This window comes from Lactuca virosa, chromosome 1 (genome assembly GCF_052849685.1).
Source record: "Lactuca virosa cultivar CGN04683 chromosome 1, Lactuca_virosa_CGN04683_v6, whole genome shotgun sequence".
NCBI classification, from domain to species: Eukaryota; Viridiplantae; Streptophyta; class Magnoliopsida; order Asterales; family Asteraceae; genus Lactuca; species Lactuca virosa.
In genome coordinates this window covers 114244040-114316128 of record NC_136426.1, presented here as the reverse complement: position 1 = coordinate 114316128, position 72089 = coordinate 114244040, and the positions used below count along the sequence as shown (strand labels likewise).

Here is a 72089-nt window from a genome sequence, read left to right as displayed (position 1 = left end):
GTTCATCTTTTCTGCCGGTGGTTTTCAGGCATTCAGGCGAGAGTGATGCTTGGGGGAGGGAGTAAGGGTGGTGACGTTCTGTGAGAGAGAGAGAGAGAGAGAGAGAGAGAGAGAGCAAGATAGAGTGAGAGAGAGAAAGAGAGAAAGATTCTTTTCTTTTCTTTTATTTTTATTTTTTAGTTAGGGAAATAATTAAATAACAAAAAGAAAAGCAAAAAACAAATAGAAAGGGGCAAAATCGTCATTTTATAAAAAATCAACCTTAAATTGATCAAAATAGCAACAAAATGGAAACTTTTGGACCATTAGTGCTAGTACAAACTTATTTGGCCCAAAGTGACAATTCTTGCAATTTTGTCGAAAAGGAAAGAGGATGGAAGATGGATGGTCCTAAAAAATATGTATATCACTTTAGTTACATATTATTTTCTAATCTCTAGCCAATCGAAACATCAACAAACGACCTTATCACACATTAACAAGACAAAAAGAACAAAACCTATATATGATTATCACATAATTAATGATCATGATGGAAGAAAAAGAAGCTACGCAGATATTTCAAACCAAAACACAACCAACCACATATCATTGATAAAGAGTTCCAATATATTTATTCACCCAATATATTTATTCACTTAAACACAAACACATAAAGCGGAAAATCGAGTGACACAAACAAACCAAAATCCGATTTTCCATCACATAAAGATAAAGTAGTTGCAAATGCCAAAGGAGTTAAGTTGCCCTGTTAGATATGATCAAGACTCAAGAGTCAAGTAAACCTCTGAATGAGAGCTCAAAAGCTTTGACACCCATTCGTTTTTGGCTCAAGATCACATCATACAGTGTGTAGTCGAATAGAATCTTCAGCTACCATCGACGTCTGCAGCCTTGAACAGGTCCTGCCGGAGACCATGGAGTCCATGGCGGACGAGTGGCCGGAGGTGGTGAGTAGCTAGTAAGAGAGGGAGAGTCTGTTAGTGGTGGTGGAGATGATATAATAAAGGGCTGTGGTGTTAATGGCGATCATGTGGTGCGCGTGCATGAAGTGGTTCAGAATTTAGGTCTTGCAGAAAAAGGACAGCATCTTCCATGGGATATCCGGCGACCATCGACCCTTTTTTCTGTCCCTTTTTGTTCTCTTTTATTATTTCCTTTTTTCTATCATTGTAATATTGCTTCATGTTCAAGAGAACCACGTGTTAAAATAGACGGGCTAAAATGTTTGACAGTATTGAGTATTAACATGACATTATTGTTTTAATTTTTTATAGTATAAATTATTAATATTGAATATGCTAAAATACTAAATAAAAGAGAAAAATATAAATCTCATTTTTTATTTTCTCAGATTTAATAAAAAATTATGGGGTGGATTAAGGATGTAAACTAGCTGACTCGAATCAAATCTTGACAGCAATCGAGCCAAACTCGTATAATGAGTTTATGAGCTTCTTGTGGTCCTTGTATTTAAGATAAAAAAAAAAAATAAAAAAAAAAAAATCATTTTCATATATTTTTCTTTCTTTTGATTTTTGCACGGCTGAGTAGTTCTTTTTGAAAACGCATTGTGGTACAAGAAACTCTTTAAAGAAGCGGTACAAGACAATGACAAATTTCCTAAAACGGTATGTGTTTGACGTTTTATATAAAATCTTCTTTACTTATCCGAAAACTCTCGATTAGGAAAATCTCAAACTTTGTAGAGAAAACGTACATTTATGTAGGTGAGGTCTAAGAAAAAGTACATTTTTTTCGTATCTTATTTGTGGAAATTTATGTTCTTAATGTTTCATAGCTTAGGTATGAGAAAATATACATTTTTGTAACCGTTATTTGTGAAAACCTAAAGAACACCCAGAAAATATACATTTTTACCATCTCTTTATCTTGAAAAATCAATGTTCTTGAGGTTTTCACTCGTAAGGTATGAGAAAATATACATATTTTCCCTTAAATGCGAAAACCTTCAAAACATTGAGATAATGTACATTTTCAAACTTTACCTGCGAAAATCTCAGAAACATCGAGAAAACGTATATTTAACAGACCTTACATGCAAAAATTTCAAAAACACTAAGAAAACATATATATTTTTTTTCAGGCTTTACCTTCAAAAATATCAATGAAAATAGTTCTAACCTATGAAAATCTCAAGATCATTTCCAAATATGAGATTTTCACATATCCTACCTGTGATGCGTGAGATTGTCACATATCCTACCTGTGATGCGTCTGAGAAAAACCCGATTTTTGCATATATTCTCTGATAGTTTCACGGATGACATCTACGAAAATTTCAATTCAGGTAAATCAAGGTTATTTTATGTGAGGTTTTAGCAAATAACCACTTTTTTTAGGTAAACACGTAAATACTTGCCATTTCGGGTAGATCTTGGTGATTTTGTGTCATTTTGTAACACCCGATTCAAGTACTTCAGTTTAGACATTTGTTGTGTTAATTTTTGGCATTTTTGTCCAAACGCCGGGCGCTCAAACGCCGGACGTTCTATGATGGACGCCAGACGTTTGCACGAAGAGACCAAACCCTAATTTTTAGGGTTTGCACCCTATTTAAAAAACATTATGGCCTCAAAACCCTTCACCACTCCAGCCTCCATCCTCATTTCGAAAACCCTAAGTGTGTATGAGAGTTTGAAGCCTTGGTTCACATTTTTGGTATCATTTAGTGTTCTTAATAAGAGAAGGAAGATTTGTGGAGGATTATGGGTGCTCTCTAGCTTGTGGATCTGGACTCTTGACATCTTGGAGCATCATTTTGAGGTATAAAGTTCAGATCTTGATGTCTCATTTGTTAGATCTTGTTAGCCTTTGGATTTTGAAGCATTTTGGTCCCAAGTCTTAGCCTTTATGAGTATGGCATACTCTTGTTAGCCTTTGGATCATAAAAATATGATCTTGGATCTTCTTAATCATTCATGCAAGAGTTTTGAAGCCTTTTAGTGGACTTTTAGTTAGGATATTGGTGTTGGGCTCATTGTAGCCATGCATGACCATAAAGTTAGCAACTTTATGGCTTTAGACGTTTCAATAGCATTGGATCTAAAGTTTGGTCATGATATATTAAGCCATTAAGTCATTGGATGAGAAGTTACGATCCAGCGAGCAAACGCCAGGCGTTTGCACAAGAACGCTGAGCGTTTGGACGCCAGGCATTCTCAAAGAAGCCCAATGGATTGATTTTTGGGCCTTGGACCATTGTGGATTTTGGGCTTTGATGGGCCACTAGCCCTTTTTTACTTTGGATCATTGTTAGGCTTTGGGCCTCATTAGATTTGGACCCCTTTGGGCCCATGATGGGTTTTGGGTGTCATTTAGGATTTTGGGTCATACTGGGCTTTTGGAGCCATTGGACTGGGCCTAGGTTAGTGGGCCAAGTGAGGGGAGGGTAAAATTGTCTTTTACCATAGGTGTTGGACAAGTGAACTAGATTCCTAGTTATGACTTATGGACCGAGTACTGATTGGGATCTTTATTTGAATTATTAGCACGGGGATTTACCGGTTCGGCAACCCGATCGTTTATTTGACTGACAGCAGACTGAGGTGAGTTTTTCTCACTGTATCCATGGGTCGAAGGCACCAATTCCGGCCCATTACTTTGTTATGTAGAATGCTAGTTGTCTTTTTGATACTTGCACGGAAGACCCCCGGGGTAACCCGTGACATTTGCATTAAAGATCATAGGGGTAGCCCATGACACTTGGATGTTAGACCATGGAGGCAGCCCATGACATTTCAAGGAAAGACCATGGGGGTAGCCCATAACACTTGGATGTCAGACCATGGGGGTAGCTCATGGCAAATGTATGTATGGTATGTGATATTTTGGGGAACTCACTAAGCTATGTGCTTACGATTTTCAGTTTATGTTTCAGGTAATCTCGTTTTCAAAAGGAAGGGTCCGGCTTGATCGCAACGCATCTACCCATGTTTCCGCAACACGATGATTTTGAGATTGTACTATGATAACTGTTTTTACACTAATATACTTTTGAATGATTGGTATTACTAAATGACGTTTTATGGTTTAATTAAAAACAAAATTTTTACCTTGAAATTTTGGGACATAACACATTTTATCAAAGAGTATTATGCAAAAATTGAAAGAAACAAAATACAAAAATAGTAATTTTTTTACCTTAAATAGGAGACCACAAGAGGCTCATAAACTCGACACATAATTTAATTTTCGCAACACATCTTCACCTTTTAGCAGTTAGAAGTTGAAAAAAACTTATAAAGATGATTTTCTCAAGTGGGGGAAGATTTTTGTAGGTCCCATCGGGAAAATCATGGTTGTTATAGTTCATCAATAGTTTTTTATTAAATCTTGAAAAGTAGTAAATAAAGGTAGTCTATATTTTCCCTTTAACATAAGATATATAAAATAATAATATAATTTTAGATGGAAAAATATTATGATATATAGTGTTTGATTTGTTTTATATAGTTTTGACAAAACTGTAAAAATAGTCCCAATAGTATGCATTTTTTCTGAGGTTTAGTCCAAAACCTTAATTTTTTTGGTTTCATGGTCATTTTGGCCTAGTTTGTATATGGTTTTGGTCCATCCGAAAATTAAGATGACTATTATACCATTTTATTTTTATTTTTACATTTTTGATATTTGTTTCCTCTCTCTCTCTCTCTCTCTCTCTCTCTCTCTCTCTCTCTCTCTCTCTCTTCCAACAAACAAAAGATTGCCATCATCAATCTTCCTTAAAGCTTTTATAGTGTATGAGTCTAAAAATTAAAACAAATCTGACCTCAAACTGTAAATACGTTAACCAAATTGAATCCCATCGGAAATCGCGGTTTTAGATCTAGATCTATGGAAATCAGAATATCTATCTTCTTCTTCTCCATTTTTTTAAACTACGAATGAGATTGTGGGGGCTCATCGAAAAAGACATTGTGAGGATTGTGTGTGTGTGTGTGGGGGGGGGGGGGGGTCTCACCAGAAAAGCGATGAGAGGAAAATTCTCTTTACTTCGCTCTTTGGCTGAAAAACAGAAAACACGAACCTCCAACAACTAAGCACCTTATTCTTCCTCAAAATCGGACATGATAACCTTGAAATTGGACCTTGAAAACAATGCATATCACCACTACCATCGTTCACCACCACCATCTTCACGTTGCCATATCACAACCAACACCACCACCTGCAATCGGTGGGAAGAGGAAAGAGGGAATAGTGAAAATCAGTATTGTAACATCCATAAAATTCGAGCCAATTTAAAACTTTTTAAATCTTTAAAAACCATTAAGTTATTACAATTTGTTTTCAAAATAGTTTAAACATCAGAGTTCTCAGAAATCATAATCATCAATCGAGGAAGTGTACGGTCACACCTTCGCCTTCCCGTGGTCATCCGTTGAACCTGAAACAATAAACTGAATCTGTAAGCTCAAAGGCTTAGTGAGATACCCCCAAAATACCAACGCCATACCGATATATAACCATAACATATAACATATAAGTAAACAGAACATCCATGCATCTCGAGTCTACAGTGTGCATAATGAGCCTTCAGCCTGACTGGACCGCCTCGCAGGCCTTCAGTCTATCTGGACCGCTCTCCGAGCCTTCGGCACGTCTGGACTGCCTCGCAAGGCCTTCAGCCTATCCGGACCGCTCGCTGGGCCTTCGGCCTAACTATGTGCCCTCCTAGGCCTGCAGTCTATCTGGTCCGCCCTGAGTATGTTGGCCTTCAGCACAAAGCAGGACCGCCTCAACCCAACCCCCAATCAAACAACCATGTGCACATATAACATATAATCACATAACAGTCTATAGACAACAAATCGATCTAATATATCATATAACATAACAACATCCTATAACCAGGATACCGACCTAACCGGTCACTAACATAACATCATCCTATATACTAGGATACCGACCTAAACCAGGTCACTAAACATAATGTCATCCTAACTACCAGGATGCAAATCTAGCAGATCAATAAACATATCAAGCAAATACTCGGATACAAATCACATAAAGGGCCGACCTTGGTGCCTTAGACCCTGTTGATATAGTGAGGATAACTCACCTCGCACTGCCGATCTGAACTGAAGAATCGAACTCCCGAATCGTTGTCTCACCAAAAATCCCAAACTATTGATCTCTCGACTCCCAAAGTTATCAATACCAAAATATCACTTAGTTCAAAACAATAATCCTCCTTAGGGTAAAATGACCATTTTACCCCTAGTCCAACTTGGTCCATATCTAAGGCTCAAAATCATAATATATAAAAAAACCCAACACTGGATGGGCTTCCCAAACCCACTAGTGGCCCAATTTTCTAAATTGGGCCCAATCCCTCTTATGGGCCTTACCCTAAGCCCGAACATCTTCTTGGCCCACATTATCTGACTCTTGATGGCCCACTAAGGCCCACAGGACCAAAATCCCCCTGTATAGCCCAAACCGAGGCCCAAAATCCATAAGGCCCATAACTGATGAATACGATGGGCGTACCTGATTGTACGCTCTTCGTACTCCCCTGTTAATTCATTTTCCCATTAAGTGCTTAATACTCAGATTCAGAAGCTACAATCACAGATCCAAGTCCTTTCCAACGTCTTAATCCATAAAGTCACTGACTTGGTGACTTTGCATGCCCCAAACAAGTCCAAACTCCAAAAATGATATTCTACTTCCATGAAAGTGGTCTTAACTCTTGCATGAACCCATTAAGACCACCAAGATGACAACTTTCTGTCCTAGGGAGTCATTTAGCACTAAGGGTGGCAACCCTTAACCTAGAAGCCGGATTTGAACTAAGAAGTTTCAACCTTTGGACCAAAATGACTTCAAAACTAACCACACTAGATCTAAGCACTCTTAGATAAAGTTTATAGCTTTATACCTCCAAGTGATCTGAAATGGAACCCCAAACTCGGATCTACTGCTTCCCCTTTGATCCACCACCTTGCTAGACTCTTCACTTGCTTGGAAATGGCTTCACAATCACAAAAATGCTCTCTAATGACCTCCAAAGCTCCAAGAACAATCAATGGAGGGTTAGGGTTTCGTGGTGGCTGTATGAAGATGAGAGGGAGGCTGATAATTGGGGTGTTATGTTCTTTATATAGCGACATGCTCTAAAAATTAGGGCTTAGGGTCTCTAAGAGTACGCTGGACGTACCTCTCGTACGTTGGGCATACTCCTCCCCATACCCGCGATCATTTACTCCACTACGCTGGGCGTACACCAGCTTACGCTGGGCGTACCCAGCCGGACACGTGCATGCTTCCCTTGCATGCACGGGACTTGCTTGCCAAACATTTCCATTAGGGACCATTTATGCCAAATGCTTTTAAGTGCTATAACTTCTTCATTCTAAGTCCATTTCCGACGAACTTTATATCCACGAAAAGGTGGCGAGAAGCCTTACGCTCCTGAACACACACCCAAGTCTTAAACCTTCCGAATAAATCCCGGGACCCTAAAAGACCGAATCGCTCATACCCTAGGCCTCCGAGACCGCCAAAAAGTGCTTTTGAAAACGGGGTGTTACAGATATAGGAACAGGGTGAAACACGTAAAATAGTTCATCGTTTGCCTCAGCTTCTCTCAAACAGAGAAGTAAAATAGTTCCAGCAAGCAAGTTCTCAACATTTGGTTTATTTGTCTCGGCTGGAACTTGAAGAGTCGTCGGTATAATCCAGTGTCTATTGTAGTGTTGCAATGGTAAGACTGTACTTTCTCAAACAATGAGCAGACCACCATGACTGAAGAGCTACAATTGTAAAAGTTGACATGGTTGTTGAGGGTGCTTAATCTTGGAAAGTGTGATGCTTGCTTCAGTTCTGAAGGTGGAAAGGATCATATCAAGTAGAAAATATTCTCTCAAGCATTTCATCGAATGCCTATGGTGCAGTAATCATCTGTCACTTTTTGTTAGTTGATTCGTAACTGAACGTATCCAAAACCATCATATCTCATATATCCAGGTCAATAGATAAAATAAAACATGTACAAATATCGAAACATGGAATTAGGGTGATAGTCTCCCATTGTTGAGTATCATTTGGTTAAATAGGCCAATTCAGTGATGGGTGCTGAAATATTGTTAAGATTTTAAATATGAAATTGGCATGTGGGTTATGTGTTATAAAGAGTAGAGTTTACGATCTTCAGTAAGTGTATTGGTAGAGCTTAAAAAATGTAAAAATGAATGGGTGTTAGATGACCTCCGATGGTATAGTCAAAGCAAGATTATGCCATCGATTCAAAGGAAGGACGGGAAAGCACAAGGCAACCTTCTTTACCTTAATTAATAAATAGGTTTGTACTACACATACAATGAGTGTGTGTGTGAGAGAGAGAGAGAGAGAGAGAGAGAGAGAGAGGATATGTGGGCCCTCTTTTATATTTTTAGTTATTCAATTATTAAAAAAGAATATTAAAACGTAAAAATAAAAATTAAAAGGTACAATAATCATTTTAATTTTCGGAGGGACCAAAACCACATACAAACTAGGCCAAAAGGACCATAAAGCCAAAAAAGTCGAGGTTTGGACTAAACCTTAGAAAAAATTCTCACCACATGAATTTTTGCAGTTTTGTCTTTAGTTTTTCAAGTTTTTTTATTTGATGTGTTTAGAAAAGAATACAATATAAAAGCATATATGAGTTTTTTCAAAAAAAAAAAAATTAAAAATAAAAAAACCTATAGTGAGAGCTTTTTAAATTTTAAGTTTTTGACTAAATTTGTTAATTAAAAAGCTCTACTTAAGAGCTTGTTCATATCTTGTATGAGACCAATAGATTTTTAACCAATTAAAAGTATATAACATTAAAAACTATTAATAAAGAACAAAATAAAAGCTTTCTTATTGGGAGAGATACAATAGGCTTTTGTATTATGAGTTTTTCATAAAAAAGTTCAAGTAACGAACTTACTTGTTGTGGATAATTTTATTCCACCCATTTTCAAGAAAATATGTTATAATTGTCATATCTATACGAGCACATCAAAAATATTGCCACAGCAGTAACATTTTCTTATCATTTTACTTATAACATTGGGTATGGGCAACACTCATACCCTCCCATAACGTAGCCACATCACAATCTTCTCTCTACAACGGGATTAGGAGATGATGTTCCATGTTATACCACCGTTAAGGTGGTGAAAAAGAAGAAACAGAGGAAGAAAGAAGAAGAAGAATAAGACGCTAAAGAAGAAGAAGACACCACTGCTCTAGGTCGTCGTTACCACGAGAAGCCCCATAACGAGCAAGGGGGGCGGTGTGTTTTGCGTTATAACGACGTTATGGGCCCTCCACGTAGACAATAACACCGTGAAGGGGACCCATACCGACTGCTCTTAAAAATACTCAAACACCCCACATTGTCATAATTCATATCTCATTTATCTAGAGTTGATCTGTATTTATAGGTAATGTTTTAAAAAAGTTTTTTTTTTTTTAATTATTTTTTATTTTTTTAAAGCAACCGTTGAAAGCTTGTGATCTTCAAATGTGCGTTCGAAGGCGTGCCCTCAGACACATACAACCATGCGAAGAAGCTTTCATGCCGACCATGGAGGGTGTGCATGATGTGTCTTTTTGGCCACATCAACATCATGTCATGAACGTGATGTGTATACGAAAAACCTACCACAAAACAAAAACGAAACACTATTCCATTTGAGTTCGCCATTAAAAGTTTTTGTTTTTATTCAATTTGTTCTCCACTCTCTGCTACTTGCCATCATTTCTCAATTAAATTACCTTAAATACTACTCCCTCCGTCTCAAAATTATAGTCCATCTTTCATTTTTGGTTTGTCCCAAAATAATAGTCAACTTTTAAAAACAAATAACATTTTTACCAAAATACCCCCTCATTATTACTTAACCAACTAAGCATTTAATTGAACATTAAATGCAAAATAAGGACAAAACTGTCATTTTATTGTATAAAGTTAGTGTTAATTAATGTTTCCTTAATCTGTGTGTTTTTTGTCTGTGGACAGTAATTTTGGGACGGAGGGAGTATAATTTTGAGAAAACCATCGGAGATGTTTTAAAATAACTAATAATATAAACCAATCCTCTCTAATAAATGAATATATTTTTTCCCACTTGTCACACTCTCATTCAATTTGGCAAATGTCATTTTGTAGTTAATTTGAATTAATTTTTTCCACATGTCATTTTATGAGTGTTTCTATTTTATTAAATTTCACATAATATTTTAATATAATAATTACAATAAATGTATTAATAAACGGATATCAATTTCATTAATGAACTTATCTTTTAATTTCAAAATTCTCAAAGTTAAAACTCATTAATTTCTTTTATTTATTTAAATTTAAAAGATAAAAAAAATTCCATTATGATAACTCATTATTTTTTTTTATTTTATTATAAATTCAAAGTTCTCAAATATTTTGACTTATATATATATATATATATATATATATATATATATATATATATATATATATATATATTAAAATTAACCAATGTAATACATGGGTCTCATAATCGTAATTTTTATGAGAAATATTAACGATTTAAAAAGATATTATTATTATTATTATAGTTACTAATCTAAAAATATTATAATTATTGAGTTATGATAAATTATAATGAACACATAATATATGTATTTTTATTTTTTAGTGTAAAGTTTTAGTTTGTGGTCGTACCAATTGTATTTTATGTTGAAAAATCATGTTTTTAGTGTTTTGTGGTTGGAGTTGGCTTGTAACTTGATTACAGTTATTAATAAAAATCGAAAAAAAATGTAGAAATACATAAATTAAGCCGATGATGGCTGAAACTCGTGTTTTGACATGATTTCCTGAAATCGTAATTCTCCATCTCTTTATTTATAAGGGTATAACAACCAAAGCAACTTTTAAATATATAAAAGTAAATACATAAATAAGAAAATTAATTAAGAAATAAATTAAAAAGGGCACAATAGTTTGAGGTAAGATAGAGACCAAATGCACAACAAAAATAAACAGTTGAGATCATCTGAGTTAAAAAATAAGTTAGGGACAAAACACACAAATTACCTAAACACAGGGACCATTCTTGTAATTTACTCTTACATTTTCGGTTTGTTCACATCTGGGTAACTATCTTTTTTTGTACATATCTAGGTAATGAACTTTTTGGAAGTGTTCACATATGACCATTATAACCAGATGTAACATGCTATAGCTGGTCATAATGGTCATATGTCTACACTTCCAAAAAGTTCGTTACCTAAAGGTGTACAAAAAAAAATAGTTACCCAGATGTGAACAAACCAAAAACTTAATTACCTTAATAAGTCTATTTACCCCTCATGTTTTAACTTGGCCAAAGAGCCTAGAGGTATACAATTTTTTTTCTTTTTTTAATTCGAATCAGTTTTGGTCAATAAATTCGAACAAAAATTTATAAAGCTTATAAGAACCAATTAGAATCGGTTCATAATCAATTTGGGTGAAACCAAGAAAAATTTTCTTTTTAGCTAGTTTTTTATATTGGCCGAATTTAATTTTAGCGTCAGGATTTAATATATTTTTCATTATTATCATAAATGAACCAATAAACTTTTTATTAACAAAAGAACAATTCAACTTTCAATTTTAAGAAAAATGTTTCTATGACATACAGGATAGTACAAGTGTGGAACTCGGTTATGGAAAACATCTAAAATATTTTTTTTTTGAACGGCTGAATGTATTATTAAAAAGACTAGCAAAGAGCTAACAAACAAGAACAAATTAGTTCATGAGAGGATTAAGCATCCACTCATTCCAATTTTTCCTAGCTTTATGATTCCTATTACAATACCAATTATAAGAAAAAGAAACGATAAAATCAAACATAAACTCTTTCTTGTACTTCTTGTTGCCAAAAACAAGATTGTTCCGATACGTCCATAAGACCCAAATGAGAGTAGCACAAATCGAATCCATGATCACTCTTTGAAACCGAACGGCCGGAATACCATCAATCCATATAAAAAAAATCTAAAACATTTTATTATTAACATATTGGAAAAATAATGGATGAAAACAACATTTTTTACTATATGAAAATTGTTTTTTTTAAATGTTTTGAAATCGGTTCCGCCCACACCGATTTTACAAGTAAAACGACATAAATCCTCAAGCCAGTAAAGATTTCTCGTTCGACTTCAAACTTCACTAGGTTCAACCATACAAGTTCTTATTAAACTGGATCAAATCGGTTTCGTATCATAAGCCGGTGTTTTGTGTATCTCTAACACGGGCAATAATAAGTTGTTGTTAATAAGGCCCTCCATGCAAAACAATTAATTGTAACTAGGACCCAATTATTCTACTGGAACACGATATAGTAACTTGAAGGTACCATAGTTTAATGACTTGGATGTTTGGCTCTCCTATATGTTGGTCATTCAAAAGCTTATCATCGACAGATAGGTATAAGGATGGAAATGTTGATATTTCAGGGACTTCTTGCTTGAGCTAGTGGATCCAAGACATGATGATCGCAAAGAGAGGTTGGGGTCGACAGTAATCCGAGAGTATGTCATGGGATTACGCTCTAATGTTAAAGTTAAACGTATATACTCGATATGGTGTTAAATTCAAAACATAAATTAAATATACTTAATTTATTCATTTTAAACGATCACTTATAATTAACAGTTTAACACAGTTAATATGTTAATTTACATATGATATTAGATCAAAATGCCAAGTAAACTTAAAAAAAATGTTCAAAAACTACATTTTTAAAAAGTTTAAAAGTTCAAATATAATGTTAATTATAAAACTTAAATAAAAATACCACAATTAACAAAAAAAAATAGTGATCAATTTTTTAATGAATTTTTTTTGAAAGAGGTAGTGTTTTAATTATTTAATAATAATAAAAGTTAAAATATAATGTTACATATAAATCTTAAATCACAATGTCAAATTCACATACAATCTACAGATAGATTTCATTAAAGGAATACTAACATGGAAGGTATATATGTTAATTCATTAATCATTGATAATTAAAAATAATAAATCAAAAAATAAATTTATTTTTATTTGACAAAATTGCATAAATGGTCCTTGTGGTATGCATTTTTTGGGGGTTTTAGTCCAAACCTCGATTTTTTTGGATCGGTGGTCTTTATGAGCTGGTTTACTTGTAGTTTTGGTCCCTCGGAAAACTAAAAATACTAAAATACCCTTGAGGTATTTCTTTTTCATTTTTCTTTCATTTTTTTATCTATTTTTATAATTAAAAAATTAAAAAAACTCTCTCTCTCTCTCTCTCTCTCTCTCTCTCTCTCCTTAAAAATACATGCAATCTCTAAAATTAAAACACATGCTTCAATCTCACCATCACATACCAACACCACCATAGGCTTCTTCACCATCAAATCTGACCACCACCAATCCGACTTCATCAATTGCATAGCTCCACCATCGATTTCTTGAGAAAAAAGTGGATGCTGCTTCAACCCTAATCACATTCCAAGATTCGTCGGTACCCACGTCGGTGCCGCCTAGATACAACCAGCGATCGGGGAGTTTGTCTCCGACAGAGATAGTGGTAGTGATTTTGGGGGTGGTGGAGTATCTTATGACGTGATGTGATGTGACAGGTGGGTGAGGCAGAGTTTTTATCTTTTGATGCGAAGGGGAGAGGTGGAGGAAGAGAAGGTGAGAGAATGAGGTTTTAGATGAGAAATACGCTAAAGAATTAAGTCTACAAAACCCCCTTCATTTTCTTCAAATGGGTTCATTGCCTACTGTGCCCTCAATTTGTTTGGTTTCAAAATGAAAAATATGTTATGCTGGTTATAAAATCAAAATCCCAGGAATGCAGTGTTTGTATTTTGCTAGATTTCAAAATCATTTTTGATTTCTTCCAGAAATATGTGTTTTGTTGGTTTTAAAATTGAAATCCCAGCAACTCAATATTCAACTTAAGTGACCATGGTTTGCTTTTTTGTTCTCGCTGATTGAATTAGGGACGAAAATGAAGTCGCCGTTGAAGATGAGGTGTCTGGGGAAGATGAAATTGCAGGTGGGTTTTTTTCAGTTTATGGTTATGTTGTGTTTATGTATGTGTTTGACAAATAAAAGGAGTTTTAGGAATTTTGTGTTCATTTCTTCGGATTTTTTAGTTTTGTTTTTAATTTCTAGCTCCTCGTATGAACATATTCCAGATCTGTGTTTTAATTTTATCTTCCTGATGACGATGACATGGACTAAAAGCTTGGAGTTTTATTTTAGTGATGGTATTCTTGGCTTGAAGTATTGCTGAAAATAAGAACACTAATGAAATAATGCAACACATCTTGAGAGAGAGAGAGAGAGAGAGAGAGAGAGAGAGAGAGAGAGAGAGAGAGAGAGAGAGAGAGAGAGAGAGAGAGAGAGAGAGAGAGAGAGATTTCTTAATTTTTTTAAATAGATAAAAAATGAAACAAAAATGAAAAAGAAATACCTCAAGGGTATTTTAGTCTTTTCAGTTTTCCGAGGGACCAAAACTACAAGCAAACCAGCTCATAAGGACCACCGATCCAAAAAAGTCGAGGTTTGGACTAAAACCCAAAAAAAAATGCATACCACAGGGACCATTTTTGCAATTTTGTCTTTTTATTTTCATATTAAACATGTAGGTAATGGTTATTGAGATATTATAAATATATACAAGACAAAATTGCAAAAATGGTCCCTGTGGTATGCATTTTTTTGGGGCTTTAGTCCAACCACGACTTTTTTGGATTGGTGGTCCTTTTGAGCTAGTTTCGTTGTGTTTTTGGTCCCTCCAAATAGTGAAATGACTGTAATAGCCTTGGGGTATTTATTTTTTATTTTTCTTTCATTTCTTTTTAAATCTAATACTAAATTATTTATTTTAATAATTAAAAAAATAAGAAGGGGCCCACCCCCCTCTCTCTCTCTCTCCCTCTCCTTGATTCATCGACGATCACAGTGACTGTCGACCCTCCTCCGCCTTTGCTCCGGTCACACTCCACCACCTTCTACTGCCCTACACCGCCTTCCTTTCCTTCTCCTTGCAACTACTGCTTGCGACCCCACCCCCGACGACAAAACCTATTTCATCACTTCACCACCCTCCACAACCTTCCTATCGTCATCTGCAACTCGCTACAACCCCCTCGACGACACTACCGCCAACAACAACGAGCGAATACGGGAGAAAACGATCGAAGCAAGAAAAACCCAGTAGTGGGGCTGCCACCCACTGCCGACGCAAACCACCACCACCCACCGCTGCTACTACTATTGAAATCTTTTCCTCCAACCATTTGCCACCTTCCTCATCCCTATCTCGTCAATATCGCCGACCGAAACGCAAAAGAGGAGCAATGGAGCTGCCACTGTGTATCACCCATCACCACCCACTACCATTTTTTTTGGTTATTGCCACCGTGAGGACTTCGACTAGCCACCACATCCTGCCACTGTGAATATTCGACCACCACCACCATAGTTTCCTTATATTTATTTTGTGGTTCACGTATCTTGATCAGTCGACGCAAGAGACCCAGATTATGGGTCGCTACTTTCCTGCGTGAAACCGAATCCAGGAAGAAGATGATTCACTTTCCAAAACTTTCATTTAAACACATTCAGTACCTCACTTAATTTCCAAACCCATATTAAGTACCCTATTTATTTAAAATAAATCAAGAGGCCCCTCCATGGATAATTGTTTACAATGTTAGTTTCATTGTAATCTGCAGATGTAAAACGGGATGGAAGAGAGAGAGAGAGAGAGAGAGAGAGAGAGAGAGAGAGAGAGAGAGAGAGAGAGAGAGAGAGAGAGAGAGAGAGAGATTATTTTTTAATTATTAAAATAAATAAATTAATATTAGATTTAAAAAGAAATGAAAGAAAAATGGAAAATAAATACCCCAAGGGTATTACAGTCATTTCACTATTTGGAAGGACCAAAAGCACAACGAAACTAGCTCAAAAGGATCACCAATCCAAAAAAGTCATGGTTTGAATTAAAACCCTAAAAAAATACATACCACATCCAATCATTTTTGCAATTTTGTCTATATACAAATTACAAAATGTAACTTTTCTTTTATGTCTAAAATCACTGTAGCTAATAGTATAACTTATGATGCATATTGTACAAGTTGTTGAATTGGGTTTCACTATTGTGCTCCACTATCGTGCGCCCGCCACTGGACATCTTTCAATTGCTTTAAGTTTAACTTATAGAAATAACCCTTATAATTTTACTTTCTATTGAAGTCATCCAATTATATTGAATTTGTTTGACAGTTAATATAAATTTACAGAAATGGCCCCTTCATTTTTTTCTTTTATTCACAATCCATACAAATTATAAAAATAGTCTCTTGACTCTTTTTTTGGTAAAATCACCTACATTTATTTCTTATAAATTTTTATTGTTTTTGTAGACCATTATCATATAACAAATAAATTTTAAAACTTGAATTTTCGAGAGAAAAAAAATACTTTTTATTGTTTTATGGAATAATTTTGTCACATATCAAAATCCAACCAAACATTTTGGTTTTTTTATAATTTTCAACAATGTGATTTTCTTCTTCGATTCTTTGTTTTTCATGCATTCACATTTTTTCCTAATTTTAAATTTTTTACTGTTTTGTTCCAAGATTTAATCAAAAGTTATTTGAACTTAGTTTTTTAATAATTTGCACGTCTTATATATGATATGCTACACTGTTTAATCAATTCTCATTTAAAACACGTAAAAACCCGCGACAGAGCGCAAGCTCAAATACTAGTTGTATATATAAAATAATTAGAATAGTTTTAAACAAATTAACAACGATATAGTATTATTAATACCATATATTCATTAATAGTTTAGTTACGTTATTGTATTATGTACAATGGACGACAATTCACTTAGTATATTTGACAAGGGACCAAATATAACTGCATGGTATTCATTTGAGATTTCCGTCAATTTTCTAATTTCTAGCTAATATACTTGATTTTTTTAATTTAGATATGTTGTTAAATATAAAATATTATCTTATTAATGGTTGGCTTTTTAAATTATCAATATAATATACTATCAAGTGCAAAACTTAACTTAATATAGCAAATAAAGTTAAAATTGTTCAAGGGCTGTTTTTTTAAATAGTTTAGAAAACGTTTAAATGTAATACTTTTAAATTAAAATCATAAATAAACTTGAAAATTAAAATACCCTAATTCTTAGAATAGTTTTAAAAATGGTTAAATGTAAATATAAACATAAACTAAAATGTAAAATTAACAAAAAAAAAAATTCAAAACTATTTTTTTTAAATTAAAAAATTTCTAAATAAGTAGTTTCTTAATTAATTAACAATAAAATAAATCAAAATATCAAGTACAATTAAAATGTGTTAAAAGATTAATTTTCAAAATAGTTAAAAAAATGGTTTAAATGTATTAAACATAAAACATAAATCAAATATCAATAAAATTAAAAATATTCAAAGTCTATTTTCTAAAATAGTTAGAAAATATTATTTATAAAAAACTTAAATCAAAATATCAAACCAAGTAAAAAAACATTCAAAAGTATTTTTTTGTAATAGTTGAACATTTCTAAATAAATGGTTTCTAAGTTAATGATAATGATCGAAATTTAAAAAATAGTCAAATAAATTTAAAAAATAGTCAAATAAAACTTTTTTTAAGCTAATTATATTTAATTCTATTCACGAACAAATAACAGATAAAGCCATTAAGTGATATGATTATAATAAACTAGGCGAATGCTCGCGCGTTGCGCAGAAACACCTATATAGTTGAAGTCTTTACAAATATATGTTTTTTTTAATATAGCAATAACATTCTTTTTAAATTTGATATAATAATTCGTATACTAAATTGATATAATGTATTGATTATCTTGAATTATATGATAATATATACTTCTATTATAACTGCATAATCTTAATCGTTTGAATCACTTCTACCCGCGAGTTACATGAATAAAATTAAATATAATATATGGTTTAATGTTATTTATAGTTGTTGTTATTGTTAATTAATTTTTTAAAATTTATTTGCTTCATGTTTTATTTTTTATCATTATAATTATTTAAAACATCAAACATTGTTTTTTTGATTTTAAAGGTAATAATATAATCATTTATATAGAGTTATTTTAACTATTGTTATTGTAAGTTATTTTAAGCTACTTATTTGAAAACTTTTAACGATTATAAAAATATCTTTAGGAAATATTTTAGTTCATTTGAGATTAAAATTTAATTTTTGCATTTATCACTACAATTTATCACTTTTAACTATTTACAAAATATTCTTTGGTTTTTTAAGTGAAACTGAAATTTATATTTAAGTTCACATTGTAACGTTAAATTTAAAATAACAATTTAAGTATTTTATCCAAACTGTTAAAAAGTTGTAGTTTTAAACTGATAATGGTTTACATACAACAACATCTTAAATCTAATAAATTAAGTATAATATGTTAAAAGTTAAAGACATAACTTTATAAGTAGAAGTAAATATATTATTTTAAAATTGAAATGTAGTATATTTATGATTACACTTATGGTTTGATATTTATACAAATTGTTCCAAAATTATATCTTTAAAATGATAATGGTTTACATCCAACAATATATTAAAACTAATAAATTAAGTATAATATGTTAAAAGTTAAAAAAATCACTTAATAAGTAGAAGTAAAGATATTATTTTAATATTGAATTTTAGTTTATATATGATTACACTTTAGGTTTGATATTTATTTAACCTTATTAACCAACTTATAATTATTATTAGAAAGAAATTGAAAAGTCATGAGAGTTTCAAATGAATGTGGTGAAAGGAAAAATGCTTCCTTTATAATATAGTATGATATGATATGATATGATATGATGATATGATGTTTATCTTATTATGTCATTGAAACTAATTACAAATTTATATATTAACTTATTCAATAACATATATCATGGTTGCAGAAATCAGAATTAATCGGCGATTTATCGTGGATTAATCGCTTGTCGTTCTCCAACCGTCGAGGATTAGGGTATTAATCGGAAATTTAGGATTAATCGAGTTTGGAGGGATTAATCGGTCTTGGCAGGATTAATCGGTCAACAAAAGTCAAAAAAGTAAAAAAAAAGTAAAATAAAAAAAAAAAAATTAAAAAAAAAAAATCAAAAAATCAACTTTTTTTTACTCCAAAATTTTCAAAATTTCAAAATTTCAAATATTATACAAAAATGTTCATATTTTCGCATTTTCAAAATTTCAAATTACAAAATTTCTTATTTTCTAATTTTGAAGTACTTATTTTTCTTAATATATATTAATATTTAATTAATTTTAATATTTTATTAATAATCTATGGTCCCTGATTAATCCACGATTAATCCCCGCCATGGCCGATTAATCCCTTAACACCAGTCAACCGTCGAGCTACCGTCGAACGATTTTTATAACCTTGACATATATTTATCAAAAGTTTAAGTACATAATTATATTATGTGTAATATAGGGATGAACATTAGAACCGCCGGAACCGGAACCGGACCGGAACCGGAACCGAAATTGGTAACAAGGTCCGGTTACCGGTTCTCCATTTTGATGAAAATCGGTTTCAGTTCTAAAAACCGATCCCGGTTTTAAAAACCGGAACCGGTTTGACATTTTTCTCGTTTTTTAAAATACACATAACTCACTCATATGAAGTCAGAATTATTTGATTTTTTTCCAACATGTAATTTGGAGTTGTAATTCATTTTTGACTGTACAAACATATGTTTTGGTTAGATATTGAATCAGACACATGCCCCGAAAGAAAGAATATTGATGCTGCGTTTTTTCTATTTCAACATTGTTTTTTGTTTTTTTGAATCTGTTACATTTTTTTTAAAATGAGCATAACTCATTCATATGACGTCGGAATTACTTATTTTTTTTCTAGAATGTAACTTGGTGTTTGTAGTTCATTTTAGACTATAAAAACACATACTTTTGTTAGATATTGAATCAATTATAAACATCGGAAGACAACATATCAATGCTGCGTATTTTCTGTTTCAACAATTTTATTTTTGAAATATGCCCTGCTTTTAAAATGCGCATAACTCACTCATATGAAGTCGGAATTACTTGGTTTTTTTTCATCATGTAATTTAGTGTTGGTACTTTAATTTAGAATGTAAAAAGTCATAATTTGATTAAATATTGAATCATTTAAAAGCTCCGGAAGATAACATATCATCTATAATATTTCAATCGGCTCTAGTTTGAAAAATAACCGAAAAACCGTGACCGGAACCGGAAACGGTGGTCCGGTTCCCGGTTCATATAATATAGGAAAACCGGTTCCGTTTCCGAACTGGTCCGGTTCTAAAGCTCATCCTTAGTGTAATACACATATATTCGTCTAGTAGTTATAAAGAAAGCTATTATTTATAAGAGTACATTACAGTTTTCGTCCCTATGGTTTGCTCAAATTCGCACATTCAGTCCAACCTTTAAAATTTGACAAGATGCATCTCTGTGGTTTAAAGAAATTGCACTGCACATCCTTAATCCACTTAAAAATATCATTTTACCATTACTTTTATATATTTCTTTTTCTTATATATATATATATATATATATATATATATATATATATATATATATAATTGTTTAATTTTATTATATTTTGCCGTTTACATTTTATTTTATTTATTTATATTTTTATGATTTATATATATATATATATATATATATATATATATATTTTAATTTTATTCAAATATATTTTTAATGTTTTTTATATTTTGTTCGTTTATATTTTTTTGACGTTTTATTTGGATAATTTTTCTAGTGTTTTTTTTTTAATGTTTTGTTCGAGTATATTTTTTAATGTTTTTTTTTATCTTTTGTTTTTTTATATATTTTTAAAGCTTTTTATAAATATTTTGTGTATAAAAAATATAAAAAAGTTAGTTAAATGAGAATATGATTAACACATGTTAGGTATATAATTGTTTATTTTAATAGGGTTATTGTATAGGTTAACCGAAATTTAAATCGAGTGTCAATGGATTCGAATTCAATTTTTTTAGTTTTATAATTTTTTTTACATTTCGTTCCAAATGAAAAATGTTAATCAAAATTCATATAACTCAAACACATGTGTTCAAAGTTTTTTAGTTCTATTTTTTTTAGAAATTTTGTTCGTTTTCGAGTTATATGGTTTTCCAATTAGCCTTTATATAACTTGAAACCCCTTTTCGTATTTTTGTTAGCCTATCTATTAATCTTATTAAAAATATAATTTTATACCTAATCTAAGTTAATAATATTCACATTTAACGAACTTTTTTTTAACATTTTTTCAAAAAGTATAAACAAACAATACGTAAAAAAAATTAAAATGTATTCAAACAACACGTCAAAAAACTAAAAAAAATATTCAAAAAAACATCAAAAAACCGTATTAAAGCGGACGATGTCTATTACGATTTACGGGAAAGACGAGAAAGGTGGCGATAACACGGTCACGATGGTTCCTAGTGGTTGGGAGTACCACATTATTGAAGTAAGATGGGTTTGAGAGCCCACATCTCTCTCTCTCTCATACTATTCTTACTTGTAATTTATGTTGTAAAACTTGTATAAATTGTGTTTGTATGTTTTTAATTAGCATGTAAATTAGTTTTGTATGTTTTAATGTTTTAATGTTTTAATGTTTTTGTTAATAAATTTTGTATGATTTTAGTTATTTTGTATTTATTTTAAAATTAAAAATTGAATGTGTTGAATGAGTTGAAAAAGATAAGTTTGCATGTGTTATGGGTTGGAAAAGATAGAAAAGAAGGAAAGAGAAAAAAATTGATGTGGAAGAGATGAAACAAAATAAGTTGGAAGGATGGATATAATTCATCTTAACAAGAAAATAATCTGTGAGGTCAAGAAAGAATTCTAGCGATATTCTCTAAACACATTTTGAGATTGATCTCTTCCTCTATCTTGAAGCTAGCATAAAGTTTAAAGGCTAATCCTTTTTTTATTTTGTTGAACTTATTAAATTATTGGAAGATCAGGTAAATAAAATTGAAGGGTAGGTGACCCCTATTTCAATTCCAATCCTTGTTTCTCTTTGCACATTGCAACACATATAAAGAATTAAAATTGATAAATTCATAACCATTGTAATACGAAGGTCGAGAATTTTTTAGATTTTTGTTTGTACGTAAAAGCTGTTCTAAGGGAAAAAGAGAGGGAATTGTCATATGTTTAATACACACACTACAACTATATGATATTGTTTCAGATTTAAGAATTTCCACTTTAATATATAAAACGACCTATCCAAAAGAAAGTGTAGGACATACATATATACCTAAACTTTAACGTCAAATCTAGATCATGACGTATCAAAACACTTCAAATTTAAGCTCAAGAAGTGATACCCACTCAAATTGTTCCAAATGGATTAAAAAGAAAAAGAGAAGGTTCTTAAACACTTTTTTAACTATAAAACACCAAAAATTATCTTCAATATCTTGTCAAAATCTTGCATTTTCAAAAAATGCCTAATGCTAGAGGCCCATCACACGAACCTGTATTAGGGTCAAGAAGTTGGATGATGGTTAAGACCATTATTACAGGCTTGCTTGCATTAATAGTCATGATTGGTGTAACCATTCTAATAATCTGGCTAACCATCAAACCCAGAACGCCAGCCTATTTCATCAACAACGGCTCAATCCACGACTACAACTTATCCAAGGACTACCATCTGAATGCATCTTATAACTTTCTTCTTAAGACATTCAATCCAAGCAAAAGAATGTCTGTTCATTACGAAAAAATGGAACTTACGCTTTTGTTCAAGCATGAAACTATTGGTAGTGGTGTTATGCCCTCATGGCACCAACACAAAAGGAATCGTACGACATCTGAACTGGATCTTGCGTCACATAATGTGAAATTATCAGAGGCACTGTCACGAGACATAGAGATGGCGAACTCGACGAATCAAGTTGTGGTAGATTTGAAGATGAAGGGTAGAATCCGATCTAAGTTAGGAATATGGAAATCAAGGTATTATCACATGACAGTTTCATGTGTAAATGTTGTCGCAGAATTTTCTAAATCCTCGAATGGATCTCGAGGTACTATATGTGATGTTGATCTTTGATTTATGTCTTTTGTTGTGTTCCAATTGTATTCAATCTAAGTTTTTCTGTTTCCGCTCCTTTCATTATAACATTTGTTTGTTAATTGTACCAAATATATTCTATTTTTCTTCTATTTGTGAGAGATACTCGATCAGTTTGTGTGTTAGTGTGTATATAGTATATTCAAATTTCAAATAATATTCATGTTAATGTTCACAACGACCCGTTTGTAGCAATTCATATAAGGTTAGTTTTTTTGTAAAACCTTTCTAATATTTAGCACAAATCAAAGAGAAAATCAATTTCTTAATATATCCCACAACCAACAATATGGCCCACCTACCTGATGCTTTCTATGTCGATCGGTTACTCTACTAATGCCGAGTAATCTACATGGTTCATAGACTCAGGTGTTGGATAATCCAGAAAATGGGACAGTTTTAGTCCCAGGGGTATTTTGGGAAAAACTTTTCAATTTTAAGTTTCCTCCCCGGTTTCTTATTTGAAACAACATCCATCCAACTCGCACTCTACTGACTCACATGGCTAATCTCTACAATACATATTTGCTTATGTTCCAAGTGTGACCTCTATTTCACAATCGACTTATCACATGAAAAGTGAAAACACAAGCCTAAAAGTTTAGACTTAACTCATGTTACTAGTAGTGGCTTTGCAAAACTTACAGACCAGCCTCTAAAAATCCTAAATGGGTTATTGTTATGTACAATGCATTTCTTAACGAATCAGTTACAGAGAAAGTATTTATAGAGCAAAAATTGGGTTATAGTGACCCTCATTGTCCTAATTACATTTGTCTACTTAAGAAGACCCTTTGTGGCCTTAAGCAAGCTCCATGGCCTTAAGAAGGTTGTTTATGGTCTTATGGAGCAAAAATTAGGTTACAATGATCCTCGTTTTCTTGATTAGATTTGTTTACTCAAGATACATATCTTTTCCTTTTTACAAGAGATGAGTTTAGTTGATCTTCTTGTTTATGTCGATGATATTATCCCCACTGACAACAACCCTCAACTCATCCACACCTTTTTCTCTCATCTTTGATCAAGATTTTTCCATCAACGATTTGAGTAAACTAAATTACATTTTGGGCCTAGAGGTTGTGCATACTACAAATGGTTTAGTCCTAAGTCAATCAAAATATGATTATGACATCCTTTCTCAAGCCAATCTTCTAGAGTGCAAACCCATTGCTACTCCTCTTGTGGCCTAAGATCAATTAAGCAACATCGATGACACTTTTATGGATACAATATTATACAAGTCCTTAGTTGGGACACTCCAATACCTAACGATTACCGTCCTAGATGTCTCCTTTGTGGCTAATCAAGTTAGACAATTTTTCCATGCTCTAATAATGACCATTTTGAAGCATTAAAACATATATTGCAATATGTGAAGGGTAGTATCTCGTTCTTGTTTCACTTTCATCAACATTCTGACTCGTATCTTTTTGGATATTTAGAAGCATATTGGGCTCGTTGCTTGGAAACATGGAGTTCCACATATGGATCCTCTAATTTTTTTGGTAATAACCTTATCTCTTGGAGTGCTAAGAAGCAACCCACAGTCTCTCAATCCAACCAGAGTATGAATACCGAGCTATGGACAATGTTGTAACATAAATTTTTTGGATTACCAATCTACTATGTGAAGTAGGTGTCGTGCCATCAAACCAACCAACTCTCTTTTGTAACAACAAGAGTGCAATCTTTCTAAATTAATCTTATTGCTAAAAAAATACAAAGTGTATAGTTATTGACTACTATTTCATACATGAGCTAGGCTCCTCAGGAATGTTGGATATCTGCTTTGTTATGAATACTCTTTAACTTGCAGAGATATTCACCAAGGCCTTACCGCATCCTTTTCTTTTTTAATACTTTCAGTCCAAACATAATGTCGGACCATCTCCTTATTCGCTTGAAATGGGTTATATCATAAATCAGGGAGAAAATAAAGAATAATAATCCATGACTTAATATGGTTATATTATTTAAGTGGTAATGTCATTATAGCCCATCAAATTTTCGAATTGTGGTTTGAATGGTCCCTAAACGATTTTCGAGCTTTAAGGGGGCATAAGGTGGGGTTTTTTCGGGTTCAAATGGTCATTTTGGACAAATAAAAAGGGTAAAATCATTACCATTGTGCCAACTTATTTGACAAATTAACTAAATTATACCCTTCTTGTCCACGTCTCTCTATCTCAAGTTCATATCCAAAAGATTTATTGCCACCATCAAAGGTAATGGTAGATATGTGGTAACCCCACAATTATATAAACATCAGACAACATCAATGGAGTATTTGTGTCTAATTCTTGCTCATCAATCATATTTATCGATCAGGACGATGGATCCGACGATGATAAGGATTCCCCCTATGGAAACAATGGATTTTCCGGAAAGGTCACTGATGTTCCTCAGCCCTTAAAGATAAGCCATTGTGGAAACATGTGTAGATCAGTATCTTATGTTCTCAGGACAATTCACACAATTCTTGTTCTAGATGTAACAATCTAGTTAAAATTGATAAAAAAAAACACTAAATATTTTGTTGCTAGTCTTGTGACTTCTGGCTCCATCAATCCCTACATATTGGCTTTCTAATGGTTCAAGAATCATGGTTGAAAGAGCCGAGTTTTGGGTTAATTATGATCTAGAATGTTATTTTGATGTCAATGGCATTTTGGTTCTTTTGATGATGTTTAGACTTGTGAAATTTTTTGGATGTGTTATATGTATTTATCTTGTCTATTTGAAGCTATAAGAATTTGATATTTTGATTTAGAATGGAGTGGAATTGATGAATCCAAGTTTGGAATGGAATGACATTGAAAAAGGAATTAAAAAGTTGATTTCAGCCTCACCATGATGCGGTGATCGAGGCGGTGATTTTAAGTCTTCTCCATCGTAAGTCGTATGCAATTTACTTTGGCTACGTAGCGCGGTGTATGAGTGCCACGATGCGGTGAGAAAAGTATGTTGTTATAAGGAATAGTCACCACAACGTCGCATAAGGCTGATAACGAGCTCATTCAGTTGCCACAACATGGTTTTGAGTACCGTTAAATCTAGACTTAGGGCTCATTTGTTCTTAATCAATCCCCATTTCCTCTAGAGCTTCCCTTTGGTGATTTTGTGGATAAGAAGGTTGCAAGATGAGATTTAGCTTTCTTTGGACTAGGTAAGAGCATCTCAAACTCTTGTAGTAGTTATTTTCTTCATTTTCCAAGCTTTCAATGGCTTTAATGGTGAATTTCGAGTTTGAGGTTTTGATGTTATATTTATCCAAGTAACTTTTTATTAATGCTTGATTAAGTGTCTTAGAGCTTAATCCATGGTTTATATGAAGTTTTAATGGTTGAAATCCATGATTTGATTCTAGGTTTTGAAACCATAGAAATGGAAACAATGAAGAAAGGTTCATATGTTATCATCTAGTTAGGATTAAGTGTTTATGAGCTTGATTGGACTAGTTTGACAAGAATTTGAGCGAAAGAGAGTCAAGTTAGGGTTTTTGTCCAAACTATAAGTTTTTGGCTAAAATCACAAGTGATGTATTAATAGATTAAGACATATATGTGGGACATAATGTAAGTAAATGGCATAGGTGGTAGCAAAGAATGATTTGGAGAAGTTGGAAGTAGGTTGATATTCCACAACACAAGTTGAGTTATACTTTCCCTTTAGAGTATGATTATGTAATATCGAGCATGTACAAACATGTGAATGTATGGATGTAATTGTTGATTACATCATTGTTAGATTTTATCATGACAAATAACATGTGTTATGTTTTATGATGTGTATGCTTATGCATGTAAAGGGTTAGACTAAGGGATCCCTAAGAAGATTGTGCTTAGAGTCTTGTATGGAAACAAATACGATGATGACTGGTTGTTTATCACCTAGTATATGTGTAGATGCTTGGTTACTTATGTGACAAGCCAGATGTGTGTTGTATGATTATGTTGTATTTATAACATGTTATAACTCATCAGACTTATAGTCTGACATATATTGTTTCCATGTGTTTTTCAGGTTTATGTAGAAAGCCATAGAAAGTGAGGACTTAGAAGCATCAAGGACACTGGACTAGAATTTTGTTTCATACTTATCCTTGTTTTCTTAGTTATGGTTTTGATATGAATTTGGTAACACCCGTTGATGTTTATGTGAATACTTTTTAAAGTTTTTGAAACATTGGTTTTCGTATCTTGTATGTGAACTCTGATATTTTTCCCCGGACTTTAATTTTAAATTATTATGAAAATTATGGGCTATTACAATTGGTATCAGAGCCATAGTTTGAGAGAATTAGGTTGGAATGTCCCTACCTAGGCTTAAACTATGTGAGATAAAGAAAGAACCAGAGTGTTTTAGGGTCTTTCCTTATACAATAGTATGAATTTTAATTGTTAGATTCCATGAATTAGTATATTCATGTTAATGGTTTATAGCTACATAATGGTTCGTACTATAAGCAGAATATATCTGCAAAAGGGCGAAAGGACTTCCATTCCGAGAAGGAATCCCCGTCCAGTTACTATGGAAGTTATTTAGAGGCTTCTCGATGAGCTAAAAGAAGAGAACCATCAAGAAATGAATCGATTGTTTGATGCTCATCTGGAAGCACTCGAACAGCTTCCAGAGATCCTGGAGGTTGCATTGTCCGTTGAGGGTGCACCATCTGTTGCAGGCACACCATCTGCTGCAGGTGAACCATCTGTTGGAGGTGCATCATTTGTTATTAGTGCATGGTATGTTATCAACCTATCCCAAACTCAAGGGTCCTCTTTTGCTACACGGCCTCCAGTCCTCCCAAAGAATAAAGGATGCTCATTCAAGTCATTTATGGTTTGCAAACTGAATTAATATAAGGGGAGTCGTGACCTAAAAGTGACTGTGAAGTTGACCACTAAAACTAATCAAGTTCTTAGGGCTAATGGATCTCGAGATGATCAGAAAGTTATCTATGCATCACAAGTTCTTAGAGGTCAAACCCTTATTTGGTGAGAGAGAGAGTTTGCTAAACCTTGGGAGATGATTCTAGGGTGAACATGACTTGGTTAATCGGGTTAAGGCGAAGTATTATGCTCCTCACAATATTGAAAAGATGGTTGATGAGTTCTCAAACAAGATGATGTTTATTGGTGATATTGTAGCAACCTAAAGGGGTCGTATCAGCCGGTTTGTGAAAGGATTACCTACTAAGTATGAGGTTGAGTTGAAGAGGGTGTTGTTTTTGGCAATTAGAGAGACAACAACTTTAGAAAAGTTGGCAAAGTTGTATGTAGATGAGGTAGTAAGATTGCATGGAGTTTCGTCTTCGATTGTGTTAGATCGGCTTCCAAGATTTACCTTTAGATTTTGGCATGCATTGCAAGAAGAGTTGGTGATGAATATTCTTTTGAGTACAACGTACCATCCCCAAACTGATGACCAAAGTGAGCGAACAATTCAAACAGTAGAAGATATGTTAACGGCTTGTACTGTTGATATTAGTTGTAAATGGGATGAACACTTGCCATTGGTAGATTTCACATACAATAACAGTTTCCATTCAAGTATTCGAATGCCCCCATATGAAGCTTTATATAGAAGAAAGTGTGTGACACCTTTGTATTGGTTAGAAGGGAGCGATAAGAGGCTTACAGGACCAAAATTGGTGAGAATTACCAATGAGAAGATCAAGATTGTTCAACCCACATGAAGGCAGCCCAAAATGGACAAATAAGCTATGCAGATTTGAAGAAAATACATTTCGAGATGAATCACGCCAATTTGGTTATGTTGAAAGCAGGCCTGGCCCAGACGGTGGGCAACTCGGGCAGTCGCCTAGGGTCTGTGTCTCTAAGGGGCCCAAAATTTCTAGAGTATATGGTATATATATATATATATATATATATATATATATATATATATATATATATATATATAGATAAAAAATTAACTTATCTAAAAATGCTAGGAGAACAATATAGTTTTTTTAAATTAGTTGTTTTTTTATTGTTGTGTCCATATTTCTGTTTTTTAATATTAATAGTGAATTTTTTGAATTTTATAACAGCGTGTCTATTTCCAATTTTATTTTTATTATATTTATGACTTTGGGGGCCCGTTTCTTCTTTTCTCCCTGTGCCCACTATATCTTTGGACCGAACCTGGTTGAAAGTATCGTCATGGAAATGAGTGATGCATTTCTAGAAGAAAGAGAAATTGAGTCCAAGGTACATTGGCCCATTCAAGATTTTGATGAAAATCGGAGCTCAGGCGTTCAAGTTGGACTTGCCCCCGAAACTTAGTGGTATACATGATGTGCTTCATGTATGCTAATTGAAGAGTTTTTTTGGGAAAAGAATAAGAGATTATTCCATTAGATAATATAAGATTTGTTGATGCTTCAAATAAGTTGATAGAGGAGCCGAAAGCGATAACCGAGTATCAAACAAGAAAGTTGCAAAATAAGGAAATTGATCTCGTGTTGGTTAAGTGGAAACACTCTTTGCGATCGGATCAAACTTAGGAAAATAAAAAACATAAATAATATATCCTCATTTAGACTCAGCCCGACAGCCTTTAATGTTTTCTATAAAAAACAGATTGTTTTCACTTTCACAAATTGTTTTCTATAAAAAACAGATTGTTTTCTACAAATAAACACCAAAAACACCTAGAAAAAGAATTACAACTCAGCCCGACAGCCTTTAATGTCTTTAAAAACATATTATGAATGATATATTAGTAAGCAGACAACAATTTCTCTTTCAATGTTTTCATCTTTCCCATGATTATATCTAGAAAAATCAAAATGAAGGAACAATTGATCCAATCAAAACAAAATCAAATTCAAAATTAGAACAATAACCAATAACTCATTTAACAATAACCAAATCAATCTTTGTTGTCGCTTTTCAGTTTTGTTTGAAGCTGACAAGCTGTTAAGCATAACCAAATCAATAACCAAATCTATAAGTTCATAACTTATAAATCAAATTGGCAAATCGCCAAATCGCAAATGACAGCCAAATTAAAAGGAAACTCAGTAAGACAGTAGTAACGCATAAATAGGCAACAAATTGACAGAAAACAGCAGCAGCAGTGCAATACGCCAACACCAACAATCAACAATCTTACAATCAGAAAAGAAAGAACATATGAACAAGATTTGGGTCTCGGGATTACATACCTGATTTCTGTGAAGTGAGAATGGGGACTTGGGCACTTGGCGATGGCGATTGGCGAGAGTGAGACCAGGCGACTGACTTGGCGAGACAGCGACAAACGAACAGCAGGCGAGATAGGCAGCAAATTGGGAAAATGGGGATGAATCGATTTTGATTTCTTGATACCGCTTGGTCGCTTGGAGAATTGGGAGTATTGGACCATTCTGATTAGGAATCGGGAGGGGCCAAAGCCCAAGTTTGAAGATAGCAGGCCTATAACTATTTTATTTTGAACTACAATTCCTACTTCTAGCCCAATAATACTACGCCCCTGGAATCTATGAGGGCTAGTGTAAACATTATGGTCATATATCATTAAGATTCTATGGACTTAGAATGTGTGATTCCGCCTCATTCCCTGTTCCTTGTTTGGTTGTGGGCTTAAGGCGGGGTCACCCATCCAAAATGCCCTTGCAATCTTAATGATATACGACTAGTTTACGTCAATCGACTATAAAAGAACTTGTAGGACTTATAATGCAAATTTCGTCAAAATTTGTTGAAACATTCGTAATGATGGAACTCGCTAACTACGTTATAAAATATTCATAGTGGTAATACCAAGGATAAAACAGGGAGTATAAAAGCACACATAGAATACTCTATCATCCCAAAACAATAAACTCCTTTTAAATTGACTCAGTTCAAGTTACAATAAGAAATTTCCAAGGTCATCATGTGACATCAGGAGGGTTGTTCCTCACCATAATCAATTTCTTGTACTACGAAAAGTTTTCCACATCTTTTTCCAAACTCTTGAAGTCCCAATCAAAATGCAAATTTCGGGACGAAATTCCCTCTAACGGGGGGATGATGTGACAACCATCAAATTTCGGTCAAGTCAAAGTCAAACAAAGTCAACTAGTCAAACCGGTCAACTCCATTAACCCTTGTATGATAGGGTTTACGTTATGTAATCACTGTATAATTCGCTATTTTAATGAGAAAACATCATTTGGAAAGTTCATGTGTTTGATTTTCCTTAGCCTTAACAGTGCTAAACAATGAACCAAAGCGATAAAACACTATTGCACAATCATCGGGATTGTGTAGGACACTAAATCATGGCTTAACGGGGTCTATGGACCTTGCGTTGCGAAGCCGGACACTCAAAAAGATCACAAACGAAACCTCTCGCAATCTCATTCAAACCCTACTCAAGATTACTTGACGCTAATAGGATCGAAACTCATACACTACGATATAAATTAACGTTAATAGCAACATAGTATAGTACAACGTTATAACTATAATCAAATTAAATTATGATACCATATTAAAATCAAATCAAAGTATAATGCTCTAATTAAATTTAAAAGAATCAAACTTGAATGCTATAATTAAACTTCAAATCAAAGTAGATTGTTATAATCAAATAATAACTCATCTTTTATAAAACTCCATTTTTATAAACTTTACATTAAATTTTATAAAACTCTATTTTTATAAACTTTACATTAAATTTTATAAAACTCTTATATTAATTATGTAAAAGATGCTTGTGTTAGTGGGAAATTATGAAGACCACCAAAAGCAAAAAGATTATTCCCATGGTCTCCCACTCACACCTCCCATCCACTTTCCTTTCCTTTTTCTCCCAACACATTATTCTCTTCACCACTTAAACCTTCTCTATTCTTTCTCACACTCTCAATCTCAAAATTTCCTCCAAGAATACTCATATTCCATCCAAGAACAATCTATTATACTCAAATCTTCATCCCTCTTGAAGCATTCATCAAGGTATGTTGTTAAAAGTTTCATATTCATACAAGAAACAAATTAAATCCACCAAAATATCTAAAACTCATTTTATGCATAAACCTGATTTTTCTCAGAATCCCATCAATAAAATAAGAAGTTCTGGAAATTTTCAGAAAATAATTTATTTTTATTGAATTACTATAATTATTGCAATAAAGTAGGGCAATAATTCACATAAAATACTTTTTGCATTCAATAAATTCTGAGAAAATTCTGGGATGACCTGTATACTGATTAAACATGATATATGAAGTTTCATGCATTTATATTACTTTTTACTATTATTTATGATTTTATTGATTAATTAATAATGAAATATATAAAAAATACTTCCCATAGTCACAAATATCTGAAACTTATACACTGAGCTCTACATCATGTTATAAAACTATGGTTAATTTTACAGATTTTTTGAGAATCATTTACTATTTTTCCCAAATTTTGTGTTGTTTAATCATTAAAATATTAAATAAATACTAAAACAGTTCAGAAAAATATACAAATTTAACAGTAATTCATATTGTATGCAATAATGATTTCCTAATAATTTCATAATTTTTCAATACTGTTTACTATTTAAAACTATTTTCCTAAGTATTTAAGCAATTAAAAATGCATTTTAATGATTATTTCATATAAATAATTGTTAAAATCTGTAAATAATTATAATTGGGCAAGTTATTATTTTAATAAGAAATTATTAAAATCTGGCCTAAATTGAAAATATAAATTAATTATGCAAAGTAAGTAATTCAATTTAAAATTCATTTAACAAATAAATACCTTAATATTATAATCAAAATGAATTATTGTTAATGCATCTAATATAAGAATATGTGTCTAATTATTTGTATTAATACTCCATTCTTGTTTAGCAGTTCCTAAACCAAAACTATTAATTATATTAGGTTCTACGCCATTTTGACCCGAATTGTCTATCGTACGACACACACATTTCGTTTTGGGACTAATGTGAGTAATCTACCCCATATTTTATAATTTTCAATACTTTTGGGGTGTATCATGTGGTTCTAATATGTTCCAACTTCATTTTATTGTTTTATCACAATTGAGACATTGTTGGGACATTTATACGTGAGTCATTAATTGTATAACTATTGTTTGTTTACGCTACATGTACTTGTAGTGCATTACCATTTTTAGTCTAATCTCCATGACTATGCCCGTATTCTTGAGGTACGTTATGGACAATAATAGTGCTATTGGGTTGACCACCCCGCCTTGGGACGCTAAGGTGATTGATTGCACGTGGTTGAGTGTGTATGATGATTAGATGCTCCATCCTATATATATATATATATATATATATATATATATATATATATATATATATACATATGTATATATAGGGTGAGGACTTATTGTTGTTGTTATCATTTGTTAATCAATTTTTGATTTATAAACCGTTATCTCAAATACAATTGTTTGCCGACTTCAACAGAAAACAAATTTCCAATTATAAAGGTTTCAACTTCACAATTTTCTCTACTAAAATTAGATTACTCACCAACTCTCGTAGTTGACCTGTTTTTACCCATGATGCAGATTTGAAGAATGAAGTTGATGAAAAATAGGTTGTGCCTTAGAAATCCACAAGACTATTTAAATTTGATGTAATAAATGTTGTTCATATTTGGATTTGTATTTGTATGTTGTGGATCTTGTTTGCATACTTAGTACTTAATTGAATCTAATCATATTATAACATAGTTGTCATGAGACTTTGAACAATATATCACGCCTCGATCGATTCCGACAAGGATCGGGGTGTGACAGATTGGTATCAGAGCCCTTAACTATAGGGAATTAGGTTAATTGCCTTGACCTAGTCTATAGCCTCTAGGGTCCTCTCGTATGCTAGTTTATAAAATGCACACACAACTGCATGCAATTCGCACTTAGAAAATCCTAGGAATACCTTTGTGTGTTAATTGCTCCCTTATGTGCATACGTATTACTCCTGACACTTATATGTGTGCATACACTTGTGAATATTCTCCACTTTCTCTGAAAATCGCACACATACTCAAGTTGTTTAACAAAATGTATATACATATATGTATTCCTTAGAGCTCATAGGAAATTCAAAGTCATCCACTCTAGTTGGGTAGGATCATAGTAATGGACGCGTAGTAACTGGAAGGGGGAGGTGCCGGTAGCCCGAAAGTCCTGACTAGGTAAGCATTCGTATACATCCCAATCAACCGAGGGACCAGTTTGCTTATCTGGGGACCAAAGGCGAGAGTTCCCAAACCTATAGGCCAAAGCGCGTCATTCACATTACTTTTGAGCCATCAAAATACCCGACCTTATCAAACGTATCCGAAAGGATACACTCCAAAATGGCCAACTCATTGGACTATTAAGTTCCCTAATGGGCCTAGAAGTGGGAAAGAAATGTGAAAACTTAGTTTTGTGGGGGCCCACACAAGTGCTACATGTTTCACATTTAGTAACCATGGAAAGCCCAAAAGGTGCCCAACACTCCTAACCATGGCCCAACAAGTGTTTTACAATTATTTTACCCAACAATGTCTAAACAAAAAAACTTTATTTCCCTAATCAATTTACAAATAACTCACAAGTCCATATGCGTGTTTCTCATAGTTGACATGTTCCTTGTTTGGTTGTGGACTTAGGGTAGACTCATTAGGATCAACAGTCTAATAAAATTTTAATTACACATAACTGGGGGCATGTCGAGTGAATCTTAGGAGTGGATCAGACATGGAACAAATCACAAGATTATAATCAAGTTATTCCTACTAAATTCATAAGTCTATTTATATAGACCTCTGGTATAGAGTCGTCAGCGTAGTCGTGTCGGCAATCTAGAATATAGCTAAATACATAATACAAACTATAATACCCAAATTATACAAAATTTTCTGCATAAAAAATCAATAGACAAACACAATGAAACTAAAAAGGGTATCAATCTATCAAGAGAAAAACACATACAATGTAGATTAAAATCCACTAATTATAACAAAATGGCTATCAATTTAAAATGATTTTATCATTAATGAAAGAGAAAAAAAGTTATCAATTTAAAATGATTTTATCTTGTTTTACGTGATTGTTGTCCATAAAAGTATAAATATCAAACTAATTTATTGAGTATACAATCGATTAAAAATATATAACAGTTAACTAATTTTGTAATTTAATTTTGTCAAATAGTGTCATATTCATAACTGAAAATGTCATGACTGGATTTGTCTTTTTTTTTGTTCATGAATTGATATGAAAAAATGTTTAAGAATTCATCATTTCGTTGCAAATGAATACGCCTTTTATTACAATCATAAATGAATACACCTCTAATCATACATGAATAAATTTACAAGAATACAAAAAACATCTAAATTCCTATATTTTCAGTAGTTATATTCATATAAGATTATAATGTGAATCATAGAGGAATTACTACAACATTGTTTTTTTTCTTCATATTTTCTTGCTGCTATCATACATATATAAACGAAGAGGGACGCCCTTGATCCTGCTATCAATTTCCATGCTTTAAGGTTATCCTTATTAGAAACATCAAGCTCTAAATTACACCTGTTCAAAACATAAATCATTAAGATATGAAATCATGTAATTATAATATACTTCTATTCATTGATGTTTAACTACAAATGAGACATTTGACATTGTATTCATATAAGATTACAACTGAAACTTTATCTAAAAAACATAGTTCTAATCATTAACAATTAATCAATCCGTAATACTGATTCACATCTATTACGCTCGTTTTCTTTTTCCTTGTTCTTTTCAAATGAATCAACCAAAACAAAAACCAAACCCGTTTTTACCCTTCTTCTTCCTTCCTATCAAGTTACAGTCAAGAACAAATTTTGTTTTGTTCTCGTGATTTCCTACAAACAAGAAATACAACCATTGGGATTATTGCTTCATCTTCTTCATATCAACTTCCAGCAAACAAAACACCAATCTAAATCTAGTAATATAAACCCATCGGTTTCTGTTGGAAAATCAAAGCCAAACACCCATCATTAAGCCCCATTGATTTACAGTCAAATTAAAAGTAAAAGAAAAAGAAGCGTTACCCGATGAACTGCCCCTGTCGTGACCCATCGATTTCTGTTGATAGATCGTTGTTACTGCCTGTTTCTTCGTCCCCTCGCACCTTCTTCTTCTTCTATCGAGCACCACGGCGAAAACCCTCACCGGAGTTGCTGTTTTCCGCTTGCCTTGCTCCATCGGGCCAAATGTTCTCCTCCCCTTCGCATATGCTACCGGAATCGAAGGAGAAGCAGCCAAAAACTGCTTGAGCAGCCCTTGCTGCACCTACCGAGACCAATGATGATGGGAACAGATCTTCGTGGTGGGTTGTAGGTGATGCCCAGATCGATGATGGCGTGAGTTTTATGAAACCCTAAAAAGAAGAGGTGGAAATATATACACGATAGATTAAAGGAAATATATGAACCGGTGAGAAATTATAGGAGATAGTAAAGTTGAAATTCCTGTTATGTCCTTCTAACCATTTAAAAGTTACATTTTAATGCCAACAGTTTAAGATTTTTTCATAAATCCCCCTTTCAATAATGACCTTAGATTTAAGTATTTAAATGGTCCAGATTTGTTCTCGCGTTCTCAACCTTTTTAGTGTTCTCATTTGATCCTACTCCTATATATATATATATATATATATATATATATATATATATATATATATATATATATATATGGAAAAGTTCAATAGAGAACCATAATTATTGGTTCTCCAAAGAACAATTTTTTTTTCAAGTTTTAGAGCTTATTGTTTATCGAAAAAAAAAACAAAAAATTTCTAAATTCACAACTTTACATTGTGAATGCTAAAAAATAAATTGTATATTTTTCGGGTTCACCATGTGAATTCAGATTCACACTGTGAATTTGATGATTTTTTTTATTGAATTTGATATCACTGGAAAAAGGATAAAAAGTTATGAATTTCTATATTTTTAGTTTTTTTTTGATAAAAAAACAAGCTCTAAAAATTGATAAAAAGATTGGTGTCTTGGTTCAAATGTTTCTAACAACTATTGTGTGCATGTATGCACCAATGAGAATTGAGGAAATAATAAATCTTTGAATAAATCATGTAAGAGTATTATAGTAATCTTTGCATGTTTAATTATGGTCATTCATTAACTTCCTAAAACCTAGTTTTCTCCCCTCTTTATCTTTAAACGATCGACCTAAAAAACCTGTAGCCTCACCTCAATCGGAAACTTCAATGTTGTTCCTCTACCAGCCGACCATCACCGATTTCCTCTCCTCCCATCCCTAATTTCAATTTAATCCCTCTGTTGGCAAATTAGGTCATCCCCGAGATTAGCCTACTTAAATCGAGTGCACGCTTAAACCAACTTGAATCCTCCAACTTCAAGGGGTAACGACATCGTACGCCTTGAGTCTCTCTCACCAAGCGAAGAAGCTCCGACGTCTCATTCCAGCCACCGTTTCCTTGTTTCTCCGTTTATCAGCTCCTGCGATGGCTCTCTTGTATAACAACAAAATACAGCTATATGATTTGATTATTACCATTTTCAAGGGGTAACGACCACTCTGTTTGTTTCAAATTTACATTTTCTCGCAAGTTGCTTAGGTGGATCTATCAAAAGTATGTTGTTGAATAAAGATCTGTACGGTTGTAATTAGTCTTTTTAATTGCGTGAATTTGAGATGTTTCAATTCTTTGCTGCCTAATAACCGATGCTGCATACATATCATGCATTTCAACTATTCGATGAAATGCTAGTAAGAAAAAAATATTTATTTTCTCAAAAAAAAAGATTTATTTAAAGAAAATGATAAATGAAAGGATTTTCTTGTTTGCAGATACAATTGAAGTCTTTAGCAGAAGAAATGCAGGCCATTATTAAGGGTCTTGAAAAGGTCAGACAAGAACTAGATGCTTCAGCAAACGATGGCCATGTCTATGAAGTTTTTCATAAAGTAAATACACAAATATTTTACTCAATTTCTTCTAATTCGACATCTTTTTTTTATATAAAACTACAATCTGATGCAAATATTTCTTTTTGTTGCATTGTTAGACACCGAATCAGTTTATCAGCATTGCTGAGTTGGAAGTGGGGTCTGTAACAAATTTGTATTCTGTGGTGGTAAGAATCAAGAACAACCCTTTGAATTAAACTTTATATATATTTTGTATTATTTTATAATGTTTGTGTTGTAGGGTAGAAATGTTGATGCATTGGCATTATATTTTGGTGAAGATCCTGCTCGTTGCCCTTTTGAACAAGGTAACATATTTAATTGGCATGTTCTTTTTATAAGGAGCAATAATAATAATAATAATTGTTGAATTGCATATGTTTGAAAGTATAAGAGAAGAATGATGGTTTATGGCTATGGTTGTAGTTAATTCTTTAAGAATATTCAAAACCATTATGCAAGAATAATTTATTCTGTAACAATATTATTGTTGTATTCTGATAGAATTGTAGTTAATTATTTGTATGTTTAATGTGCAGTTGTTACAAGTGTATCACTACAAATTACTTGGCAATGAATTTCTGATAGATATGGCTTGAAGAATGGCTTGAAGACCTGATGAGAAAGGCTTGAAGAATGAATTAAAGAATGATCATACTCATTGTTTAAGAATGTTGTTATTTTTTTTAAGAATTATACTTGTTATTTTTTCAGAATGTTTGTTATTATTCAATGAATCACAATCATACAATGTAATTATTTGGTATATTATTAGTTCAAGAATCAATTTTGTGTATTCTTTCAGAATGTATTTACTAGTTTATGGTTGACATTCTGTCATTCTGACAGAATAAAATCGAAAAATATATTTACTAGTTTATTGCTAACATTCTATCATTCTGACAGAATAAAATCGGATTTTTAATTTTGAATTAATTTAAAATATTCAGATTTTTAAAAATAAAGGAATTAATTATCCCTAAAAATACGAAAATTCCCTTTTTTAATGTAGGTTAATTGACTAAATTGTCATTATGTTGAAATTTGTGTGATTATATGGTACATGTTATCATATTCTACTATCATAGACCCTCAGATCATGACCATTGATTATATTCAATCAAATGGTCCAGATCTGTACATTCTGACACACAATAGTTACTAGAAACAAAATAACCTAAGTATATATATATATATATATATATATATATATATATATATATATATATATATATATATATATATATATATAGAGAGAGAGAGAGAGAGAGAGAGAGAGAGAGAGAGAGAGCGTTAGGTTCATATGTGGATGGACAAATATTGTATGGATGTAGGAACCAATAAGAATTCAAGAAAAAAATAAATTATTAATTAAATAAATAAGGATAGTTTAGTAATTTGATTTAAAGATAAAATAACTTCCATATTTATTTCCTATAATCATGTTAATTACGTTTACTTCTAACCATAACTCTATCCCCCTCTTTATATTAACAGCCACTTGTCCCCATCATAGATTTCTCCCGTCGGATTTTGATATTGGTGGGTTGAAGATGGTGATGTTCGTTCTTACCTATCATTCTCGAAGATATTCATTGACGTAAGTATTTTTTTCTTTCATTTAATTGATTTCATAATTGCATTTGCGTATGTAAGCATTTTTTTTGTGGATATTTAATCTTCGTAAGTTACTTTTTTCTTCCGATTAATTGCTTCTTTGTAATCCTCGTAAGTAACTTTTTTCTTACAAAATTTGTAATTCAAGTCTTGTATTTTGTATTATATATGAATGTTGATGCGTATAAGGTGTTTGAAAGCATTTGGAGAATTACTCCTACATGAATAGAATAGTAAATTTGAAGGGTTTTTTTTTTTTTTTTTCTAAATATGAAACCTTATGTCAATGTCGATGTTGAATCGGTAATTTAATATGCAAAAAAATATATTTTTATTCCATCTTAATAAGCAAGTTTCAATCACTTAAACATAATGTAATCATTGGTTAAACATATTAAATGGAAATGCAAAGAGAAGAACAAAAAAATACTTAATAGATGAAATTACTATTAGTGTTGATAAGTGTACGCTTATTATGTGTTTATGATGCCTAATCAATATGTGTCGTCAAGCTTATCTACTTTATAATATAAACTAGATTATAACCCGCGTTAAACGCGGGAAAACGCATAAAAAACATAGAAACGTCTACATATATTCCATAATTATTAAAAAAAATATATTTATGGGTGTTTCTATTATTGAAATGTGAACAAGATATAATGAAATCGATAAATATCTATAATCTTTGAAGGACCTCTTTATAGACAACATTTTTTGTTTTATTAGTTGAACAATCTTCCTCGTCGCATATGAGTACCTTCAACCCTTTTTTGCTTGTTACACGGGAAACAACTACATATAACTGACCATGAGTGAAGACATGTCTACGTAAGTATAATCTAACATTTGATAATGACTGTCCTTGACTTTTGTTAATGGTCATAGCGAAACAAACAGCTATGGGGAATTGCCTCCGCTGAAAACGGAATGAAAATTTTTTATCAGACGGGGTTAACTTCATCCGAGGTATATAAGTAGTCTCGTTGAAAAATCTACCAGATATGATTTGTGCTTCGATGACGTGTCTTCCAAGCCTTACGATTTGTAATCTTGTACCATTGCATAGTCCTTTGGTTTGGTCGATATTACGAAGCAACATCACCGGAACACCTTTCTTTAGTATAAGCTTATGGTTGGGAATTCCAGAAGCCTTAAAACCATTCAACACATCTGGAGAGTATATTGATTCCTCAAATGAATCTTGGTCTTCGGTCTCACATAACGAATCAGAACTCAGATAAGCTTTCCCTTCATCTTTCATCAATTCTAACACGTAGTCGTTGATAGCATCGACTTCTTCGTTTGTAGGGACCAAAATAGCTTTATCTTGAAAATAAGATGGATCATCAAGATGGTTCTGAAAGGATGAATAAATAGAGGATACAATTGAATGAATATGGTCAACCATAGAGGGAACGATAACATCTTCTGGAAATTCAACTTCAACTTCACCATCATTAGGACCACCGATAGTACCTTCACTAATTTTAAGGATCCATTCAGCAAATGATTTTGTCTCTTCGAAATCATTGTTTGGACAACCGGCCTGAAGCCTCATGTTTACAGTCAAACGTAAAACTGTACATTCACGCCATAATCTTGATGAATGCAATGATGCCTGGACAATATCTGACGATTTCCTCTTTGTATTACCGGAAGAATCTGACGAAAGTCACCTCCAAATACAATGGTCTTGCCTCCAAATGGTTTATCCTTGTCCAATGATATGATAACGTCTCTAAGTGTCCTATCAATTGCTTCGAAACAATGACGGTGCATCATTGGGGCTTCATCCCAAATTATAAGTCTCGCTTTCTTCAATAGGGCAGCTACATCATTACCTGGCATAATAGAACAAAACGAATCCTCATTCAAGTTAATTGGTATATGAAATCTTGAATGTGCTGTCCTACCACCAGCGAGCAAGAGTGCTGCAATTCCGCTTGAAGCAACGTTGACAACAATTTCACCTTTAGATCTAATAGCAGCAGACAATGTCTTCCAAACAAATGTTTTTCCTGTTCCCATAATCATAAAGGAAAAAGACACCACCTTTTCTATTGTTAACCGCATTCATAATTGTATCATAAACTTTTTTTTGCTCGACATTTAATTTGGAATGCAATTGTTGATGTGCAATTTCAAGACTTGACGGATCATAATTAAGCTCGTCTTGAATTAACATATTGCAAGAATCTTAAATATATTTGTGATCAGGTAATGGCATATTGGATATTTGCTTAAGACTCAAGCCACAACTCAATAAAGATTTCTCAATGTATGACAACGTAAGGTGGTAAATTGCTTCCGGTTTTAGCTTCAAGCCTGAAAACATAAAAAAATTACGAAATTATTTATTTATAATAAAAATTAAAGTCGGAACGTTTTTGTGTAAATGGTTTAGTTTGTTTAAAAATGTACCTTTCACACCTATTTCTTGTTCACGAATGTGAACGACATCATCAGAAAGACAATTATAGGTCTCTTTAAAAACATGATGAGGTCGGTTAAAGTGACGACCTTGATAAAATTGTTGTAGGTTCCACATTCAGTTGTATGACATTATTGAATGAAGAGTTTGAATGTAATTCCGTGCATTTTCGAATAACTCGACAATTAGGGGGGATGTAGAAGTTATTTTCTTCAAAAAAAATGAGTATGATAAAGGTGGAGGAATTCAATATATATATATATATATATATATATATATATATATATATATATATCTTTATCTTTATACCTTAATAAGCATTTACCATGTTTTGCTGAATTTTAAGAGGTATAACCTTTAATGCATCTTGTACAATGAATTTATGCATTATAGAAAAACAGATCTTATCATGCGGTCAACGGATGAATCGGTCAAAGTTGAACATAATGCACAAACTTTTTATGCTCCGGTCAATTCTTATCTGATGTCAACAAAACTCAGATTTTGAATTTTAAACCATGAATCAGTTAAAATTGAATCGGTATTTTAGGTGATTAGATCGATTAATAGGAGATACACTCTATATGACATCTCCTCTCTCAGTTCGGTCAACATTGTGTTGCTCTCCCATAACCGATCCCTCCCTATCCCGATGGGAAAACCTATGAACCACCGATGCATCGTCTCTGAAAGAATGCCACCGTGTAACCATACATTCGTCGTCGTTGAATCATTCTGAATCATTAAAGACTTCATATTTGTGATTGATTTCAGTCACCGATATATTCAAGCATTCACATTCGATTCACAATAAACCAAGAGCACCATCACTTCTTCTTATTTTCTTTTTTCTTGGTCCGATGAAGGTTGTGGCTTTGGTTCTCGATGGCATTGAGGTGTTCGTCGGTTGGAAAGGGGTGGTTCACGAAGGCGGTCTCGGTGGTTTAAAGTTGCTGTAACAGGTTGAGATTTTCAGTGGTGGAGGATGGTGGTTAGCAGTGATTAAGGTGTGCATCTCTACAGCACTGATAGTGCACCCCCACCACCGCTACCACAACCACTAAGCATCGTCGTCACCAAATCAACATCACCCACTCTAGCACTGCCCTGCCACTTCGCCCAGTGGCACCCACTCCAGCTTCGTCCTCCGCCAACCCTGCTCTTTATCATTGTAACGATACTATGGAAGACACCTGATGTGCGCTCTTTTGATTTCATCGTGAATCCAAAAAAGTAAATTTGGAATTATCCTCTCTCTCTCTCATATGTTTCCTATATAAATGCGCTTTTTATTGAGCATAAATTAGGGATTTTGGTTTGCTACTTCAGATTTATGGAAAAGGAGGCGGTATTTGATAAATTGATACTAATTTCTTCCACCAAATACCCATATCTGAAAAGGTAATGTAAAGATTAAGGTAGCTGGTGCTCTATTTTTTTAGTTTTGGGATTTCTATTTATAAGTTCTCTTCCTGTGTAACTCATATGGTTTATTATTCATCGCAGGCTTCTAGGGTTTTATAATGGTGGGTGATTTTATGATTTTTAACTTTATTAATTGATAATTTGTTTTCCTTTGTTTTGATTTCTTAATAAAGAAGAAGCTCGGAGGTTTAGAGGTTATGCTACACCAACATAAGCTGGTATGAATCATAATTGGTGATTTCCATCTCATTCATCCAGTTAGCTTCATGAACAGCTCTCACAAACACCTTCATTAAGTATGTACATGTACAAAAAGTATGTGGATGAGCTTTGAAACTGATTAAAGTCGTTAATTTCCTTAAATTTGTATATAAGCTAATATTCCAGATGTGAGTTTGTCCATTAAATTAGAACTAAAATCTACTATTTGTGGGTTTTCATGACTATCTGAACAAAGGTAATAAGCCAATTTTCTAGATTTTTGTTGATCTTTGATGATGGCTGCAAATATTACTTATAGTTTTGTTGCCATATTTGCAAAGATTTTTTGTTAATATAATAAAAAATTAGTTTATGTTATATTCCTTGTTGCATGTATTGATACTTGGGATTTTTACATATTTGGTGACACCAAAGTTCTCTGTCTTGTCTTCAGGCTGCAACTCATTTTCTTGAAAAATCTATTATTTGTATTACTTTGAGGTAATTGAGAAGCTTGTAGTAAGGTCATGGAGCTTCAATATTGTGACAAACCAAACATGTATCATTTATGTTCACATTAATTTATCTGCTCTATGATGTGTCTTATCAAGAAATGTCAATTTACTAATCAGAACTTCACACCATTCTAGCTCATTGGATACGCAATTGGTCCATGACAATTACTGCTTTCAAAATTTCATTTGCCACCAGGAACAATGAATTTTAGAATTTCATGGTTTTTTTAGTTTGATCACTTCATCTCATTTCAATTATTACACACAGATATCAAAATGGATTTTTATGGAAGAAGAAGAGAAGTGGATGCTAACTTTTGCTTTCAATCCTCCTCTACCATTGCCACAACAACAAAAAAAACATATGAGGGTTAGTTTTCTTCTATATTTATGTTTTTTACTCCAAGTTTTTTAATAATCTTTTTTCTGATTATGGTTTCTTATGCAATATAGGCTAATGTTTTGATTTCACAGGTTCAAATTGATATTTTGTTTCCCAGGTTTGAGTTTAAGTTTAAGGCTTCAAACAATTGTCATTTTTTTTGAGGAAATGCATTCTTAGGTTTGAATTTTACATCAAACACCATCATCTACCTTCACTATCTACACATCAAATTCCAAGTTGGATTTGTATGGTTTTTTTTGTCAAAATCACTTTTAAGGTCTTATTCTAATTTATCTTTGCTTTTATTAGTTCTTTTTTGTTTGTTTTTTCAAATGATTTATACATATTCAGGGTTTTTAGTTTTCTGTCCATTAATCAATGTTTAGGATTTTATGTAATTGATTATCTTTGTTTCTGTTCTTCCTATGTGCCATTAATCACTAATAATGTTTGGAATGTTACAGCCACCTCTTCTTTCTACGTGGAGAATTGGAATGTTGCAGCCACCTCTTCTTCCTAATAATGCAGATTGCAAAGAGCTGACATTTTTGAATGAAAAAAAGAAGGTTTTAACAAAAAGGTCATTCAATAAATCAGATGATTCAAATGTTGTTGAGGTAATATAACTTTTGCCATCTAAAGTTAATTTAAGCGTGATTCCATATTGAATTAAGAAAATGCTCATTTTGTAGAGTAGTTGTGAATTTGAATTATATAATTATAATTTTTGTCCTAAATTTGTTTTTTCTAAATTTCCACATGCAAGACGAGATTTGTATTTTTATGAAAACTAATGTCGGAAATGACAGATGGGTGAAAATAGGAAGAGATGAAGAGACAAAATTATAAAAAATACATTTTCGAGTTTTCAAAAAAAAAGTTCGATTTTTAATCCTCGCCTCAGTCATTGGAATTATGTTTTCTTTTATTCATCAATTACAAGGTTTTCCTGTCATTTTTGGGTTATTTTTGTATAATTGATATTATTGGGAGTTTAATTCATAAAAGATAATATACAGGAGCATATTTGCTGGTTCATTTCAGTCCTGGATGAACAAATGAATTTAGGTCTTGACCTTGGTCTCAAACCGAAGCTCAATATCCCTACAGGTTGGTAGCCTCACACTCACACACATAAAATCCACAACTATCTACATAATTTTTCTAATTTTCCAAAAGATAGCCAATGAATTTCAAATGGAGATACATAAATTTTAAAACCTTTACTAAAATTAATATGTTTATTTATGTAGTTGTTTATGTGACTGTGTGTATTATATTTTGACAGTTTCTACTTTCTACAAGCTTTTGAAATTAAAATGGCCATTTGGTTAGTTTATGTAAGTACATTTCCATTATTATTTAGCATTCATTAATAATAAATAGTAAAAGTAACATTCATTTTTTAGCATTCTGAATACCATTTTACCTTTTATTTGATAGAATGGAAATGTATGGAAATATGTCAAATATGCTCTTTTTAATGGCATCAAATATATCAGATATTATTTTTGTTATTTTTTTTTGTTAGTAAATTTGTTGTAATAAACTCGAGCATTGTACTATCAGAAGGATGTTGGATCATCAAATATGTCATTTCCTAATCCAGAGGATGTGGTATATTACTTATTTATAGTTTTCTTATTTTTTGTTTTCATAAATTTGAGCTTCAACAGGTGGAATGGTCTGGTACCTAATTGAATGTTGCTATTAGTAGTTACGTGTTGTTTTTGATAAAAAAAATATTAAGTACATTGCTATTATTGGTAAATAAATGGAAGTATATTGTTGTTTTTGTTAAAAAAAAAAGTAAGTACATTACTATTATTGATCAATAAATGTAAGTATGTTGATGTTTTTGGCAAAACGAGTAAGCACATTTCTATTATTGGTAAACAAACGTAAGTATATTGCTGATATTTGGTAAAAATAGTAAGTAGGTTGCTATAATTGGTAAATACATGTGTGTATATTGTTGCTTTTCTTTATAAAGAGAGTAAGTAAAGGTTCTGATTGAAGAAGCTATTTGCTTGCAATTTTGTTTGTGGTTTGACTCTTGAACGTATAATGATTTTAGTAAATAATAAACTTGAATTTTGGGATTAAGGCTTAGTGCTTCTGTTTGCTTTCTTATTTTATGTTAAACGTACATTTAAGCAACTTCACTTAGATGTTAAGAGCTCTCTAATTAGATGAATTCTGTGTTTTAAGCATAGTTTCCAAAGAATAAATGCTATTACTTCTACTATTCTTTAGGATGATATTTTTGCTACTGGTGCGTCATTATCTTTTTATCAATTAATTTGTAGTGTCATATTTCAATTATTTCATTGTATTCAAACTTTTTGTATCTAGAATAGTATCAATCATGTTATATGTCACCAGGTGTTTGGAAACACCTCAAACCAAATGTTATATGTCACCAGGTGTTTGGAAACACCTCAAACCAAAGTTTCAGTGACCATATTTATGGGGATCGTTCCAATTACACTATAAAATAGCATAATGACCTTTACATAACAAACTTTTTTCATTCATAGCTTTTATCATTCATAGTTTAGGTTGTAAGTAATCAATTTAAATTAATATTTTTTATAACATGTGAGTATAGGTTGCAATACAACGTAAAATAAAGCATACCCGTAAAGACACTATGCTATACTATGCTTTCAATTTAATTTTTTTTAAATGGTAACCTTTTATTTTTATTGAATGGCACAAAAAACAATAGGTTTTTTTTTTCGATTTTGTTGATTTTGAAATGCATTTTCAAATTCAGTTTGGCAAACCGGGTAACCTAAAAGAGTCCTGGTGAATGGTCAAAACCGAACATAATTGGAAAATTTTCGATGTTCGATTTATGACAAGGGTATCTTTTAGTATTTGCGCGAAATAACTAATCGCCAATAAAAACTAATTGTTGAAAAAATTATTCACACCCGTCGCTTGGCGCGGGTAAACGGCTAGTATATATATATATATATATATATATATATATATATATATATATATATATATATATATATATATATGTATTGAAAATTTAATGATAGTATTTACATATAACTTTACCGTTTGTGATGTCCGACAGTGGTGTGCAAGTGGATGCTTTAGATGTGGTCTTCCGTTGTTGGAATTCATAGATCTTGTATTCTATAAAACGTAAGATGATGTATATAACGTTGGAGAGATTAGTAAATTCATGGATGGATCTAATAACGTAACATAACAAATGATTATACAGATTCATAGATGTATGTCATAACATAACAATATGTTTATCTATTATTTAGTATTTGCAAAGAATGGAATTAAAGGATATCGATGAAGATAACAAGGAATGCAAGTTGATTAACAAATGTAGAGATATAATTGGAAAACATGAGTCGTAATTTTTTATTAAATTTAAATAACAATAAATAGATGAATTAAATCCCTATTTAATAAGATTTAATTAAATGATGGTTTTGAAATTGATAAGGGTACATGATTTTGAAAAGATTTAAAGATAATATTTCCTTATTAAACGATTTAATCATAAATGTTTGGATCCAAATAATTAATTATTTCCTTAATGTACATTTGGAAAGCATTTAAAAAATATTATTAATTAGGTGTAATGTGGAAAGAAATAAAACCTATCCAGAGCAGGTAAAAATAATCCGAATTTTTTTTTTCAATTCGATGCCATTAATATACTTTCTTTTAAAATTTTGACAAAGTGATTACAACTGCAAAGGAAGTTGACAATGTGATTCCAACTGAGCTGTTGTCCCTCTTGGTATATCGGTCACTGATCTATATTTTGGATGTAGAGTCATCGGAATGACTGTCACGTGCTTGATCATGAATATTCAAAAAAAAAATGTGTTTCCCTTTGGTTTGTCGGTTAGCTGTATTGAGAAAGTATAGTACATAGAGATTATATGTGAGAAACATAAAACAATTGACATTCTTAATGGAACTTATATTTTTGATAATACATTACTCAAAAAATTACAACAATGTGACAATTATACCCTTGGTGGTAAACATATGCGGTTGTTGCTATGATTTCAATTACATTGTACATGTTTATAGCCCTGATGTTTAGTTTAATCTATTTTAGATGATGCAAAAACGATTAGTTAGACACGTTTGTTAGTGTTATTTCAAGTTTTTCTGCTCCTTCCCTTATTTGATTAAACGAAACAGGATGCACATTATTACTTTGTAGCAACAGTTTAAAGCATATCAATAATTGTTAGTTGACAATAATTGCCTAGTTTAAAGCATATCAATCTGAACATAATGAAAATGAAGATATGTTGTAGACAATAATTGCCTAGTTACAATACGAAAAGATAACTCAGAAATCATGAAGTATAAACAATGAGAATGAAAATAAGATTGCAAACGATTTAAGATTGCTAACCTTGCGTAGTCACCGATGTCGTCCAGGATGACTTTGCAGAGGAAAGGATATGAAAACAAACTAAATTAATCTTGAAATGAAAAATGCATTAAATAGGAAATCATCTATACACATATATTTGGAAAGGATTACATTTCATTGAGAAATTGTATATTTTGATTTGCATGATTGATATAATACCATAAATCGTGGCATTCCATATATTGAAACCTGATAAATAGGCATATAATTATTTTAGAAAGTCTTTATGATTGTCGGTAAAAATGGAATGAATAAATTAGTTTGAATAATATAAGAATCACGAACGAAATAAAAAGTTTTGGAGTGTATACGCTCGTGTTGAATTGTTTAAATGGTGAAAGTTAATTTAAGTAATTAAGTTAATTTTTTTTTAAATATACCAAATGATAAGAAAATGACACGTGGCAAATTAATACTGACAGAAAATTTTGCGTGTGATTTTTCATCTTGCAGGTGTGCATTGTATATTTAACTCAATTTAATTTTAGCATTGGTTTCCGACTTTGTAGAGGAAAGGATTTGAAAATAAACTAAATTAATGCTGCTACTGATTTGAAAATTGCATTAAATAGGAAATTATCTATTTACATAAATTTGGAAAGGATTACATGATATGGCAAATTGTATATTTCGATTTGCATTGGTGATATAATACCATAAACTGTGGCATTCAATATATTAAAAACTAATAAATAGGCATACAATTATTTTGGAAAGTCTTTATGATTGTCGGTAAAATTGGTAAAGTGGGAAAGAATAACTTAGTTTGAATAATATTAGAATCACAAACGAAATAAAAACTTTTGTAGTATTCGTTCGTGTTGAATTATTTAAAGACAAAATTACAAAAATGGTCCATATGGTTTGCCAAAAGTCACAAAGTCAGTCGCTGCTAATTTTTTTTGACGAACATGGTCCCTGTGGTTTCCAAAACTTGCATCAATGGCCCTTTTTGCTGACGTCGTTACTGTTCATTCGTTAGTGTAAGGGTATTTTGGTCTTTTCAAGTAGCAGAGACTGAGTTTGTGATTATGGGTAAACCATAGGGACCATTTATGTATTTTTTTTCTATATTTTATGTTTATGAGTTTGTGACTTTTCCACCCATTTACTTTTTAAAATATCACTTTGAACCCTTCACTTTGAACTTTGAAAAATGTTACTTTCACCCCTCTATTTTCTAAATTTTCGTGTTTAACCCCGTATTATATATAATTTGTTTTTTATTAATAACTTTCGTTCGCTAACCTAAAAAAACTATTTTTACGTGTTTATTTTCATATATTTATCGGTATAATTCAAGGTGATCAACGTTTCGACTATAATTTAGAACTTTCTTTCGTTATTTTTTTTAAAGTTACATGTTTTTTTTTATAAAATTGTCGGTTTAAATTCGAGCTTATTTTTCGACGTAGTTTTTTTTTAACTTTATGTACGTTTCCTACGTATGAGACGGGTCATATATAATAACTTTCGTTTGTTAATTTTAAAAAATATATTATATTCGAGATTGTCTATGTTTTGATGTATTTTTTATACATTTTGTGCTTAATTTTATATACATTCCTACGTATCATTCAGGTCATATATAATAACTTTCGTTTGTTAGCTTAAAAAAATGTAGTATATTCGAGTTTGTCTATGTTTCGACCTAACTTTTGTTTCATGTTTTTTACGTATCAATATAGATTCGAGTTCGTCTATATTTCGACGTAATTTTTTTTATGTTTCATGCTTATTTTTATGTACGTGTTTTTTTTCATTCATGTTTTTTTACGTCGAAATGCAACTTTTATGACTATAATCACCAAAATTCAACTTACAAAAAAAAACATGAATGAAAGCGTAATTATAAGCTTGAATTTTGTAAGTTGAATTTTGGTGATTATAGTCATAAAAGTTGCATTTCGACGTAAAAAAACATGAATGAAAAAAAACACGTACATAAAAATAAGCACGAAACATAAAAAAAATTACGTCGAAATATAGACGAACTCGAATCTATATTGATACGTAAAAAACATGAAACAAAAGTTAGGTCGAAACATAGACAAACTCGAATATACTACATTTTTTTAAGCTAACAAACGAAAGTTATTATATATGACCCGAATGATACGTAGGAATGTATATAAAATTAAGCACAAAATGTATAAAAAATACATCAAAACATAGACAATCTCGAATATAATATATTTTTTAAAATTAACAAACGAAAGTTATTATATATGACCCGTCTCATACGTAGGAAACGTACATAAAGTTAAAAAAAACTACGTCGAAAAATAAGCTCGAATTTAAACCGACAATTTTATAAAAAAAACCATGTAATAACGAAAGAAAGTTCTAAATTATAGTTGAAACGTTGATCACCTTGAATTATACCGACAAATATATGAAAATAAACACGTAAAAATAGTTTTTTTAGGTTAGCGAACAAAAGTTATTAATAAAAAACAAATTATATATAATACGGGGTTAAACACGAAAATTTAGAAAATAGAGGGGTGAAAGTAACATTTTTCAAAGTTCAAAGTGAATGGTTCAAAGTGATATTTTAAAAAGTAAACGGGTGGAAAAGTCACAAACTCATAAACATAAAATATAGAAAAAAAAAATACATAAATGGCCCCTATGGTTTACCCATTGTCACAAACTCAGTCTCTGCTATTTGAAAAGACCAAAATACCCTTACACTAACGGATGAACAGTAACAGCGTCAGCAAAAAGGGCCATTGATGCAAGTTTTGGAAACCACAGGGACCATGTTCGTCAAAAAAAAAATTAGCAAGGACTGACTTTGTGACTTTTGGCAAACCATAGGGACCATTTTTGTAATTTTGTCTTATTTAAATGGTCAAAATTAATGTAAGTAATTAAGTTATTTTTAAAATATATATATATCAAATGATAAGAAAATTACACGTATCAAATTAATACTGACAGAAAAATTTGTTTGTGATTTTTCATCTTACAAGTGTGCATTGTATATTTATCTCACTATAATTTTAGCATTGGTTTCTGATGTCCATCAAGAAGATATTAGATGGATATCTTTTAGATTGTGATACCAGTACGATTCGATTTGGATTCTGATTTCAATAATTTTAACATTAAATATTACTTACTCTATCTTTGCATATATAAAATGTTGTAAATGATTAAAAGAACAGATTAAAGAAAAAGTATTAAATGATAGACTAATATAAAATATTTAATATCTTCGTGTGAAATAACAACTGTGTTCGAATGCAATATTAAAATATATACAATCACATATATCTACTTGGCATAGTGACTGTCTCATTATCAGAACATAATGAAAAAACTTGTTGAGAAGGATGTGCCGGAACCACATGCTCAATAGTATTTCCTTTAAAGAAATATAATAGATTATTTCTATAATCCCACCATTCATGTGCACCTACATTGTAAGCACTAACATCTACTTTAACCCACCGATTGTGAATGAAAACCCAAATAGCCCACAATCGATCTCCACTTATAGAAAAATATCCCAATTTTCCGTCAAACTTGATAAGTCTTGATGCATATGGGTTGAAGTCATTAATAGTAGAAGGTGCAAATATCACTAAATATTCTTCCGAATATATATCAAATCGCAAAATGGTATCGTTAGACAGTAAGAAATAAACGACACCTCCACTTATAACTGTCTCATTACAAACAGGAAAAACAGATGATGGTAACTTGATATCTCGAAAATCCCTCCATTCCCATATAGTAGAGGAAAATAATTCTATGCGGAAGTAATCATAGTTCACTTTGTCCTTAAGCATATCACTACAAAGAAAATAACATATTAGTAAGAAAAATATAGTACATATAAACTCTTACGATGGCAGTGCGGATGACAATTGAATGATCTTGAAATGCAATGGATTCGAAGTCATAACAACCATAGCAAACTTTACCGCAGTGTATTCAGAGTTTGGAAACGGTATCGATTTGGCATCTAAAGTCGTTGGTTTGAAAACAAATAAAAACTTTGCTATATATTCATCTAGATTATAACATTCACAAAGAATGATTCCACACAAGGATGATGCTAAAATTGTACAAGTATTTGGTAGACAATCAAGGTCAAGATTCTTGCCACCCGAAGCTCGGAATAAACTGATTTCTACGATTGTAGAGATCGAGAACATGTTTGTTGTATGTCAGATTTTCAAAATCTTTACTTGTACAACGTAAAGTAACAAATGTTTGTAATGATGTTTCTGAAAGAATTTCAATAATCAGCTCAGAGTTCAATGATGATAACTGTAAAAGAAATAAAATAATAAGGTAATAATATTATAAAAGATTAAAATTTAATATGTGATGACATACGAATTCTACTGATAATAGGTATAGTGTTTGTAGTAATCATTGTAAAAGAATTTTACCCTTTGGATCTTGATTTTTCTTTCCAATTCAGCAATGATTGTATTATCATCAGTAGTCTTTGAGATTGAGTAACCATCAACTTTGTTTTTCAAATTGTCATGCAAAATTTGAATTTTGAACGCCAATCTTCTTTCCAAAAGTGAATTCAAAGCAGATGGATAAATCTCGGTATTACCATCCTAAAATAAAATAAAAAACAAACGTTTATAAAAAATACATGTACAAAATAATAAATGAGTTTTATGTAAATGAAGTTAATATCAATAACCTCATAAAACTGATGAAGCAACCTTGTGCGGTTTTTTGCAGAAGCTTCTTTGCGTCACAGTCAAATAAAGTAAGTGACACCAAACCGGTAATGTCTTGCACTATAATGGTGATTTTGAAGCTGAAAGCATTCATGTAAAAAGATTTAGTAATATAAATTTATAAAAATTAACAGAACATTATAATAATATTTATAAAAGAAATATTAAAACCTTGGAACAACAAATATGTCTTTGTTACTGCAACTTGAAGTGTAACAATAAAAAACTTCTTCATCTTGAAGCTGATCATCATGCATTCAAACAACTTTAATGACTTTCTGGTGACATGTAGTACAAGCGAAATAATACCATTCCGCTTCAGCACATACTTGTTTAATAATACCGACAACAATCAATGTTTTTTCCTAAAAAATATTAATGTAAGTTTAAATTTTATGATAAAAAAAGAATAATGAAAGATTAAGACATAAATAATACATAAACAATTTCACATAATCTCTATATTATAAATGAAAGTGACGTATATACACCTCATGTAGTTGTTGGAGATCAGCAATAGTATGGAAATCAAACTTATGAAGGAAATCTTCATTTTCAGAGTAGACGATCGAGGACGAAGGGTTGCTACAATTAGCAACTGTGCTTTGTGCCATGTATCTGTTTGTGGGAAAAATAATGATTGTTTCAAGTTAAATGTTTAGGAAGTATAACGCTAAAATGGGACTTCTATAAAAAAAAAAAACTTTTTGCAAGTGTGTTTCTATGATTAAAGGTAGAAAGCGAAAAAAAATGCAAATTTGTCGTTATAAAATGTAAAGTAAACAGAAATGTATAATGCAAGGGCATTTTGGGAATGTTGGTATATATATTTTTATTTTCTCCTATTTATAATATTATAAAAGAAAAAAACATTTAGGAAGCCTTTATACATCAATTTATGAAGCCTTTATATATTTATAAAAGAAAAAAACATTTAGGAAGCCTTTATACATTTAGGAAAAAAACATATTATGTTTCATATTAGAGCATATGTACATGGGCAAAAACTTCATAACAGTGTATTTGGAGTTTGATCAATCAATTTATGTTCATCTGTTGTGAAGTTTTTAAAAAATTAAACGAAAAAAAAAGTATACTCCGGCTGCTAATTCAGTATAGTTTGTTCATAATATATAAACAATGAGAATAAAGAAGTATAAACAAATGAGAATGAAGTAGGAAAAAAAATAAGTTCAAATCATAGATACGATTCCATACATGGTTCAATATAGTTTGTTCATAATATAACAAAAAATTAATGCAGGGAAAGGAAAGTGAAACCTGTTATGGATGATTGTTGATGGACGCTAATAGGAAGAGTGAATAGAGGTTGAAGAAAGTTAAATTTTTTCGTGATTTGTATGATAAAGGATTATTAGTAATCAACTGATTTAACCTCTAACATATTATGTTTCATATTAGAGCATATTAGAGCATGTATACAGGGGCAAAAACATCATAAATGTGTATTTGGAGTTTTGATCAGTTTTGATTCATGTGCTGTGAAGTTTTAAAAAAAAACAAACGAAAACAAAAAGAAGTATACTCCGGCTGTTGATTCTGTATAATTAGTTGATAATATATCAACAATGAGAATGAAGAGGTATAAACAATGAGAATGAAGCAGGAAAAGAAAGAAGTTAAAATAATATGTTGTTTTCACGATTCCATACATGATTGAATATAGTTTGTTCATAATATAACAACAAAAATAATGCAGGGGAAAGGAAAGTGGAACTTGGTATGGATGATTGATGGACGCCAACAGGAACTGTGAATAGAGGTTGAAGGAAGTCAAACCACTGAAAAGTTTAATTTTGGATATAAATAATGAAAGTAAGCTTATTAATTTTGGGGCCTGATTCTTCCACGGAAGATTTTTATTCAACCACTGAAAAGTTTAATTTTAGGGAGCTGATTTTTCCAATTTATATTTTAATCCTGCCAGTGAATAATTAATGTATGGACCAATATACCCCTAAACTCATTTATGATATTGAAGAGGGAGAAAGATTAAAACCATATTACCTTTTTTATGGGAAAAATCTCACAATTATATATGCTTAAGATTTGAATAAGTTTAAATGAATAAATGTGGAGAGTTGATCAACACATTTTGAATCAAAATCAGTTCAAGTTTAAATTTTGAATCCGAATCAAAGTCAATTCAAGTTTATATTCAAGGTTAACATATAAAAATCAATTCAAGTTTACATTAACAATCAAATAAACAGTTAACATAATGAAATCAAATTCATTGTTTACAGTTAATTTACATTTAAGGTTAAAAGTTAACAGAATCAAAATCAATTCAAGTTTACATTAAAGGTTAATGGTTAAAAGAATCAAAATCAATTCAAGTTTACATTCAAGGTTAAAAGCATCAGAATTAATTCAAGTTTACACTCAAAAATTGGAGTTAAGTGTTTGAAAGTGGGGTGAAGCAATGTCGTCTGAGGAAGATTTCTTATTGTCCTGCATTAGGGGTTCAAAGCATGGTCCTGTGTTTTTGGAAAAAAAATGGGTTATGTTATGATATATTCAAATTATATATGAAGAGGGGTATAATTGGCCAACCTTTAATTATGTAGTGGCAGCATCAAAATATTTAAGTGTAAACAAACAGATCTGATCAATTACACCATGCACACTCTCATGAAGTTGTATGTAAATTAAAACAGTGTGTAAATGAAACTATTAATGAAGATTCAGAATTAAAATTGAAATGTCAGAATTAGAAGAGTGAGGACGTCTGATTTTGTACTATGAAATATTTTTATTGTGTATTATGGAGATATACATGTGACACTCCTTTTAATGATCATGAATAAGTAAATTAGAGAATAAGAAAATCTTATGTAGTAAAAGGGATAGCAGATTGGTTTGCATTATATAACATTTAAACTTTAGATGTGGAAAATCTATCCACCATTCCATCAGTTTTCTTTAAATTTATATTCAAAGAAATACGTTGTCTAAATAAAATATTGAAATAATAATACACATAAAATCCTAATAAAATTTTGCCAAACAAAATGTTGATATCATATAAATAATTCAACATAAATCTGAAATTGCCTTACACAAGACGAATACTATTGTGTTAAAAACAAACGAAAACAAACATAAACTTCAAAATTGTATGATCACATACTGATGAGAAATTCTATCGAAATTGCATCCGTTTAATGCAACAGATCCTTCACCATATTCTTCATTATTATCATGATCATGTTTAAGCATATTAGTAACTGGTCCAGAGTCAAACTCAAAGCCAATAGCTCTTAGATGTTTATCAATTGAGTATTTGCGAACTGTTTTTGTTATGTTCAACCTGTTTTGCAAATGACAGAAACAAAATAGGGAAAGAGAATTTTAATTTGATGACTAAAATGTAAATTAATAATTAAAAAGTAAGATCTTGAAACTTACCGTTATAGTACATCACTCAAATAATTAAAAAGTAAGATCTTGAAACTTACCGTTATAGCAAAAAAGAAGTCAATAACAGCTGATAATAATGGCCTATGAAGAATAAAAAACAAAAGCATAAAGGTTAATTGCCCTTTGTCGTCGGCCTCACCAAGTTTTTCCACAAAGAAAACTCGATTGCAAATACGAAATCCTCCAGAAGCCGAATGTTGGTATTTTAGAACTTTAGTGTTTATTGCAAATTGAATTTATAACAACTTTAGTGTTTATTGCAAACTGAATTGTGTTAGAATAAGGATCAATATTGCTATTCCAAAATATACCATTTTGTTAAAAACTTTATATCTGAACACATACACTCACAATTGTAAATATACACTTTTCCACAGGTGCACCATATTATCAAACATCCTTGTGGTATATTATTCTTTTTTCAGTTTTGTCCAAGGGCAAAATGGTCATTTAAAATTTTTGACAGCTATGGTTCCTTTAAAAAAATAGGTAATGTGCTTAAATTGCAGTTTACTCTTAACTTTAATTGCCTTTTTACCTTGAAGTTCTTCTCAAATGCAGCTAGCTGAAGTGATCTAGATTTATGATTTTCTTCTAGAACTTTCATGAGTTTGGTAGCTTGCTGACTCAGATTGCTGAAGAAACCACTTACTGCCCTTGATATTTCGTGTTAATTCTCTAAACTTTTATGTAGTCCCTACACAATTAAAAAACAAAATATCAGATATAAACTATGAAAAGGGTAATAAGAGAATTATAAAATTTAAGAGTAAAAATATGAACACCCTTGTTGTGTTTGTACCTCTTCATGTTGTTGAACAGATAAAGACAACATCTACTTCTTCTGATGGGCTATAAAAAATAAAACGGATAGTGAAGTCATCATGCTCAGAACGAATGGCTCCAATGTGATTTATGATCAAATAATGTCGCTGATAAGTGAATCATGTTAAGGAAATTGCAAGAAAGATGACTTAAAACATTATATTTTTTTTCATATGAATCAGTGTAAATATACCTGTAGAATCAAATAAAATTATAAAATAAATGAAATGGAGGATATTCTTGAACTTCACGAGGTATTTTTCTTTCTCTAAGCCAACAACCAAAGTATTCTTCGCTCCTTCCTTGTGTTTCTGCATGCTGTGGCACTGGCTACCTGAAAATTTCTCAGAAATTATTCAACACAAATTACAAAGTAATAATCAATTAATGAGAAAGCAAATTGGATTACATTTCTGCAGAATCAAAGAAGTTGATTCCGGAGTCGAATGCTTTGTCGAGGAGTTTGAAGGACTGTGACAACGAATTTTGCTCACCGAATGTCATCGTCCCTTTCAAAGAAAAAACAAAACAAAAAAATTGAGTCCATTGTTACTCTATAAAAGGGGGAAAAGGTTTAGGACAACCTAAACAGAGCTTTTAAACAAGGAGACTGGGAGTGAGATTTAAAAGAGGGACAATAATTTTAGCCCAACTGCAACCAATCTCCACCACCACCACCTATAAATTACTTAACATAACCCGTGAGCACCACCAACACTCCTTTTTCAAAGTTTCTAGAGGATTTGATGTTGTAGTCCCTTCTTACTGGTGCTGGAAACCAATGGAGTTTTCGGGAAATCATTAACCTTTCCAGCCAATTGCTACCTTGCCCTATTCATTTGACAATCTACCAGTTTCAGACCTTGAAGGATTCATAAATTTCTTCAATCCCTTCCACCTGATAATGTATAAGAACAAACAACTGTTTCTAAATCAATACAACAAAATTTTATATAGTTGCAGAAATAATCAATAGTAAAATCATTACTGAATCACACATAATGGCGTTATCAATGATAGTGCACAAGACATTATAGTTTTAATTTAACATTTATACAATAAAAACAACGCTTCACCAAGAGCGGGAATCTGAGGTTGAGTTTTTCAATACTAATACGATAGGAAGATAAACAATCGAATTGGAATAAAATCAATTAACATATAGTCTCAACAGATTTGAGAGTATCATTTAACTATCGTCTCTTCTGTTAAAGGTTTGGAAATCCATGAGTATTGAATAGTGATCTGAAATAAAAATAAAAATGAAAATAGGGATTACTTGTTTAAACACCGTCGAGATAGAGAGATCAAAGAGGGTTGATGACCTGATTTCTTGCCTTGTTGGTGTTCTTTACTTCTTCGCACAACATAAGTCGCGTGAGAGATTGAAGGCGGATGAGTTTGTGGGGAATGACGATGGAGAAGAGCCCAGTTGGTAGTGAGGGAGAGATAAGGTACACTTAGAAAGAGCAGCAACAGAACCCAAGAACCCTATTATCGTTGCCATAACAATTCTCCAATTAAACTCCAATTTCTGAATGAAAACATCAAAGATGAAAAACCCATTCGATTATAGAATCAAAATCGTCAACGATCATAATTACAGGACTTACAGGCAAGATTCTGTTGTCCGCGGAAGAACACATAGTAGTGGGGAAGAAGAATAATCTTGGATCGATTTGATGTATGAAATCGATGGGGTGACCCTTTCTGATGTTGATCGAAGGAAGCGATTGTGTTTAGAGAAAAGGGAGGGAGAAAAGTAAGAAGATCATGGCGATTCTGGCATGATTGAAGTAAAAATAAATAATTAGGTTACAATTGAGAGAGAGAAAGAGGGTAGATGACGAAAGAAAGAAAAATAAGCGTGTAATTGAACTTCTCGCGATGAAAAGGATAACGTCAGCAAACAATCAAGGGTGAGAAATTAAGGATTAAAATGTAATAAAGGGTCCTGATTTCTTAAGATTAGAATTTAAAGTTTTCTTTTAATAATATTTAGAGATTCAATCGAACTCATCATCATAATTCATTTTTATGTCGTCTCAAAGAGTAGACAGTGAAATAAAAAAATGATTTTTTTTTTCTTGACTTTATGGGCTAAGGGTTCGGTAGGATAGCTAGGTAAACTCTAAGTTATCAAATTTTGTACTATGCTAATTTTGTCATTTTATTCTTGCTTACTAGATTTTTTTTTTTTTTTTTTTTTTTTTTTTTTTTTTTTTGTTTTGTATTTGTATATTACTAGTTACATCAATTTTTTTAGGAACAAGGTTACATTATTTGCTTTATGAATCAAACGAACAAGTTTTACTAGGTAATAGAATTGAAAAAAGTTTGTATCTTATTTTATTATAATTATTCAACTTTTAATATCTTCAATAGTTTTGTTAAAAGAACATATACCCATTATATTAGAATATACATCATTCTATTAGAATTTACATCATTATGTTAGAATAGTATTGTAGGTTAACGATTCATTAATGGTGAAAACAAAATTGACACATGGTCATTATGTTAGAATATAAATCAAATCATTATATTATAATCTTATAACAAAAAATATAATATACATTATGGTTTGGTTGATTTGGTAGTCATTCGTGAATTTTGATTTTTTGGATTGTCATAATATTTAGGTTTCAATTTAAAATGTTGAATATCGTTGATGTTGATATTCTTGATATTTGTTCGGCAGTCTCATAATGCTAAGAATGATTAAAAAAATCCAAGATTGATTCAAAAATACCAAATATTTCGATATTCAAGAAGCCAAAATGATTTCAGACATAAAAATAGTTCGACATTCAAAAATCCACGAACAAATGTGTTTTGATGCTCTCAATGAACATGTGAGATAAGAAAAAGAAGATGATGAATATTGCTGCTCTCAACTTCATGAAAAATCAACATATTCTTATTTTTATTCATGTAGTTTACTTCAAGAATGTTTTTCTAAATATCATTCTTCTAAGAATGAAAAATAGAAATTGTTATTCTTTTTAAGATTTTTTAACCTTTTGATGTAGACTAATTCATAAAATGTAATTATATGACATGTTATTAGTTTAAAAAATGTTTTTGTGTATTAAATTCTGCCAAGAATGCATTTTTGAAAAAAAATGATTTCATATTTATAAGCATATTCTTTCAAAATACACACCATACTTATTAACATATTCTGTCACAATGTCCGAATTAAAAGAATCATTATTATCTATAATAAGATTTTTAAAATTAATAAAATCAACTATCCCATAAAATCTGGATTTTTTTTAAATCTAGTTTAATTGACTAAAATACCCTTATAATGAAATTTATATTATTATATGGTATATGTTATTCCATTTTAATATGATAGACCTTCAAATCGTAGCCAATCATTTATTTCATCTATTGGCCCATAATCGTTCCTACAACCACACAATAATTGTTGTTCACATTATAACCTAGCATATATATATATATATATATATATATATATATATATATATATATATATATATATATATATATATATATATAGAGAGAGAGAGAGAGAGATAGGTTCAAATGTTTTTAACAACTATTGTGTTACTGAATGTACCAATTAGAATTTAAGAAAAATTATATCATTATTAATTAATATAAGGGTATAATAGTAATCTTAGTTATATATAATTATAATAAATATTTAAACCATTTAATATCCTTTAATTTAGTAAAATCAGTTTTAAAACCCTATATATCATCGGCCCCCTTTGTCGAAACGCATAACTAGGTTCATCACAATTGTCGGCACCATCCACCATCGTCAATCACCTCTCCACCAAGTAATTTGAATGTGCAAATAAAAAAATACGTTGGAAGATGGGGCTGCAACAAAAATAATGGAAGGTATGGATATATAGTTTATATTAAATCTCAAGGTATGTGAAAGATAGAATTATAAATTGTTTATTGCAGGGCGATAAATTCTGTTTTCCATTTAATAGGTAATGCTTGGTGGATCGACTATTCATTACTATAGAATAATTTGATTTTACTCTTAATTCAACTATGTTTTGTTGTTGTAGACGATTTCGTTTCACTGATTAGTTAATTTTTTTATTGTCATTTATACTAAACACAATTATTTTTTATTTTGGTTTTAATTTGTTGAGCACACTAAGAATAAATTACAACTTTGAATTCAACATGATGTAGGTTTTAATTGCTACTTTACCTCCTTGTTTATATAGTTTTATATTATTCTTTGAATTGCCTATTAGTTTGTTGTGCAATTTATGAACCAGTAAGATCACATGGTTGAAGTTAATTGCTAATATATGTATTTTTGAGATTTTATATAATTTTTTGCCCTCTAAATGTTCGATGGAATGCCAATAAGACCCCATCTTTTTTCATTGCAGTCTTAGGATTACATTCTATTAGAATAAATTGCAATTCTTTAATGTCTACTACATTTTGTCAGAATTTATAGTTTTTTATAGTTTTATTCTCTTAGAATGCACTGAATTTTTTAATATTTGAAAGTTGATTATGTTTTCTTTGTGGATTTAGGTTTTGAAGAGGTTGTCATTGATGTGGAAAAAGAAGAAAACATAGAGAACAATAATGTATTCTACCATAATGTATTCTGCTACAATGTATAAAGTGTTTCTTAACAATAATATTCTTTGAGAATTGATTAGTGTTTTTGTTAGATTTTTATGTTTTTTTTTTCTTTTTTAACCATTCTTAGTTTTAATCTTTAAGAATAAATGTAATTCTTAAACCATTATTAGTCTTTTTTTTCCAGAATGAATGTAAGGTCATTCGGAATACAAAGCACGAGATGGCTCGTGGTATACGTGGACCACGACCACGACCGTGCACACCATCCCGATCGATCGTGGTCGGTCGTGGTCGTGAAGTTTCGTTGTGTGTTCCACGAAATCAAACGAAAATAGCTATTGGTTGATGTTTGCAATGGCTAGTTTCTTTTGTAACGGAATATTTATTTTATTTTTTTTACCTTTCAAACATATTAAACTTCTTCTATAAATACCACACTTATATTAAACATACTCACACAATTTCTTCTTTCTTTTCTCACAAAATCACATACTTCTTTTGCATTCTTCCAAAACCAATAGCTCCTAAAAGGATGAATTGGTCAGAAAATAAAGAAGAGAACTTAGCACGAGCATGGGTAGCGGCTTTAGAAGACCCGATAGCGCCTCCTAATTTTTGGATAAAAGTTGGAAACGTTTTCCATGATTTAATGGGTTGCCAAAGTCGTAGTCTTGATGAAATATATTTGAAGTATCGCGATATGAGGGTTAAATGCATTGAATTCAATAGTATTTATAATTTTGTTATAAACAACGTACACAAAGGCGACCCGTTTGTTGTGGTCATGCACCAATATGAAGACACGAAACACACACCGTTTAAACACGTCAATGTTTTGCGAAAATTAAGAGAGTGCCCAAAATTTAGTGATTCAAAATAAGGTTTAAAAACTAGTTTAAGTTGTTTGCGGTTGCATTTTTAAGGTTTTTTTTTAATTTTATGTTGTTCGTTTTAAATTAATTTAATCTTGTTTCATTGAATAAAAAACTAGTTTAAAAAAATATGTTTTATTGTGTTTTTGAATTAAATTTAATTAAAAAACATATGTGTTACTGAGTTTTAATGTATTTTTGAATTAAATTTAAATAAAAAAATGAGGTGGAGTGACATGTTTAGTGGTAGGTATCCCATGTTAGTGGTAAGGGAATGTGGTGCTGATGTGGCACCCACCACATATGTGGTATGTGGTGGGTATAACGGATGGTCTAGTAATTGTTTATAGTCTTATTCTTTACTAATTAATGTAACTAGTGATTCTTAAAGAATAAAATCCGTATTCTTTAGAAAATGTTATTATTGATAATATGTTGTATAATTCTTTAAGCATGTTAATTTTAAAAAAATATGTTGAATGTAATCATATTCTGCAATAATAAAATCGAAAATATATTTACTAGTTTGTGGTTGACTTTCTGTCATTCTGACAGAATAAAATCGATTATTACTAAAGGTTATATTAAAATTAAATTTGAATTAATTTAAAAAATTCAGATTTAAAAAAATAAGGGGATTAAGTATCCATTAAAATATGAAAATTTCCTTATTTTAATATAGGTTAATTGACTAAAATACCATTATGCTGAAATTTGAGTGATTATACGATATATGTTATCATATTGTAATATCATAGACCCTCAGATTATGACCATTAATTCTATTCCATTTGTTGGTCTAGATTTGTTCTTACAAGCACACAATAGATGCTAGAAACACATATATATATATATATATATATATATATATATATATATATATATATATATATATATATATACACACAAACACACTTATAAAATAGGCATTTTTACTTGCACCACATGTATTTGAAACCTCCATGACTTTTTAATTTCTTTCTAATAATTGTTATAAATTTGTTAATAATATTAAGTTAATGCAAAAATTAAATTCTAATCATAAATTAACTAAACTACAATATTAAAATATCATATTTTACTTCTATTTATAAAATTATGGCTTTAACTTTTTAACATATTGTAGTTAACTTATTACTATAGATATGTTGTCGTATTTGAGCAATTGTCATTTTAAAGTCACAACTTTTATATAATTTATGATTTTATGCAAAATAGTTAAATTTTTAATTTCAATATTAATGTTAAACGGTTAACTTAAATCAAAATTTCAATTAAACTTGAAAAAATCGAGAGACTGTTTTATAAATCGTTAAAAGTTAAAAATTATAGTGTTAAACCTAAATTGTAATTCTAAATTAACAAAAAAATAAAACATGAAACTATTTTTTATAATCATTAAGAATTTTCAAATAAATAACTGAAAAATAACTTACAATAAAAATAGTTAAAAATAATGTTATATAAAAAATTATAATGTTATCTTTAAAAACAAAAACAATGTTTTTTTTAAATAATTACAATAAAAGAAACTAACAATATTCATCAAATAAATTTTGAAAATGTTAAATGTTTGACACAAAATTAAAATAATTAAGAGTTTCCAAATATGTTATTTTAAATAACTTACAACAGCAATAGTTAAAAGTAACATTATATATAAAAAAAATTATATTGTTACCTTTAAAAATAAAAACAATATTTGATGTTTTAAATAATTACAATGATAGAAATTAAAAGCTTAAGCAAATAAACTTTTTAAAATTAATTAATCATAACAACAACTATAAATATTATTAAACTATATGTTATGTTTAATTTTATTCATGGGTAACCCGTAGGTAGAGACCATTAAGATAACTGAGATTATAGAATTTTAAAAAAATGTCTACATTATCATATAATTCAAAACCAACAATGTTTATACAAACTTATTATAAAATTTATTATATAAGAATTAAGAAAAACATCATGTATATATTTAAAAAACATATATTTGTAAAGATTTCAAATATATTATTGTATTTTGCGCAACGCACGAATACCTTACATAGCAACGAGCTAAAACAAGGGCAACCAACAAGGATACAAAGTTACAATTTTACAAAGGCTGTTGATAATTAAATCTTGAATTTATTTGTAACATATTGTACAATGTTTAGTTGTTGACCCCATATAATTTTTGGGATTGGAAGATTCATCAAGATTGGTCCATTTGTCATGACTGAACTTTTTTTTTTTTATTTAAAACGGCAAATCTACTTTACTCATAATTTCATTTATGTCTCCAATGAGACTTAAACCCTCAACCTCAAGGAGGGAGGGCAATACATGGTACCGCTGAGCTAGAAGCCCTTTGGTAACTGAACTCTTCTTACTCGAATATACTCGTACTAGGTTATAACCCGTGTACTACACGGTTGACAAACCTAAAATAACATTGAAACTTTAAAAAACTTAAAGATTAATCACAAATTTGCAACCAATTATTTTTATACAAAGTTAGACGTTTTGTCTGTAACAATATAATCGTTAATTTAAATTAGTATGCTTACATAATCAACAAAAATTAAGTAAAATAATAATTGACATAGATGTGGGTCTTTAATCTTTATGTAACTATAAAGACATCCAAAACATTTGCCCATTTATCAATTGAATCCAAAACATCACCAAGATTGATATTTTCTAATGTTTTCCCCTGCAAAAAAGAGTCCATGGATAGTTTCTCACAATACCATGTTGTAATGGAAGAAATGGAAATAGGATGGTATAAAACATTTAACATTGAACTTCGGTTCAATTTGCTTTCATTTGCCAAATGACCATTTACTCAAAAATGGTCCTTTTAGCCACAAAACAAACCCGATTAAAACATTGAAATTAATACAAAATTTATCCATGCAACCCATATTCAAACCATACCTTATATATGATTATGACTGATGGTTTTCTCTAGAAACCATGAAAAATATGATAGTTTCTCCACTCCTTCCGACCATTCTTTTGTATTTAACTTGCAAAACCTCTTCTAGATGTTGAAACCATAAAAAAGATTAAATATGAGAAATAGCAATAGACTTTCATGCTGTCAAAGTTGTAAGAAATCAACCTATAGACATTAACTGAGATGCTCGATGAATACGTGAGATGCTCGATGAATACGTGCTTGATCTTTGATGTTCCTGAAATTTATGAAAACAAAGATTAACTTGATATAAATACAAAATATTATATATATATATATATATATATATATATATATATATATATATATATATGTGTGTGTGTGTGTGTGTGTGTGTTCATTTATATTGAAAATAACAAAAAAAGGGACACGAATTCCATGAATATGAAGTAAATGTCATCAAAAGGAGTCAAGTCAGATCCATATAAAAAAAAATCTGCCTTTTAAAAGAGCCATGAAAAGTTTCCTACAATAGTTAAGGAATATAAAATTTTAGAAAAAAAAATTCAGTCCATTCAACCTTTTGGACAACTTTTGTGATGACAGTTCACCAACTTTTGCAGTTTACCAACAAAGAGATACAATGCCTCATATTTCACTTTCTTGTCTAATTACTTCAGCAATAGAGTAAAAGATATATAAAAAAGCATAAATTGTTAAAAAGAAGGGCATAAGCTGAGTAGAAAGAAAGAAGAGTGCATTACCAGGACACAATGGGTCTACATACAATATGTATGAAAAATTGTCTCTTGAGCATCCAATCCTACAAAAAGAATCAACAAAAAGGTAATTAAAGATCGTAAAACAACTACAAAAACTTTTTCAACATGAAGACATCATTCGGGGTCATCCTATATTTTCCTTGAGTACAAAATTGAATTCAGAGAGCTAAACACAGATTGGGTGCTCAAGATGCTTAAATTTTAATATGGGAGGATGAAATATCACAAAACAGTGAAAACACACATAGAGAACCAAGTAACAAACATTTTTAAGAGGTTGATAAACCTGGTTTATCAAAATATGTCTTCTTGAAATAGAGAAAGTAGCATAGCCAACATCCATTAAAGAGCTACAATACACAATAGCTAAGATATGGGCGACTTGTTAGATATATAACAAAAAATTCATGAAGGGAAAAATAATACTAACAAACCAAAAGACGAGGAAGAAGGGTGGAAAGCATTTAGATGGGATTTGGGGATCTATTTGGGTAAACCCTAAACAATAGATCCAAGGTAATCTAAAATTGAATTGTAAAATAGACAAAAATTACAAAATTAATACGTCTTACCTGATTAAAACTGGGAAAACGATTAAGAAATCGACATCTGCATATTGATCCACCACAAACCTTTGCAAAAAAGAATCGAAACATATAAATATATACAGAATAATATACAAATACCAAAAATTACCCACATCACTCACTCAAGCAAATGATCGAATAGTTGGTACGCAAATGGAAATCCAAGATCAACTGGAAAAGGTAAGAAATTGATTCAATAGAAGGACCATCAAGTTCAATACAAATGAAAAACTGGAACAAGAAAGCAAACAAAAAAAATAATTCAGAGCCTTTACCAATCTTTAATGTCTAGCTCTGACCCTCAATAGATAGAAACTATAAGAACAAAAGAAAACACTTGAGATTAAAAATTAGAACTAAAATCAAGAATTTACCTAAATCGATGCTTACTTAAGGCATCGTCGTTCTTCAACTCTCTGTATTCACTAACCAGAAGCGTTACGTGAGTGTTGGGTTTTGCAGATTGAGAATTCCAGCATTTGCTGATAAACCGGGTGGATTTAAAGATTCTGGCGGCGGCTGAACGTAACGAAGGTGGTGACAACAATGCCATTGATGGTGATAATGGTCATCTAGGGCTTGTCTAATAAAATTAAGAGAGTAGAGAAGAAGTAGGTGTGTGAAAAGTTTAAAAAGAAAATGTGTGATATAGGGGAAGGGGAGAGATTCAAGCGATATGAGTTGAGATCTCGGGCGGGCAACTGTGATTGATTCAAATACTGACAACCGAAATGCTGATATTTAGGTATTTAGGAAGTGAATGTCGATGGTAGCAATGAGTTAGTGGGCGGGAAACATAGAGCGTAGATAGCTGGTGAAACGACACGTGGCAGTAAACATAGCTTAAAAAATGACACATGGCTGGTTTAGGAGTGTTTTATTAAGCATAGAGATATGATTAAATGATTATTGTTGAGAAAAGCATATTAAAGCGAGCGTACTGGAAAAAAAAAGTTATATTAAAGATCTCATTAATTGAGTGTGTTTAATACATTTAAGATGTAAAGAAAATATCAAACCCATAATCTCAATATTAGTTTACTTTTAATCTACGTATGGGTGTACGCATAAATATGTTAGATGTTTTTTATAACTAGATTTAAAACGCAAAAGCATAAATTTTGAATCTTTGATTTCAATCTGATTAATACAAAACTTAAACCAGAAAAATAAATAAATAAATAAATAAAAACAATTACATACCTGAACCCCTTGAGTTTTTGGGAGCTAAGTATTTTTAGTTTTCCGATTGATTCCAGAATTCTCTTTAAAATCCATCAACAACCCTAAATGAATTTATGTGTATTTTCATATATTTGATATACTTCTCATCATATGTTTATATAAATAGAAAAATAACCAATGCAAGAAATATTTTGGATTCAAAAGAGTCTCAGTCAACCGAAAACTCAACTCATAAAATAAATAAACTTTGATTAGTGTTTGTCTATTATTTAAAATCGCTCAATCAACACTATTAAATAGTTTCCATAATAGATATGAATTTAATGAAAACATTATATAAATTTAATTTAAATGGTTCCAAAAACACCTAACAAAAAATATATATAGATCCATATCTTTATATACAATGTTCAAACATGCTTAGTTAAACTGCATATTTTAAAATAACATAACAATAAACATGTCTTGTGAAGTGTCAAGTTTGATAAACGTCACACGAACATATGTGATGCCCGTGAATTTTAAGTAATAAAACAACGAGTTATGTTGCGGTCCTTCCGGCTTAATGATGTATTTATTTGAGTCTAGTTAATGTCTTGTTTGGACATTTATTTGGGTGATACCGTGATATTGAAGTTAACAGAATAAATACGGGATTAACTTATTATTTTATTAATTTTGGATAGTAAAAAGATAACTCATGACTTATTAATAGGATAAATTCGAAGATACCTTTTCAGATTGCTTTAGTAAAGAGAGAAATGAGTTCTAGCTGAGAAAGGCTTGAGATATTAAAATTACGTAAAGTGCCTGGAATCTCCTTGAATCTAGAGGATGTAGGTATCTATCCTACAATCCATTCTCATGAACATGAAATAATACATGTTCTTATGCTGAACTTAAAGATGAAGATGAGGAAAAGTGATTGACCAAATACAAAGGTAAAATACATTTATTTGTAATGGTTTACAAATTAACCCAAAAACACTTGTAGTTTAGTTTTTTCCTCCCAAAATAACTGAATTAACTATTAACAGAAAACGTTAACGGTTAAAAGATGGCCGGAATGTAAGGAATTTTATTTGAAAATTAATATAGTCCATCAACTATATAATAATTGTGAAAAATGTTGGAAAATTGGTTTTAACTATTTTCAAAATTGGATTTTTTTAGCATGAATTTCGAACCCTAATCGATATTAAAATAGACAAATAGTTATATATCAGTGTTCTCCTTCTTAATACCTTCGTTTTGGTATATCCCACATCCAAAACGAAATTAAAATGAATGAGAAATTTTATATTAATGTGAGGTGTTGGAAATAAATTAATAAAAAAATTATTGGGTTTTAATATATTCTACATGGGTGGGAGAATGAATATATATATATATATATATATATATATATATATATATATATATAAAAGTACAAAGGATTATAAACCTTGTAATTCTTGTAAGTGAGCGGTGCAACAACATTGGTGGTGATGAAGGTGAGCGATACGATGTGTTGGTGGCGGCTTTATGTTACGATTTTTATGGCCGATTCGTTGATTTTGAATGTCCTGTGCAAAAAATAAAAACAAGCCTCTAGAATTTAAGATCAGTGAAAGACTAGTGGTGACGGATTATCAAAAACTTAAAATTTTGGTCCATTTCACAACATAGGCCCTATGCGATCGCACATATGGCACCTCCTCAGGGTTGGCCTTCATGATTTTTAGAGAGAGAGAGAGTGATTCGAATATTTAGAAGTGTTGAAGGTAGATAGTGGTACCGACGACGATTACAGTAAGGTTGTGGGGAGTGGTACCACCCACACCACACGTTTTTTGTTGCCATATTGGTGCCGACTCACGTTTGCTTCACCATTTCAACTTCTTGCCTTTTTTGGGAGGGGATGATTTGTTTATTATTTATGCAATCTAAACTATATAACTCTAAAATTCTCATTACATTGAAAAGTATGAAATTAAAAGTTAGAAATCTCATTAATTTAAAATAAAAATGCATAACACCAAATCAATTAAAACTTAAGGAACATAATAATACACATAAAAATTACTTATAATATTCGACGCTATTTGTATACCCGACAATTCTCCAAAAGTCTACATAGTGGAAAACCTTATTGTTTTCTTGGCAGAAAATTCCAAGAGTAGTGTTTAAGACTAGTAGTAACCCCGATTCCTTTCGTTGAGGAAATATTTAGTGATTTTCTTCCAAAAAGATGACTCACTTTCTTTGATGTCGACCCTAAGGTCCTTTGATACATCGACAAATGCACGAGTCAAAGCTACATCTTCTACCGTGCTATAGGGTACAATCAAGGTACCGAGTTAACATTTGAGGAAGACATTTTGAAAAGATAAAATGGAGAGAGATAAGATGAGTGTTGAAGGTATGAGATAAATAAGATGAATGAATATTGAAGGTTTAAGACCCATAAGAAATGAAGATAGTTGTTAGTATTTATTTTGGTTAAATAGTGGGTTAAAATTTTAAATTTTGAATTAAAAACAGAAAGATTTTTGAACTTGTCTTTCTCTCTCATCTTTAATTCATTTTCGAATCCCCTTGTTAAGCTCGGCATGCCGAGTAGGCCGGACCCAGTCATGCCGATGGATGGTGCTGAGCCACTTCGCATAGCCTAAGAGGTGGTAAAGATGAGTGGTGCAATATATCATCAATTCATCATTATCAATCTACATCAATCTCTTTAATAACATAAAATCTTATAACTACAAGATCTTGATGGAACTCCTTTATTCTTATAAAATTATCATGGGAATGTTGTATTAGAATTCAAAATTACCCATAAGCCAACTAAATACTTCAAATTGACTTTTATAAACTATCATTCTTGCATAACACATTCCATGTTAGTAATACTCAAAAACTCATTCATTTTCCAAAAGGGAATGTAAGACTTAGCATTCGGGTTAGCCTTATAACGAATG

At 31.2% G+C, this 72089-nt stretch overlaps 2 protein-coding genes and 3 long non-coding RNA genes across 8 annotated transcripts; 1 reads left to right on the top strand and 4 right to left on the bottom strand.

Annotated features, from left to right (window-relative positions):
- Window positions 1–37476: 37476 nt before the first annotated feature.
- Window positions 37477–38948, top strand: LOC145106247 (formin-like protein 21b). The gene is made up of 5 exons (XM_079043261.1): window positions 37477–37792; window positions 38078–38194; window positions 38296–38364; window positions 38439–38505; window positions 38737–38948. The coding sequence occupies exons 2-5, from the start codon at window positions 38105–38107 to the stop codon at window positions 38772–38774; spliced, it is 264 nt and encodes an 87-aa protein (XP_078899387.1). The 5' UTR covers window positions 37477–37792; window positions 38078–38104; the 3' UTR covers window positions 38775–38948.
- A 1545-nt stretch (window positions 38949–40493) lies between these two features.
- Window positions 40494–41375, bottom strand: LOC145119313 (uncharacterized). The gene has a single exon (XM_079054954.1). The coding sequence runs from the start codon at window positions 41373–41375 to the stop codon at window positions 40494–40496; it is 882 nt and encodes a 293-aa protein (XP_078911080.1).
- Window positions 41376–53738: 12363 nt separating this feature from the next.
- LOC145106244 (uncharacterized) lies at window positions 53739–54524 on the bottom strand. Its single transcript, XR_013707523.1, has 4 exons — window positions 54419–54524; window positions 54099–54292; window positions 53888–54007; window positions 53739–53798 (listed from the first exon to the last, which is right to left on the bottom strand). It is a non-coding gene; the product is annotated as an uncharacterized LOC145106244 (long non-coding RNA).
- A 1775-nt stretch (window positions 54525–56299) lies between these two features.
- Window positions 56300–58310, bottom strand: LOC145156955 (uncharacterized). Its single transcript, XR_013737007.1, has 3 exons — window positions 58174–58310; window positions 56505–58068; window positions 56300–56428 (listed from the first exon to the last, which is right to left on the bottom strand). It is a non-coding gene; the product is annotated as an uncharacterized LOC145156955 (long non-coding RNA).
- A 118-nt stretch (window positions 58311–58428) lies between these two features.
- LOC145156936 (uncharacterized) lies at window positions 58429–60039 on the bottom strand. 4 transcript variants are annotated; one of them, XR_013736989.1, is made up of 5 exons: window positions 59810–60039; window positions 59476–59730; window positions 58781–59094; window positions 58606–58705; window positions 58429–58530 (listed from the first exon to the last, which is right to left on the bottom strand). It is a non-coding gene; the product is annotated as an uncharacterized LOC145156936 (long non-coding RNA). The 4 variants fall into 4 exon arrangements; XR_013736998.1 differs by having other exon boundaries at window positions 58606–59118; XR_013736985.1 differs by having other exon boundaries at window positions 58606–59094.
- Between the last annotated feature and the right edge of the window lie 12050 nt (window positions 60040–72089).

Bases quoted from the DNA above. Each gene is read 5' to 3' on its own strand.
- LOC145106247 (XM_079043261.1), top strand. From the start codon at position 38,105: ATGCAGGCCATTATTAAGGGTCTTGAAAAGGTCAGACAAGAACTAGAT. The intron at 38,195-38,295 runs GTAAATACACAA...TTGCATTGTTAG, and splicing joins TCTATGAAGTTTTTCATAAA to ACACCGAATCAGTTTATCAG. The intron at 38,365-38,438 runs GTAAGAATCAAG...TTTGTGTTGTAG, and splicing joins CAAATTTGTATTCTGTGGTG to GGTAGAAATGTTGATGCATT.
- LOC145119313 (XM_079054954.1), bottom strand. From the start codon at position 41,375: ATGAGGCTTCAGGCCGGTTGTCCAAACAATGATTTCGAAGAGACAAAA.